Raw genomic sequence first — 72,089 nt, forward strand, 5'->3', positions numbered from 1 at the left:
GACAGGTGTAATTTAGTGCATGCAAAATTTCACACTTGTTCACTCAGACGTGAATACGGGGCTTGCGACTCAGCACAACTAATTTGAAAAATAAACAACTATTGCTGCAATCACATGGCACCACAACCAATCAGCAAGGGTTTCTTTGACTAATCTGGTGGGCTCTGGATTCATCTGGATCAGCCTTCAGGTCTGTCATTCCTTCTTTGTAAAATAGGATGAAGGCAGGGTTGTTTATTTCTTTTGTTCTGTAGTAACAAGATTTCTCTTGAGCAAAATCTTCTGACTCTTCGTCCTTGATGCATCGTCCATCGACTGTTTTGAAAATATCAGAACTTCTACCGATATCAATCAATCAATTTTCTTAGCGAGACCGTGATGTGCAACAATGCTCTTTATAAAGATGATACTGTATAATGACCAAACATCCCCACTTTCTTCTCCTTTGGCTAAAGGACATCATCGGTTTTAATAGCAAATTTGTTCTGAAGTCATAAGTAGAATTCTTTTAATTTTATTTGTTTTTAGTTGGAAACAAATTCTCTGAATAGTCAGGTGTATTCTTAAAAAATTTGCGCGCTGCCAATGCAAAGCATTGTTATTTTAAAAAAATAGCAAAATAATACAGATCTTGTTGTAATGTAGGGGAACATTCAACTATTTTTTGCTCTTATCATTTATTTGAAACAAAGATTTCAGTCAATATGGGATTTAGCTCTACTGCCATTGGTGCAACACATTGCACACACATGCAAATTAAAGCAGCCACTCCAAATTGTTCCCTCATCCGCAAAAATATAGCTCCATAAATATCCAGACCACCATATAACTTCCAGAACCACCTGTCGAATGTGATATTTATCATTAAAATATACTGCATTCTATCTTATTTATTATAGTGACTAGTTTTATTTAGAATTGTGGTTATGTCCTGATGTCCTGGTTAACAACACCACTGACCACCCTTCAGACTCTCCTGAAGGTTTTATTTAATCTGATGTACGTCCTCACTACATCAGTGAATTGCATCTTAAAAGGATGCTGGAAACACAGCAGGTGGTAATTTGCTTTTCAAACTGAACAAAGTACAGTGTGTAAAGAGAAGGAAATGTATTCTACTGTGTGCCTGTTTCTTCTTTAGCCACGTTTCTATCAGGATTTCTTTTCTGTTGCACTTACAGGACCAGACCAACCTCATTTATACATTTTGAATCTCACCTTATCATTTATTTTATTCATTCTCTTTACATCATGTTAATTTCCTTGTCTCTGTGTTGCCTCTGTCTCTGCATGTAGCTTTCTGGTGTTATGAACACTCATGAACATCACCGAGCATTTACCTGCAAAGTAGAGTCGGGTGCACAACCTTTCAACTCAGGAGAGACTGGCATTTGTCAGTCGAAGAGGAAAGGAACAGGCAATTTTACAGGATATGAACATGTTTGTAAATTTAGAGCATTTAAAATAAAGAAAACATTCTGTAACAGCTTATGAAGAGATTTAAGAAACTGTAAGAAAATGTTGGTGATGAGACCGCTTGTTCCATAAGTCCTGTGGTTTATTCAGACAAACCTAAGATGTAACTTAATCTCTTTCTCCTGCAGTCAGCTGTGTTCAGACTTTCTCTCTTTATGCTGTCACAAACTAACATTTAATGCACTGAGGTCTGCAGAGTCTGAAATGTTACATATTGGTCCACTATAAAAACAACAGCACAATCAGGAATTTAGTCAAATATAGACTGACTGTCAAGGGAGATGTGATGGTTTCTGATGTAGACTCTGCTGTAAGGTGTATTCTTGCCATAGAAACATATTATACATTTAATCAAAAACACTAAATGAGGCGGAGGCTGCTGTGATGGAAGGAGCTGAGACAGCAGGGATGAACATGAAAGTAAGAGTAACTGTGTAAGTGACAGTTCATAATGTCGGTGCACAGCATCAGAATGAAAATGGGATTTACTATGTATGTGCACAGCTGTGAATAAGCTAATCATTGGCAAGCATATTGCAAGCTGAAGCTGCCAATCCCCTCATGCAAACATGACTTTCGTGATGTGTCTAAGCTAAAGCTGTGCTTTATTTGCAGTTATTGTGTCATGGACAAGGCCAAAGTCTGATTATGACAGCTGAAGGACATTATGATTCTCCAAGGAGCCACATAGTTATGAGCTGACAGGAGATTGCAGACTTTTGATCAGATAGGACGGCCAGGTTATAAGCAGATAGTCTCTGGGGTCACTTTTACGCAGTGGAGGTACCCATGCAGCCTGCCACAGTGAGGGATTCAGCTTGGAGTGAAAAGATAAAGGTAATAGTGATAACTGGAGCACCAAGGTGGCCTCAAAGCTACCCTGTCCTCGGCCCACATGTATGGAGGATTTGTAAATCTTTCAGTATTTGACAGGTATGTGCTTATTTAATGCAGTGTGTACAACCAATCAACCATGGATCAATGGGATGATTATTGTGAGCTTCACCTAAATCACACTTTAATAAGGCTATATTTTACTATGATTACCAGTCAAGACAGCATAATTTTTACACATATGTTAGTTATTGGGGTCTTATTCTTCCAAATACATTTTAATTCATAAGGGCCCAGCATGACAGCGATGATACATACAGTTTCTCAGACATTTGGCATCACTTATGGTAAAAACTTTGCTCAAAATCCTGTTCAACACACTTTGATACTTGTTTTCTGCTCCTTGATACCAGAAAGCAGGAGATGACTAAAAGAATTATGACAAATCACATAGTTAAAAAATATTTAATATCTTTCAGGAGTTTTGTTACTTTTTTCACATTTGATTAAAGGGACGAAAAAAGAACTTTTACTATTTTAATGGGTTGAGTTTTAAAGTAAAATTTGCAGTTAATAATGTGGGAAATAATGGAGAATGAAGTCTGGTTAAAATATTATTCTTATGTTTAACATCCAAAAACTAGTAATTGGTGCCTTATAAATTATTAGATGTCTAGAAAAAACAGGACTAAACCCTAGTACTTGTAAATACAAATTTATTAGTACATTGTTAAATTAAAAAAAAAAAAATTAGGCAAAGGGCATGGACATATTAAAATAGAACAAGTTCAGGGCATGTAACCAACTTGCTCCAACTAGTTAATCATGAACAGTCAGGGACTGACAATAGCTAGAGTTAGTGAAATATCTCAGGGCCTGGCACACACTAGCAAACGTCCATGGTAACATACTATTAAAATCACTACAAACTTTCAGAATAACAAATAAAATCACACACACTAACACAAACCAGTCAGGGCCACATGTGCACAACATATAAAGGTTCTTTGTTTAACAACTTCAGCTCTGTTCACCTAACATTTAGGTACCGAGTTGGAGCAACCAAAATGTCACCGTGTCCAATCCCCGACCAAAAGACATGGGGGTAGGATAATATAGGGGAAGAGAAAAAGCAGCGACAGGAATCTCACTCCCCTGTTACAATAAACACAATAATTTAAAAAGAACATTAAACCATAAGTTCACAGATTTTTCCTTGCCAGGCAGGAAAATTTCATCTTCATGCCCCACAGCGCATCATTTGGTGTGCACCCTCCATTATGCAGCTAATGGCCGGAGCCAATGCTGTATTGGATTAACATATCCGTAACTAGCACAGATTAATTACATTTTGCCCAAAGTAGAAAAAGTAAGTTAACATACCACGATTGTTTTCTTGACCCACCGCCAGCCACTAGAGAATTGTGCAAACATCCGCTCCAAACAAATCCTGCTAGTGCTGCACCACATGGTGTAATCACCACAGCTGAACCAGACTAATGGTCAAAAGGGAAGCGGAAACAAGGCCAACTATAAAGACTCCCCTGTCTGCTTTGGGTGGCTTCACTGCTTACTCTAGGACCTAAAGCCTGTTGCTTTACATGAAACAGTCCAACAACCAACACACCACATATCCATATTTATTAATGAGAATAATAGATTTGTATAGCATTTTTATACAATATCAATGAATCTAACGTCTGTTCTTGATCCTAAATCCCTTTCAGTTATAATCTTTGACAAGTAAGTAATGCTTCAGGACCTTTTAGAACATGTCAGTGATTTTGGGCTTAGATGCTCTAAAGGCCTTTACACACTGGGGCCGATGTGAATAAATGACAAAAAATTTTGAATAATTTGAAGATGAATTTTCAACAGTTCTGTCCATCCACACCAAGTGATATGTAAAACTGCAAACATTCAAAATTGTAAATAATTTTTTTGGATTCCACATCAAGCCATGACAACATTATGCTGATGCTGCATAAAGAAATACAAAATGAGATAATGGGTTCATCCTGTTCATCCTTAGAGGAGAACTTGGGGAGTTTCATTGTTTAATCCAGGATCTGAAGCTGGACTGCGGCCGCTTCAGGATGGACTTTAGGACATCCATGGGACAGTTGGATCTGCTTTAGCAGCTAGCTCCTTGCTTTGAGAATAATAAGGACGCTCAGCCATGATGAGATGAAGTTTGAATGAAATAGCAGCGACAAAGTGATACGTTGCTCGCAACTGCTCATCTAGCAATCAACATGCCTTCTCTTGATGGTCGAGTATATTCCTATTCAATGTAAATATTTAAATAAATCAGCCTCACTTCCACAAAATAACACTCGCAAAATCATTGGATGGAATTTTGTTGCTAATGTGAACGTTGACATTGACTAATCTCATAAAAAATATTGCTGTGTGAATTATTCAGATGACATATTCAAAGTAGGTATTTAAAGACTTTAACTCAGAAACTATCCCTATCTCTTCATAGGAAAAATATCCTTTAAAACAATCCTGGAACCAGGCGGTAATCGGGATTGCCACCAAATATAACCACTTGTTGTTTATGGATCAAAATTAAGATCTGATGCAATTAGATTTTCTTTAAAGAAGTTAATTATCAAGAATTGGCCTGTATTAATGCCTCTGTAAGTGTCCAGATAAAGTGTTCAGAGATGACATTGTTGTGAAGTGGCACTTTACAAAGACAGCTGAACTGAATACATGACCTCCATGCTGGAGGTAAGTATTTAGCAATAAGAGCATTCCAGCGGGTTGAAGCTGCAACACTGAAAGGCTTTCTTGGTTGGGAGGATTAAATGGATTCAAGTATTTTCTGGAAACAGAAGGTGAATATAAGTGGTGGAAATGGGGTTTTGGATGGTTTGAATCTTGTTCAGGCCTTTGTTGTTGTAACTTGAGGAGGACTTTATTGCAAATTCTCAATTATGGTTTGTCTAGTATTTTAAAACAAAGTTTTCCCCTGATTTCACCTTCATGTGACTGAAGATGTGACTGACTTACAGGGGAAAACAACCTGGGCAACAAACCAAACAAAGCTGTGAGTCTGTGGCACATGTAACCTCATTGCTTGTCATACTGTGAATGTCTGAAACAGTCGTTCTTAGCCAGAAAGTGGTCAGGTTACTGAAACCAGAACAACTTAAAAAACAATGAACAGAACAGTTACGTTCTATTCAAGCACTTAAGATTAATTCTTACATTTAGTTGTTTTGCCTTAAAAACACAATATCTTTTTTTTATCATGAAAGATGAAACCAAAAAACATTTACAATGACAGTCAACATCTAATAAGTCAGAATGGTTTTAAAAGCATTGTGGAAATGTGAAACAAACCTGATATAATTATGTTGTCAAATCATTCACATGGTTAATCTCAACGTTTGCAAACCGAAGGAAGTTTAGTCTTATTCCCAGTCTCAAACACCAAGTCTAGAACATGAGGGGCAACAGTAGTTGGAGACATCATCAAATAAATTCTTTTGTTTGGTGTTTTCCACAAAATGTCACTATAAATACCAGATGGATGGATAGACAGGCAGATTATGTCTCCACAGTCTCATGTTTGGTGTGATTTTAGGGAAGGGCACCTCTGGGAAAAAAGAGACTTTGTGTCAGAGCTCATAAGGGAACCCAAAAGCTTAATCTGTTTGGCTAGTTAATTTAAAGAGAGGAGCTCCATTGCACACTGGCTGCCCTTATTCCAACCATTGTTTCTTTTAACACTGTCAGATCCCCGTGCCCTTCATGGCTGAGGAGAGAAAAAGTACATGTTAAGTCAAAGTGATCATGTAGTCAAGTGCAACTTGCTCCTCTGAGACTTCCCTCTCCCTCCATTTTAAATGATGTTAATGCAAATCAAGTGGGAGCAGAGGACTAAGTGCAAAAATGTGAGATGAATATCAATCTTCACCTTTTAACATAAAACCCACTCCTTTATAATCCACTACCCCTACGGGCATTGCTACCCATTGAACCATTAATCACCACCCCCATTTCCAAAAGTTCAGATAAATAAAAACCATAACTGAATTATTTGCTAATGTCTAAATCCTATATTTTATTTACAGAACAAAAAAATGAAAGCTTTTTTACTATTTCAAGGATTAGTTAGTTTGGAATTTTATGGGAGCATTAGAGCTCAGTAATGTTGGAAAAGGGTCAAAGCAAGAAGTGGGAACAGAAAGATCCTGCAAATACTTCAACTGATTGTTAGTGGGCAAGTAAAAGACGTGAACTTAAAATCAGTCTCATTATCAAAATTTTTTACCTTAGTTTACCAAGGATTTTACCATAAAGTGATGCCAAATGCTTCAGACACTGTATTTACCACATATATAACGTTGGTTTCTTCAGGGTCAATGCAAAGTCACCCTAGAGGTTAAAGATCACAAGCATACAGTATTAAATCTTTGTCCGTGTCGCTCTCCACATCTTCTGAATATTTTAATGACATGAGGTCCTATTGATGGAACATTTCCAGTTTCACACTGGGGAACATTGTTCTGTAAATTCTTTATAGATGCAGCTTGTTTAAGATTGCTAAACCTCTTTCCATTTTTGATGATGAAGACTCATTATATATCCACATGTTTTACTGGCCCACAAACAATCTGCTGAATTACTTGCAGCATCTTCCTTTCTGTTCTCATTTCTTGCTTTGACCCATCTCCAACATTAGTGAGATGTTATGCTCCCATGAAATTCTATTCAACCTAACATCTTTCTTTTCAATAAAACATGGGATTTAGACCTTTTCAAATATTTGAATTACGGTTTTTATCCATTTTCACATTCCAAGTGTTTGTATTTGTGTGTGTGTGTGTGTGTGTGTACATATATATATATATATATATATATATATATATATATATATATATATATATATATATATATATATATATATATATATATATATACATATATATATATAATATAAATGTATAAATGTGGGCATTTAATTTTCAAAGAAAGTGACAACATAAAAACATAAAGAAGGGATCTGACTCCTGGTTAAATTTGTAAGATAAATTTGGTTTGGATGTAACATCTCAAAGTTTCCAGACTCATGTTCAGATGTTTGACAGATGTTGTTAATGCACCTTGAAGCACCCTCTGCGGTTTGGAGACCAGTCAGATACATGGACTAAATGTAAACAGATCTTTGTACTGATTACTTCACCACTCTGAACAAAGGAAATGTAGGTTGTGCCTTGGCCTTGCAACAAACCATGCGTGAAATGGAAGACACCCCTCAGTGGGCCTTTGTAGAGACATAAGACCGATCCATGAAATTGATGTCTGTATTAACTTTGCTCTCACAGCCTCATGAGCAGTGGTGTGTGTTTAAAATTCAACTAAGTCAAGTTGGTAATTGCACATGATAGTGGACTTTGGAGGAAATGCAGATCCACCCCCACCCCATCTGACATCTCCCTTTGTTGCAGTTCTGTTGTTTTGAAGGCTGACTGCTCAACACATCCTCACATTATTTGACATACTTTTGTTGTCTGCCTAAAAGGTATAGACTGAAACGAATGTAAAATGTGCTAAAACTCTGTGAGCTGACAGTCATGACAATGACAATTAGAAAAGGCAGAAACCTCTTAAAGAATAAACAACAAACCAAATTCGCCGCCATATATTTCCATGTGTCACTCAATGTATAACGATGATGAAACAAAGGGAAAACAGTCTAACAAGACATCACTGCTTGGGATAATCAAGGTCAGTGAGATATCACACAGCCCACTGAGACATGCGCCAAATGAAAATAAGTAACAGTTATCCATCCTATCAAGAAAGAGGGATCGTTGATCCTCATGACAGAAACACCATTAGAAAAAACATGGCCGGAGAGACAAATAACAGACATGTTTCAAAATACATAAGTCACTTTGTTATGGAAGATTAAGCTGGCAAAGTAATTGTTGATGAGTGAGGGTGTCAGGATTGAGTATAAAAGAAATGTCAACTAAAGATTTTGTCTTACAAAATCTAATTGTCTAAAAAAAAAAAAAAATTACCTTACAAAGGAAACTAATGATTCTCCTGGATTCAATTCCCCCATCCTGAACATGCACGGGGTGTTTAATGACAGTGGAAAGGAAAAACTTCCTTTTCAAAGGAGGGAAAGGCTCCTGCAGAACCAGACTCAGGAACGTTGGCAATCTTTATTCACCATCTTTTTCTTTCGAAGAGACACATCAGTGCATGTTTAGCACCAACAACTATACCAGCCGTTTTATAAATGGCTTCTTAGCGAAGATAAAGTCATCAAAGTTGCATCACTCACTAAACAGAACACTAAATAACTGGTAACATACTCAATCCATGATGCTGGCTGTTTTATTCAATATCCTACGTCTAAAAGTTCTGTCATCCTTAATCTTAAATTTAATGATGGATCTCCAAATGAAGAGTTTCTGTTTTTGTAAAATACGATTATTATATATATATATATATATATATATATATATATATATATATATATATATATATATATATATGTGTATATATATGTATAGATAGATAGATAGATAGATAGATAGATAGATAGATAGATAGATAGATATTAGGGGTGGGGAAATCAAATCGATAAATCGAGAATCTGGATTTTTTTGCTTCACAATTTTAAAATCGATTTTTTTGTTAAAAAAAAATCTTTTTTTTTTATTTTAAAAAAAATAATCTACTATAAAATTTTTGTCATTTTATTGTTTTTATTGATCTTTTTACTTGTCTCCTTGGGTTCTATAGCAGCAGAATGATGGTCTGGCTACTGTGTTGTTTTTTCCTGATAGAAATAACGAAAAATGATGAGAAAAAAATAAGTTTTATACATTTGTTATGTTTTTAATCTACAAAAATCAGCAAAAATTGAAGAATTGTGAGAATCGCAACTTAAATCAAATCGGCACCCGGAAAATAGGAATCGAATCGGGATAAAAGCATATCGTCACGGCCTTAATATATATATATATATATATATATATATATATATATATATATATATACACTACTCACAAAAAGTTAGGGATATTTGGCTTTCAGGTGAAATTTATGGAAAATGCAATATGTTCATGCTACAGTGATATAATATCATAAAAGTAAGACATTTAAGTAGAAGGATGCACTACTGATTTCCTCATCTCAAAAAATTAATTCAACACAAAAGGTAACAACAATGGTAGTTACACCACAACAAAAAATTTGAACGTCTCAATATCTGGTCATGTGCCCTTGAGCATCAATTACAGCTTGACAATGACATCTCATGCTGTTCACAAGGCAACTTATTGCCTGCTGAGGCATGGCATCCCACTCTTCTTGAAGGGCAGCCCTCAGGTCATTGAGGTTCTGGGGTGCAGGGTTTCGAGCCTCTACACGACGGCTCAGCTGATCCCACAGGTTTTCAATGGGATTCAGGTCTGGAGAGAGTGCAGGCCATTCCATTTGAGGTACACCAGTCTCCAACAGCCGTTCCCTGATGATGCGGCCTCGATGAGCAGGAGCATTGTCGTACATGAAGATGAAATTAGGTCTGTGCTGTTCATGTAGGGGCACAATCACTGGATTAATGATGTTATTCAGGTAGCATGGGCTTGTCACTGTACCATTCACAAAGTGTAGGGCAGTTCTGTACCAAGTGGACACCCCTGCCCACACTGTAACACCGCCACCACCAAAAGCTCGCCTGGTGACAACAGTGGCTGATGCATAGCGCTCTCCCTGACGTCTCCAACATCGTTGCCGGCCATCATTTCTGCTCAGTGTGAATCAACTTTCATCAGAGAACAGCACTGAGGCCCACTGGTTCCTCGTCCAGCGTAAATGCTCCCTGGCCCATGCAAGACGATGATGCCTGTGCCTGGTGGTGTGGTCAGGTACCCGTGCAGGTCGTCTAGCACGCAGACCACGCTGATGGAAACGGTTTCAAACGGTCTGACGTGACACTTGGGTGCCTCTCACCTCTCTTAAACGTGCCTGGAGTTGAGTGGCATTCATCATGCGGTTTCTCAGGGCAGTGTTCACAATGTAGCGGTCATCAGCACGGGATGTGGCCAAAGGACGTCCACTTCTAGGCCTTTCTGTGACTCTTCCAGTCTCTCCATATCTCTGTTGCAACCTGCTGATGACACTCTGTGACACTCCAAGCTCAGTGGCCACTTCTGTCTGAGAACGTCCTGTTTGAAGCATCGCAATGGCAAGGGACTGTTGTTCCATTGTTAGGTGTCGTCTTGGTCTCATGATGTCAAAATGTGAACAGCATGATGAGGACAACTGTTTAAACACCAGCTCTAATTGAACCAGGACATTTATTGGTCAATTCAAGGATCACACACCTGCCGTGATTTTTGCCGTTAAGCTCCTTGTTAGAGAACAGCAACTTGTGCAAAATTTATGGAAACATTTAACAGTTGGACATGTGCATTTAAAAGCTTAGAGAAGATCACATTAAGTTCACCTGTACAGGTTTGAATGCATTTTAAGCTTGTTGTGAAATTTCACCCAAAAGCTGAATATCCCTAACCTTTTGTGAATAGTGTGTATATATATATATATATATATATATATATATATATATATATATATATATATATATATATATATATATATATATATATATACATATATTTATACATACATACATACATATAAAGTGGGAGACAAGGGAGGGAGAGTAAGCAACCTTCTCTGGCCTCCAAGTGCCTCCAGACAGAAATGACCTGGCAAGCTGTAGGTTGGACACAGAGAGATACATTTTCAGCCTGGAAGCCTGAAGGCACTTTCAGGACCAAAGTGTCACTAAAACAGAGAGGTTCAGTATCGCAACACTTTGGAAATGGCCCAGGGTGACAGAGCATTGACATCACTCATGATAAAAAGAAAAAACCCTCTGACCTTTAGGTGTTAGGCTCTGGGAGTTTGTGTGGTTTTACTCTGACAGCACATGAAGTAACAGCATTTGGTGGATGTGGGTTTTGGTGGATGACTTTTAACTGCTGACCCCACGCTGACTGCAGAGAAGGACAAATTAATTAAGGGTAAAGCCCAAGACTGCATTTTATTATTGTATGAGCAGAATAGTTAAAGAAAAAAACAAGAGAGAATGATCACATAACCTTCTATGTTCCCATTGCTCTGCTCCTGCTTCGGATAAATGAAGGAATTTATTCATTTATTCAGGTCAGCATGTTGTCATCTGTGTGGTCTCTCTTTCTTTGTCTAAAAATATACATAAAACATAATTGTATCTCAGGAAGTCCAGTCACAAGAGTGCTTCTCTAAAAAGCTTTACTGTTGTATCCCCAAATATGGTTATTTATTTCTACCATTTCAGTTTGTACCTTATAAGGACCAGTATTATATCTATACAGACTCTCTTGTACCCCTGATACCTGAGCAGTGTTTCCAACCATGTCCATCCCTTTATTAGCACTTTAGCATCTTCTGATAAAAACTTCCAGCAGGATGATGCACCATGTTACGAACCTCAAATAATCCCAAACTGCTTCTTGAACATGACCATGATTTCACAATGACCTCCAGAGTCACCAGATCTCAGTCCAGCATAGCAGCTTTGGGATGTGGTGGAACGGGAGATTCTCATCATGATGTGCAGCAACTGTGTGATGCTTCATGTCGACATGGAGCAAAATCTCTGAGGAATGTTTCCAATACCTTGTTCAATCTACAACACCAAGAACAGAGGCAGTTCTGAAGGCAAAAGGGGGTCCAACCAGGATAATGAACACATTAACCCCTTAAAATCCTTTATTTTTCACCTTGAACAGGTTTTTGTATATAAAAGACTTGTGGACCAACGGTTTAACTGGGCCATATGCTGATGTACCAGGACTGTTTTGTTTCCATTGTAACCAGAAATGGTATACATCAGCAGAGGTGTATAAAGTAGAAGTAGACATCCTGTCCGACAGCTCTGTCCAACCAGTCATTAAAGCAGGTGAATTTATTTAGTGCAGGTGAATTTATTTAGTGCAGCCCGATTCATTTAAAACACCTGTTCTAAATGAATCGGTAGATCCAAAACATGGCAGGACTTTGTCGTTATGTTTACTTCTACTTCTACTTTATACACCTCTGTACATCCATAATCCCCAATCCGGTGTCCTGCAGGTTTTACAAGTGTCCCCACCATAGACTGTACATAAAGAGATGGACGGAGTCTCTGTGACGTCACCTGTAGGTTTCTGAAGAGCTGAATTGAAGCTCAGTGAACGGTTCCTACCATCACCATCTTGGCAGCGTCATGCACGTCGTCTTGCCCGGAAAATACAAATATGGGCAAAGAGGTGGAGCTGAGAGGGGGGCTGTGAGTGTCATGGTGGATGATTGACATCGAGCGAACTCTGAGCTTTCTGTAGCTAAAAGCTAACCGAGCTAACCCCGAGATAACAGGAGCTAACCAGCTAACGGAGGTGAGCGGGCTAAAGCTAAGTCACGTTGTTAACCGGCTAAAAACCGTGGTTGTTCTACGTTTTTCTGACTTGAAGTGGGAGATCGGGTACCTGTCAATCAAAAGGACACGCCCCTAAATTTGCCGAACTTCGAGATTAAATTACTTTAAAATGGGTGAGTTAGAAAAAAATTCACTCCCCCCACAGTTGTCATGAAGGCAAGCCTGACCTATAAACCGTAAATTTATTTTTGAACCAGGCTATAAACATGTTTATTTCTGGCAATTTATTTCTGTGAAATTGGTCTTTTTAACATGGGAGTCTATGGGGATTGGCTCTGTTTTGGAGCCCCTAGTGAATGAAGGGGGAACTGCAGTTTTATGCACTTCCGCATAGGCTTCACTTTTTACCGCCGGAGGTTGCTGCTTGGTCCCCACTGTAATACTCCTGATTCAAATCACTGTTTATTTAGCAAACATGTAGAGATTGTCTGAGTCTGAGTCATGTGTGTTGCAGCAGGGACACTTTGAAAACCTGCAGGACACCAGCCCTTGAGGACCAGGATTAAGTATTCCTGGTATACATCATTCAAATCTCAAGACTCTCTACTTTACAATGGTGTACAGCGTGTAGATACCAGAGAGGTCGACTGAGTAAATTACATTATTAATTGAGACACCGCCACCATGCGACGTCTGGTAGCTGTGTATGCACTGTTTAGTACTTGGGAATATAAATGTACCTTTCAGGCCCTGAAACAAAACAAAGTCACCTTCAGGTCTAATTTGGAGCTCTGGTGGGTACAGAAGTCCACATTGCACCTTAGGGAACAAAATTGATGTCTTATTGTACCCCATTTTCTAACAACATGGAGCCATTTTTTAACCTTGAACTGTACACTAGGTAAAATGGAAAGCACAGGTCCTGCAAACTCATTTCACAATCTCTAAAACAATCCAAGTACTGAAAAAAAAAAAAAAAAAAACATTAAAAGCTAAATATATGATCAGCAGGTTCTTTTTCTTTTTGGAACCATTTTTCATGTGATGTTTTCAAGCAGACTGGCACCTCTGACTGCCGTTTTCCAAAGTAATTTTATTTTCAGAGGGTAAAACAGACAACTGAAATGATAATGCTTTACAAACCAAGAAATGGCAATGCTGTGGTAGGAATTCCAAAAAGGTGAATAAATGTGGCACAAGATGTGCACGAGAACAAGAAAGATCTGCAATAAAAGATTGGACTAGGATTTTCTGGTCATCCAAGCTTAACTTATCCTTTATTTGGTTTAATAAAAGCAGTGATGCATTAGTTGCCATGGAGATTTGTTCTGTTCAGCTACATAGCCAAGCTTAGTAAACACTGGGGATGCCTTTCATTGCTGTCAGAACAAACTCCCATCAGAAAGACATCTTGTACTGTTTTGAAAAGTTTTAATCCCAGTTTTATGTTCTTTGCTCTTTATTTTTTGTGTAGCAATAAAATAAAAAAAGTTGGCTCATAAATTACCATTCAGTCAAATGCTTTAACTGTGTTCATTATCTCAGATTAAAATCATGCACTGTGACGGCAAATTATAAGCTGTAGATGTTAGTTATGTAGATATGGTTGGTCTGTATCACTGCAGAACTTCAGATGAATGATGTCAGCTAATCAACGTGCAAGTTTAATTGCAAGTTTTTTCAGTGATCAAATGAAGGTCTAAAGTCTTCATACATTTATGGTTCACATGAACAATGGCTTCCTGTTGAGACGAAGCTCTGATGCTGAGAAAAGACTCTCTAGGCCTGGTGGGACCTTTTGGCTTCTCTGGACAGCTAATATCGGTTCTAGTGTTGTACCTGCTGCATCCAAAGATGCTGCAATAATGTTTATGTATAATTTTTTTTCTTTTTTTCATTATATTTTTGGTTATTTTCTGTTATTTAGAATGACAGACTTTTAAATCTTTCAACTCTATTTCCTCCAGTCCACTCCGCTGTCAGCCGGGACCTTGGTAGGATGCATAATGCATCATTTATAAACAATATTAAACTTAAACTACATTTCACATGGAAACGACTCCCTTTCATCTCCACTCTCTGGATTTCCTGGTGCAGTTTCTTCAGGATTCTCTTAAAAAGCAAAATCAAAATCCACTTCCTTCAGCTGTACTAGTTGCAGCACATGTGTGGCATTGGATATTTGACTTCCTGTAATCTCTGGTCAATTTCAGAGAAGAAAATAAAAAAAACAGGACATGAGAATAGACAGGAAGCCTGAGACGAAGTTGGACAGGATGACGCCAAAAACCCAACAAAACCCAACAGACTGACAGTCTTTCTTTTTGACGAAGCTGACAGATCAGGCTGGCTTGGGTGACCCTGAGTAATTCTTTTAGTCGTGCTGCTGTAAGCCAGGACTGCTGGTGGACCTGAACATGTCTCCTTAACCTGCTTTCATTACACATTATTGTCGTCATGAACTTTTTCCCTCTCTCTCCATGGCATGTGTCGCCAGCCTGCCATTGTGTTTCGTTGTTTCATTGTCCTTTCCTCTCCCTCCCAAACCTGCCAAGATTAATTTGCATTCATTTCTGAAAGGGTTGGCCATTAGGTTTTTAGCAGTGTTGTGTATAAAAAGACAGATTTATGCAGTCAGTCATACTTTTGTCAGTCACAAAAGCCTGGATTGCGTGACATTGTGTCGCTTGTGAGGCAGTTTGGCTTGAGCCGCGACAATCAAGTCAATGCAATTTGTTGGGGATTCGACTCAGTCCATCAGACCCCTTTCATGCACACACATACTGTGCACAGTACTGCACCTTGCTGCAGTAGTGAGATGCTTATGGCATGTGCAGCACCCACTCCTCATTAGTCAGCTTGCAGGTCAGTTAACAGCTTCGAGTGTCTCTTCCTCCCGGGCATGGCTGGAGAACTGGGGAAAGGGATGCCATTTTAGCCTGTGCTAAAGCAGAAGCAGCAGCCTGGAGCCGTTGATGTGGAAGATGTTTTAGAGACACATCATGGCCATCTGCTGTGCTGGTTAAAGTTTGTCCCACTATGGAAGCCATTAAGGCTGCTTGCGACTACAAGGAACCTCAGGGAAAAAGTTTGAAGTTGGTATTCTTGTTTAGAAAATTGTATATTTCTGATATTTGCTAGCATCACAGCAGCTGGTTCGCATATGTATTACTTTATATCACCAAGTGAAGAGGTGACAACTTTCTTCTACTTATTTTCTTCTCTTAAAGCATGCTTATGATATATATATATATATATATATATATATATATATATATATATATATATATATATATATATATATATATATATATAATATATATATATATATATATATATATATATATATATATATATATATATATATATATATATATATATATATACATGCTGACTAATAAACTGAATATATTCCGTTCAGAGGTATTTATACATGATATATTGTCACTTGCAATTTCTACATGCATTTTATGCTCCGTGACTCTGCACCGTTCACCTAATTCGGCTGAAAGAAATAAAACTGGTGCTGCAGAATGATAATATTCCAACATATTTTAGTCAACAAATAAATATGTACAAACACGTTGCCTGGATTTTTGCACGCACGCCCACAGACTTGCACACACATACATGCAAATGGACAGAATGCAAAATTCTCAAGCACATAGACCTTTTGAAGTAGAGCTAAAACACTGGGATGGGGGTGTTCTCGGAACATGATGTTACACATTGAATCCTAAATCTGCTCGCTCTGTTTTGTGTTTACTGTTCACTCTCCCTCCAGCAGCCAATTCCTTATCTCCAATAAAAAATGTTGCCAAGAGGATTCAGGCATAAATCCTCCAGAAGAATGATTAGCCCACTGTTGGCACAGCACAATTGTCCAACCATGTGTCTCTTTTAAGGGGCTAAATGAGGTTAGATGATCTGCTTAGTGGGAGTTAAAAATGACATGTCTGGACTGGCTTTGAAATATTCGTTGACCCTTTTTTCAAGATTCAAATGCACTTAAAAGATACATGTAGTTTATTCCAACCTGGCATTTTCCCCTATATGAGGCCATTGTGGGCCTGTGCATCACTATGCAGCTCTTTTTGAAATCCATGGCAAAAAAGACGCACACATTACTGTACGAGGGCAATCAGTGCAGACCTCCTGCAGCTCTAAATTTACATGGATCATTTCAAATTCTTGTCTTTAATGACATTAAAGTCCCTGCATGGAGCAGTCATCATGGCTTACTGCAGAGGGATTGACATCTAGGCACCCCACCAGCTTCCCTGTTCCCCTTGCATAATCATCTGCATAATTTATGTCAGGGCAAGAGGCTGGCTCTCACTGTGCACAGAGAAAACTCAATGTTGAATGCGATGCCAAATGCAGTGACAGATTGTCCCATTGATCATTTGATGAACAAATGTTGAAGATTGATGGTAAAAGAACTGTAAGCCATGAAGAGCAGAGGCAGAATTTTTCACAAGCGCCGGTTCATATCAAACTGGTAAAATAGATGTGGTTGTGGTGTTCATTTGTGTTCATTCACCTGCAGCATATAATTTAGCTGCACTTGTCAGCAGGTTTGTCCTGAAGAGTGCAGGTTAAGTTGAATAGCCTTGGTTTGCTTAAGAACTTTCCAAAACTCAATGAAATAATTCAGAAATATGTGAATAGCAGCCATGATAAGAACCAGTTTGGTTTCTCAAAATGGCAAGGAATTTGCCAAATGGCAAAAAAAAAAAAAAAATCTTCTTCAGTGCAGAAAGAAGTTAATTCAATCCCAATATTTCATGAACACAACTATTAAAGAAAAGGCTTGTATTTATGTAGTTGTAAGATGATTCATGTGGATAAATATTAAGAAAAGGGTGTGAACAGTGTGTAACCATATGTAATATTTGCTTTATTATGGTACCTTGGTGTTGTATAACTTAACATATTGATATTATATGTTTTTCCACTGCATTGCATTAAGCACACAAAGATTATTGCACTGTAATGATTTCTTCTTAAATTTTTCTTTTTTTTTTTTTTTTTTTTTACTATCTGTGTTTAATCCTTTCATGCTTTCCAACAACATTAAGGTGAAGAGCCAAAAGATGATAGAAGGTCTTTTGTTTTTTTTCAACTGATCAACCAGACGTGTTTTCTGACCTCGAACTAGCTAAGAAAAACACAACGACTGGTAATTTCAAAGCCAACTCTCCTCTAAGTTAAAGCAAGGATTAGACATAAAAACTAACATCACCTTCTGTTTGTAGAACTATAAGCTGCTAATGTCCAAAAAAGGACAATTTTGTTCAATCAGCCATTGACCAGGGTTCACAACTGTGGTCTTCTGCTAGTTTTTGCATGTTTCCCTGCTACAACACCATTTTGGCAAAATCTAATGGGTCATCAGCAGGCATCTGCAGATAATGTTTACTATCATAAATATTGATGATGACTTTACAGTTAGATTAGTTGTTTTGTGCGATTGCATCATTCATGCCTGCTGTTTGGCTATTTTCATTATTCAGAAATTATGATCAGTTTTATTTCAATTGATTCCACATTACATTACTCAACCAGAATGATGGTGTACAACTCCCTGGATGAACCAAGAACTGGACTCGGAACAAATAAATTACTCTTTAACACTGAAAATTCTTCCATGTTTGCTCTGCACACTATGGTACTTGTTTGTTCCTTTTTCTTATGTCCTGTGTTGTCAGTAAAAACAAAGAACATGTAAAAGAAAAACAGCTTTCCGCTGTTGAAGGTCCATTTTATTTGAATCATATGTATTGCAGCAGGGGAACACTGAAAAACCTGCAGAACAGAGTTGGGAATCCCTAAATTTTAATCATGTGGAAGAATATGTGAACTGTTTGGGTGATGAAAGCAATTAAATGCAAACTGTCAAAATGGTATCCATAAGGTGACATTGTCCACAGATTTTACTTCAGTTTTAGCCATGATGTTTTTCTTAACCCAAAGGGAGGGATGCTTATGTATAAAACCAAACTGGAAATGAGAAAATTGTGTTGTGACGTGCTCAGTGAGGACAAGGTGATGGTTTAAAAATGTCTCACTTAATTATGTTTTTGCTATAATCAAAATGGAAGAAAATACTAGAATAGTAAGGTACTTTATGTCTGGATGTCACATTCTCATCCCAAGCTTATATGACCTGCAGTGCTTTATTTTTCACTGTCCCTCCGTCCTCTTTGAGGTGTACTTGGCTTACTAAAGGAAACTTTTGGATTTCAAGTATTTTTATGTAGAATGACTCGTATGAGTTGTGTTTCCCTTCTGCTGCCTGGGAACAGGCATTCACAGATTTCTCCCATAGGTCTTCTTCAACCATTTCAAAACAGGGTGTTTGGACATTTTTGCATCGATACATTGAATAAAACCTAAGATTTCCAGGGTGTAAGTTGTCACAAATACACATTGTCTTTGCTGACTTTGTCTGCAGCACATAGTACTGCTTCCTAATTCTTAAGGTGTAAGTACACCCCCTTTCTCTGTGTAACTCCACCCACTGCCACTTTTTGAAAAATGCCAGAAACAACAGATGTTGGGGTCAAGCGGCAACCTCCGGTGGTTAAAAGTGAAGCCTATGTGGAAGTGCATAAAACTGCAGTTCCCGCTTCATCCACTAGGGGCTGCAAAACAGAGCAAGTCCTCATAGACTCCCATGTTAAAAAGACTTCACGACAGAAATAAACATGTCTACAGCCTGGTTTAAAAATCCATTTCCGGTTTAATAGGTCAGGTTTTACTTAATGACAACTGTGGGGGGAATTAATTTTTTTCTAACTTGCCGGTAATTTAATCTCAAAGTTTGGCATATTTATGGGTGTGTCCTTTTAATTGACAGGTACAGATCTCCCGCTTCAAGTAAGAACGCAGAACAACCGCGGTTTTTAGCCGATTAACAACATGACTTAGCTTTAGCCTGCTTACCTTCGTTAGCTGGTTAGTTCCTGTTATCTCCAGGTTAGCTCAGTTAGCTCTTAGCTACAGAATGCTCGGAATTCACTCGATGTCAATCATCCACCATGGCTCACAGCCCCCCTCTCAGCTCCACCTCTTTGCCCATATTTGTATTTTCCGGGTGAGACAACGCGCATGCTTTTGCCAAGATGGCGATGGTAGGAACCGCCCACTGAGCTTCAATTCAGCTCTTCAGAAACCTATGGGTGACATCACAGAGGCTACGTCCATCTATCAATATACAGTCTATGGTTGGGGTGCAAAGTCTGTGGGGGTGGGACATGCAGCAGAGAGGTCTGTGGCCGCTAGCAAGATGGAAAGATACAGATTCAGAAAGCAGCTACACCACAGAGTGGTCTTTGAGGTGGATCCCAAATGCCCTCAGTTTCACAATTTACGCTAGCCTGTGGCAACAGCTTCAGTCTCTGACTCGCAGCAAGTTTATGCAGATGAATGAAGTGACGCTCCAAGTTGCTGCTACTACAATTTCAGCTTTCTGTCTGTCACCAGATGATACTCAGCAGGTAAAGAATAAAGTCCAGTTTTAATTTTACCCCCTCAAAAGGCACAAATTTGTCCAACTGCAGCGATAGTTTCTCAAAAGAGTCTAAAAGTCTGAAATTAATAAGTTTGTGTCATAATAGTTCCCATACGAACAAATACGTCAGTGGGTTATGTCACAAGATAATTTGAAAAACCTTATAGCCCCTCCCTCCAAAAGCAAAAATGGGAGGTCCATGGCATAAAAACCACCAAGCTCCAAGTTCACTTCCACGTCATAAAAAAACAACACCTGGTTTTACCCTGTAAGGCCCGTTTTGACCCAGTGGTGACCCACAAAATCCAGATTTTTAAAGAAACTGAAAAAAAAACCCAACAATTTTTACAACAGTAAAGGTGGTTTTTATCACAGGTAAGGAATGTTCCCATCTCAAAAAACACATTTTTGGTGCACTACCACTTTAAACACCATCTGAAACAAGTCAAGTGATTTCAGTTTAAGGATTTTTCCTATTATTCCATTTTATTTGTTTGATCTTTTAACTATTTAAAAATAATATATATATTGAAAAGTCAAAAACAAAGCAGAGGGTGGTGTACCAGGTGTTCCATATGGTGATTATTTTCATGTGACTCAGTTGCAGGGCAGATCTGTGCAGACTGGTAGGAAAAAGGTAATTTTGATTCCACAATGAATTGTTTAAGCATATTACAGAACAGTAACAATGAGGAATCCATTTGTGTCACAAAACCAATGAAAATGAACACATTAGGCCATGCATTCCAGCTTTAAGCAAGGACAAGTGCAGCACTGACGACACTGAATCCATAAGCTACTGTTTACTGGAAAATGAAGCTCACACTGCATACCTCACATCAGACGTGCTGACACAGGAGTGAATCTGAAATATTCCAATCACTTGTAAACACACCCCCAAGCTTAAGTGCAACCGCATTAATGAACATGATGCAATTTGGATCAAATTTTGATAAGAAGCCACATTAGCTTGCCCATAAGGGAGCCAGTCACAGTGAGACCATGTGCTTTGTGCCAAGCTTACGATATTCTTCCTTCTGTGTTGCCACATCAATTGAGGGGCAATTCAGCCTTTCCTGCAGGACGATTTAATCCTTGTTTTTCAGGAAGAGTGGAGTGCTTCCTCCTGCAAAATCTAATAAGCTGTGCACTGCTCCAAGAACCACACAGCAGATATAAGACTTATGAGACCAAATAGCGATCAAAGGCCAAACTTAGACCTCCAAGGCCAAAGACAGGAAAGAGCGTTAGAGATCATTATGCCATCCTACTCTTTAATATTATATGCATAATTTGTTAGAGAAAAATTAAAAAATATGGTTGACAGAATTTACAAGAGGCAAAGCATGTATTAAAACAGTTGCTGTTACAGCCCCAAACCTGCTCTTTTCATCTACTTGGGTCAGATTTTCACACTGGGCTTGTAGTTCTGATTATGGCACACATCCCCAGGCAGCCCCCATCTACGTTTTCTTCCCCCTACCTCTTTCCACTCTCTCATTATCGGTCTCTTGTGTCTCGGCCTGGACTTGTTCTCACTGTTTTAGTATCGATCGGAGGCTGACTCTTGGGTGTGAGCATGCCTGTGTGTGATTTAGCGGTACTGAGATTTGTCCACATTTCTCTTTCAGCATGTCTGAGCACTTAATAGTGAATTTTCTTTATGAAAGCACAGCAATATTCCAGCTTTCAGTTAGGAACTAAATGGAAGACTTTTTCTTGCCTTTAAGCTGTGTTTTGTTTGTTCAGGATGTGCTGAAAAGTGTGGGAAAATGTACTTGTTCTTCCATATATATGGCAGATCTCTTTCATTCTCTGAATAAATGTACAGTTTGGCACCTGTTAAAACACCAATATAAATATCGGCCTTTTCTCCATACTGCGAAATTCATCTTTAAAAACAAGCATCAGCTTTAAATCCTTGAGTTAATCTTTAAAAACTGGTTTGGTTGGCACAAGCTATCTCATATATATGGAATGTACGATGAATCCTGTAGTTCTTTATGATTTTGATCTATTTAAAACATTGTGTTTTTAACTTAGTATTTTGGATTCAAAATTCAGACACAGGGAATCCAAACAGAATTATGGAAAAAAAAAATCAAAACTGAGAACTGAGGTTTAAAACTGCAGTACATGCTTTGTTTGACAGATGTTTCAACACTACTTAGAAAAAGTAACACCCTAAAGGGCACATAAAAGAAGACAATACACATGTACAGAATCCTGAAGTAGTTACCCGTACGGTAGTCGACGTTGAACCGACGTTGGATCCAGCTGCAAATGAAGAACAACTGTGCTTGGCATTTTCAGTAATTTCTATACCCATATGTCAGTAATTCTTTCACACTCTACCTATAAAGCTGGAGTAGGTAATCTTGCTTAGACATTTTCTTTTACTCTGGGTGAAGTGGTTCCTCGCCCTGATAGTAGTCTGTACATTTTGTAATTATGAACAATAAGAAATATAGTTAGACCCCTTAGTTTACTGTAAATCTGTAAAAACTGACCAATCCAAATGTTCGGACCAAGATGGAGTTGCTCATTTCTTAGATTTCGTAATCTCCTTCTACAGGCTCCCCTCCTCCCCCTCCCGCAGTTCATACCTGATAGCCACACCCTGCATTGAAATAGCATGTTAGGATGAAAATACAAAGTAGTGAAGAATAAACTCGGAAGGAAAACATGGCTTAGAAAATGCAGGAAGGATTTCCCCGACCCGGCTCGGTTTATTTGCATCCTCCCGCTAAACAGCCGAGAAAGAGAAAATTGTTGGTAAAAAAAATAAGGCTTGAATCACGCAAGGAGCAAAACCAGTGGGGGAGGAGCCAAGACAGGATTCCAATCAAATCTTGTAAGCTCCCCAACATTACCTACCCCAGCTTTAAGTCCTAATCTGTCCATGTTTTTTATTAGATTTTTCACAAACAGATGATTTACTGGACTTCCAAGTGGATGAGCTTTTTGTTTGTTTTTGTCAAACACAATTTGGTTCATTTTTATGATGAAATTGAATTTTTCACTGAAATGCTACGGACTGCTGAAACAGCAGCCAATCTAAAAGCAGTTTAAGTTTTAAAAAGTTCAGATTGAAACATCCATTTTTCAATGTTTAATTTCAAGTCTTAACTGTTACTTATGATGTTGTTCAACAGGGTGAACGAGTTGCACATCAGTTTTTTTTGGCACAAGTCAATTTTTGACAGCTGAAGGTTATTTGAGTCTGCACATCTGATGTGAAGACAGGACTACATGGTTTTAAACTAAAATGCATATTTACTGTGTATTCATGTGTGTAAAACAACATGTCTGTAATTTAGCTGTCCAACAAAACACCCACCCTTAAACACCACTGGACTGCAACCTCTAAGTATTTCTTTGTAGTCGTGCATGTTAACTTGATATGATGTACTTATTTATCTCTTTTCTTAAAGTTTTTGGGGAAAAAACACAAGCATTTGCAGGTGATGGGTGATGCTTCTATCAGTATTACCAAACTTTAACCAGTCAGACTTTCTCCTAAAATCTGCCTACAGCTGCAACATGGTATATCCATAACCTACAGTTATGGGCCAAGTCAAACGGGATGCAAGCCAGCGTTACTCAGAAATCAACCCAACTCAGAGCAGATTGAGAGCATAAATAAAGCAGAACCCAGCTACAAATTGAGAAATGCACAGATTCATCTCATGCCAGCATTAAGAACAGCCTCATGCTAAAATGTAAATATACCTTATCATTGGATAGAGTTCAAGGTTGGATAGTTTAGGGCCCGAACAGGGCTCAGGGTGCTGTTTTCAAACCTTGTTCCCCTACAACACTCGCCATCCTTTCCAGGAGCCCCCCAATACTCACACTGTACAGCATTTGAGTTGCACACCTTTAATGTATCACGAATTACAGGCTGTTGGAAACAACAGTGGAAGGAGATAGTGCATCACTGGTGAAGTGTTTTTGAGTGCCACCCCATTGAGAAACTTGACTACCAACCATAAATGCACTCTGTTACCCGGTTACATATAGGATTCTTTAATGTTGTGGAAAGAACGGGCCAGGCAAGATGGATTCTCCCAAGGGTGTAAACCTGTGAATATGTTTAAGGTGGCTGCCTCACTGAATAAATTTCAGCTTTCAGCATGTAAAATTGTGTTTATTCAAACCATTACTGTCACACCATTATTCCAAGGCTTGAAACAGGAATCATCCTACTGTGAGGTGGCAGTTCTAACCACAAAACCACTATGCGGTCCCAGAGCCAATGAGGAAATCCACATGTTTCTAAATCAGCCTGGAGAAGGAAAAGCAAGAGCAAAAGCTCTATTAACAGACAATATTAAGTGTTCTTCTGGTATTCTTCTGCCATCTGGTTACTAAGAAGTCCTTGACTTTTAAATTTTATATCTTCGGGTTGGGACCAAGAAGATTTGATTGGATGGACCGTGAAACCATTAGAAAAAATATTTGTGGCTCTCTGAAGGTAGCCAGAGCTTCAGAAGTTATTCCGTTCTTGCATGTTTCCGTTTTTTCCATTTATAGTTTGAAGAATTCAATCAAGGGTAATTTATTTTATCAAGGAAATAATTACTGGTAGCAGCTCTAAGATTTGGATTCAAATCTAATCAAACTTTATTTATATTGCACTTTTTGTACATCTGCATTGCAAAATGCTTTACAACATAAAAACTATGTCACATGTATGCACACAGACAGACCAACACACAGTCCAAAAATATAACCCCACCCTTCCAATAACCCTAGTTATACAAAAAGAAAACTCTTTTCTTACATCCCTACTTAAAGCAAAGTCATGGTACAATATGAAATACCCCTGATACAAAATAATGGAAGAAATTCACCTGATGAACATAATGAATTTTATGGAAAACAAGATGTGCTCACCAGTATTTCTTTAAGCGACAGGAATGTATGACTGTATGAAAGCATGACTAAAAGATGTGTGAGCAGAATTCAAATTTACACGCCTCTCAAGAACATACTTTGTGGATGGAAATTATTCTGAAATACTGGTCATAATTAGAGATGTTTGATATTGCCTTTTTTTTTTTTTTCCAGTATCTGATATACTGATTCTGTCCAACTCATATGTGGAATCTCCCCTAAAAATAAGCAAAACAAAACCTTTTCAGATACCTAATATGTTGATGTTGGTTTGGACGTCTTAGTTCCTCCTTGTAAAACCTTCATTTCATAGTAACTGCAACCAGCAAATTTATTGTCTAGAGACATTTTTAAATAATTCCGGAAGTTGTTCTCCATGGCCTCGGAAAACTCCTCCCATGCCTGAGTTTTTGCCTTGGTGACTGCTGAAGCCACATTCCGCTTGTCAATTTTCAGCTGCCTGCAGAGTCCCACAGGCTAAAAAGGCCTGAAAGGACTTCTTCCCTACCTTGATGCCATCCCTCACTGGACGTATCCACCAACAAGTTTTGGGATTACCGCCATGACAGGTTCCAATGACTTTACGGCCAAAGTTCCAGCTGGCCATCCAACAATAGAGGCACGGAACACAACCCACTCAGACTCAATGTCCCCCACCCGACTCAGGACATGGTTGAAGCTCTGCTGAAGGTGGGAGTTGCACTGATAGGAAACTGACGGTGTGTTCAGACCAAACGCGTTTTGAGCGTCAAAAACACTCAAAATGCTGAACGCTCAACGCTGGTCACTAAACTCCCACTTTTGTGTCCAACACCTAGATGCTCCTGACGCCCCCCGCTTGTCTGGAGCGAGCGGCAAACACGGTCGAAAAGAGAGGGGGAAAGTCCTTCCGGTCAGTCTGAATGATGGCGAATTCAGTGACATTCAGCTTTATAGCAAGGGATGGTTATCCTAGTAATGGCATCTCAGCCCCGTGTCTGGGTTCACCACAGAAATCCTCCAGGAGCTGCAAGATGATTGCTCTGATTGGTTGACGCCCCGCATCAAACGGCAAAAGTTCAGCTTTGTCCATCTCTGGCTTTTGACGCCATGTTTGTGCCTGCCAGACGTGACTGGCCTCCTCCCCCACCATCTGAGACAACTCAACACCAATTGGTGAACAGTTGCCAGTTCCACCCCCCATCTTCATCTGAGTGTCCAAAGCATGTGACCGGAGGTGTGATAATATGGTTACAAAGTCAATCATTGCACTGCAGCCTAAAGAATCCTGATGCCAAGTGTACATATGAACACTTTTATGTTAAAATATGGTTTTTAATGGACAATCCATGGCAAGGACAGAAGTCCAACATAATACTTAAAGAACAGTGAAGACGGAAAGAGCCTCCAAGAAGTCAAGCAAACAAATGCCTCTCAACCCAGTTCCTTTATTTTTGTCACAGGCTGGAAACTGGGAGGCAGGCTGAGCTGGCTGGCACTGGAAAACAAGACAGGGGTTTGCTTTAGATTCTCTTATTTTAGTCACAAACACAAGAAACTGGTTAACCATACCATACCGGTGGCAAGCAGATGAACTGGCAATGGCTGGAGAGCAGTCCTCAGTCTTATCCACCAGGCTGGAACGAGGAACAGCTGCAGCCAATCAGTCAGGACACACCTGAGGAAAATCACATCCCGCCAGGCCCAACAATACCACTAGATTTCAGAGGACCGTGCCTCCCAATCACTCCCCTCCAGGACTCACTGTTGCCCACACAAGCATTTAAGTCCCCCAGCAGAACAAAGGAGAACAAAGAGAGCACTTTTAAAAATCCCTCCAAAGACTCCAGAAAGGGTGGGTACTCTGAACTACCGTTTGGTGCATAAGCACAAACAACAGGGATGACCCGTTCCCCTACTAGAAGGCAGAGGGAAGCTACCCTTTTGTTCCCTGGGGTAAACCCCAACATACATGCAACCAAGCTGAGGGCCAATAAGAATGCCCACACCCACTCAACGCCTCTTGCTGAAAGCAACTCTGGAGCGGAAGAAGGTCAGGCCCTTCTTAAGGGTACTGGTTCCAGAGCCCAAGTCATGCGTCGAGGTGAGTCCAACTATATCTAGCTGGAACCGCTCAACCTCTGGCACAAGCTCAGGCTCCCTCCCCACCAGAGAGGTTACCTTCCACATCCTTAGGGCCAGATTCTGCAGCCGAGGATCAGAACAGCAGGTCCCCGCCTCTTGCTACCACCCAGCTCACATTTCACCTGACCCCTGCAGCCCCTCCTGCAGATGGTGAGCCCACGGGAGGATATTGTTATTATTGTGAATAATAATAATAATAATAATAAATAATAATAATAATAATAATTTCAGAAAATGTATCTGTAAAATCTATAGTGAAAGATAAAATCATACAGTAAAAAAACAAACAAAAAAAAAACAGAATGAACATAATTTTATTAAATGTTTTGAGTGGAACTCAGTATTTGTTTTCGAGCAACATTCTATGTCCATAAATTTATTCATGTAAACAGAGTATGTTGGACATCAGATGGCACACACGTCATGTTACGTCATCAGGGATAATTTTTATAGCAAAAGGCTCCCAACGGCAACCTGGTTTACATAAATATTTTCAAATAGCTTTTCAAAAGAAAATATTTGTTCATGAGCATCACATCTCTAGAAGCCATAAACTTAGATGTTTGCCTGCTATTTAATTGTTCAACAGACCAGTGATATAAGTTATTTCCCTTCCAGCCTAAATTGCACACATGGAAACCAACATTACTTGACACACATGTTACTAGTGGCAAGAGCAAGCTGCTATGGCCCGGTACTGCATACCACTAAAACTAAGAAAAAGCTCAAGTACTCTTCAATGATTTGTATACATTGTATCTATCTAAACAACAATGACTCAGCAGTTTACTTCTGTTTAAGTCTTCCATTTTCTTTATACCCGTGATATAGGGGGAAGCAGTTATCTTCACTAAGGAGTGGACTACACTTTGGATGGGCTGCCAGCTGTTACCCTTGTTCCATTTTAATAATTCATTTTGTTATAAAAATCTACTTAGAATGATTTCTGGTCTTGTACTGTTTGACAAAAAATTTGCAATATGGACAGTTTGAAAATTAAATTCCATCCTGCTCCATGATTTTGCCTTCAAACAACCTAAGCTTGTGCATTTATATGACTGTGGATGGACAATAAGTTTGCTACAAAGGCTCTGCTGCTGATTGTCTGTTTTGCTTGAATCACAGCAAAAGCACAGCCCCTGCAATAAGTTAGAATTTTCTTTGTCTCAGATTTAGTGCTCTATTTGTCACAGATAATGCATTTTCTAAGAGAGTGGAGAGTAGAGCAAAAGTTATTTGACGTTTAATTATATGGGAACCGATTGTTGCAAGGAAGTGGGACAAATTGTCCATCAAAGCGAAAGGAGGCTTGAAGTCTAGAAGAGGGAAAGAAACAAACTGGGCCAAGCTTGGCCACAAAGACAAGCCGTCAGTCAGTGGCCTCATTTGTGGTCTGCATCTCAAACCTGCCACCCCTTGTGACATGTCTTACTTTATCTCTCTCTTTCCTCCACTCATACACACACACATACACACACACACACACACACACACACACACACACACACACAAACACACACATGTGGGATAAGGCTGAACATCAGTAAGAGATCACACTCTCAAACTTTCAAGTCCAAAAAGACCCACAAACTTGCATGCACACAAACACAGTTACAGATGCTTCTTTCTGAACTGCAGCTGGAGGGCCATGTTGCACTTTGCAGTAATCCCAAGGTACTAACACTCAGCCGCTGGGTATCTTCTCTTCTGCAACCCCCCCAGCTCATCTCTCCATCTTCCTTTCTTCTGTTTTCTGCCTGTCACTAAAACAGATGAGCTCACAGACATACACACCATTTGAAGTTACTACAGAGGCTGATTCAATGGTTCAGAGACAATATGAGATGTTGAAAGGTTAACTTCCCAGCTAGTTACTAACAAGCCAGTTAAAAGCCTTTTAACAGCTATATTGGGTTTGAGTCTATTTTTAAGACACTGGTTGGAGCTACACGATGACCACTGGGATTCATACTGAAGCTTCAGACCAACAAGGCACATTTCTTCTACACAAACTACCGCACTCTCCTCACCAAAATAGCTTGTTTCACCAAGCAGACATGTGGTATTACCTTTCTCTGTCCCCCATCATGGCAGGAAGAACCCTTACAATTCACAATTTCTTATTCTGTTTTGCATTGATTTTCTGCATCCTTTGACATTCATGTATAATAACCATGAATATGGAATCGGTACTCTGGAGGGATGAGAAGAAGTCTACTATTGTTGTTTTTTTAATGGAGGGACTGAGGCGAGTCTTAAAAGCGAAGAGCCAGAGCTGGGCCAGCAGGAGTTTTTGTGTTCCTGCGGTTTCAAAGCAGTTTCTATAACAAACAACATCTGGATCCATCTCTACGGACTGATTGTTGTTGTGCTTCCATTGTATTTTTAATGAGATCAGTTCACCTGTTTCTTTTTTTTTTTTTTTTTTTTTTTCCTTTTTTTTTGTCTTGTCCAGCATTTAAGCAAGCAGACTGATGTTCTGGATGCTGTGTTCTGCTGAGCAAATTTATTTTGCCAAGGGGAACTTTTGTAGATGTAATGATCCCCTTGTATTTCTTGATTCTTATTTTATTTTTCAATTTGTTTTGGATAATAGCTTGTATTACAGAGTTTATGCTGCTGGACCCGACCGGAAAGGACAGGAAAGGGGCAGAAAGAGAACAGAAAAGAGAACATAAAAAAACAAAAAAAAGGTTCTAAATTCATACAGGGCTGTTTTCTCTGTCGACATGGCCTGATCATGCTAACTGGAGGTGTCTACTCTGTCTATGATGGAAGTACCATCATGGTATTGACCAGCGGGGCTGGGTGAATCGTTCACCCATATTGATAGTATTGGTACCAAGGATAGTATCAGTATCATTTAGCATAAGATCGATATTTTTCTTGCAGAGGTGTTGGGGATAAAAAGCCAAAGAGCATGAATAAAATCCACCCCGTGTAGGTCTTGCTTTTGTTTAGCTGATCTACCTTTTTTACTTTATTTTTATGTGTATTGTGTGTGTGATAAAGGGAATAATAGGGATACTTTATTATTTTGTGAGTGTTCATGTTATCATTTAACAAACAAAAAGAAAAACTTGAATTAAAATTTCTCAGTTCCGCCATTTAATTAGTTAATAAAATGTTTAATTTAAAAAAAAAGTACATTTTTTATTATCATAATCATGATCAATGATTTTGAAATTTCAAGCACAAAGAATCAGTATCGATATCAGCAATACTTGCCCTGGATGTACTTGGATTTGGATTGATGCCAAAAGTTACAGTATCACCCAGTTCCATTGACCAGACGCAAAATGTCAATTAACATCACTTTAAATGTCTTATTTTTGCTAAAAAGATGATATATCAGTACAAAATGCTGACCTTTATTAAAAAAAAAATAGACGGAAGTTGATGGAGAAAAAATTGTCACTTATTCTTTATTACATTTGTCATAACATTTACTAATACAATCACTTAGAATACCACGTTTGTCTCACTTGTCTTACTATGGGGCCCCTGAATAGACAAACATGTGTAAAATGAGAAACTTCTGAGCTTTGTTTGATAGATGCTAGAGCAGCGCTTGGGAAAGTAACACCTGAAAAGACACATAGAAGGACACAATATAAACATTGAAGTACTTCCATAGAGTGCAGTCATTGCTGCACCTGACACCACTGTATGGCATTTACATAGTTCCAAAGAGGGGAACATTTGAAAACCAACAACGTGCATGAAAACGAAGTGCACACATGGTAAACACTAGGTGTGTGTATGTGTTACAACTGAGTAAACTAGTATCCGCACGTGTAAACACACAAACTGAAGAGGCAATTCTGCACCATGAGGGAATAACAGTATTTGCAAGTACAGAATTACCGTCATGAGAGCCAATCAGTCTGCTGTGGACACGTGTCCCAGTGTCCTCACAGTAGTGATCGGCACGCTCTTGACTTGACCACTGCCTCAGCCCATCTTGCTCCTTTTCTCTTCCAGAGTCTGTAGTGTTGCCTGTTTCAGACCCGACATTGCTCATTTCAGATTCCTATAAAGTATTTCTATATAAAAACAGGGATGGCCTGCGGCTAAAAGAGAGATGGTCATGGAATTTATTTTTCAGAAATTACTTTAAAGAAGCCACACTCGGCAGATCTGATGGCATGAGGGAAGTTATTTCTGATTTTTTGGATAAACAATTAAAAGATACCGGCCACCCCTGAAAATTTGCAGTGTGGGATGTGAAAATCAGTTACCCTACCATTGATTTTAAAAAAGGCTTTAAACTTTTGGTATAATTATATCACTGAAATATCACAGAGGGTTGAGTGGTTGGGGTGAAGGAGGAGTTACATTCGTCTGAATGTTAAAAGAATGAGAATTGCACCAGAGTTCCCAGAAGGTTTTTTCAAAGTGCTTCGGTTCTCTTGTTATCTCTGAACCAAAAGCCATGAGTCCAAGCTGTCCTGTATGATGTTAAAAACTTTAGTTTTTTATCAAACACATCAACAAGGTTTCCAGAAGTTGTACCAAAGAAGAAGCCATAAAGTGACTAACCTCCTTGTAAAAAACAGTGATTCCACAGCAAGTCCTGACTGGGCTGAGCTTAACACAACCAGTTAACTCATGAACACAAGCAGTTAACCAGCTGTTAATGATGAAGTCATTTAGAGCTATTTTATTGATGTGTGACCATTACTTCTTCACAACTGTGTATACATCCACTCGCTGGCTTGCATGGATCTGACTTACTGGGTTTAATGGGTCTCTTTTACTCAGTAGAACCTCAGTGATGTTAAAGCAGTGAAACTCACCACACCTCCAACCATGATCATCATGAAGGTCTTGCTGTAGCAAACATGTCAATCATTTTGTGGACATTTTGACAGCATCTTTTTTATATAGTCATGCAGTGTATCAGGGCCTGGGTTGTGACAAGTAGCTGCATCCTCTGGCTCAGAACCAACAGGAGTTTAAAGTATCTGATTGGTTCAGCCTGGTGTCGATTAAGAACAGAAGCAATGGGTCATGTGTCATGGTCCAGTGTTCAGGAGAAAAAGGTCTATGGTGACTGTTTGGATGAATGAATTTCTCGGGCCAGGGGGACCAGGGGGAAATGGGGTTGTGTTAAAATAACATATCTACTGTGTTTCTGGACCAGTCAGACCAGTAAACAGATTTTCAGTCCAAAATAACACATTGCCACACCAGGAAAATTCCTCATGTCCCTGCACATAGAGTATCATCAAAAGATTAAGAGAATCAGCAGGGTTCTCTACCTTTCACCAACAGAAAACATTTCTTGCATCTCAACCAGAATGAGACAAGATGTCTGTTACCACTCCAGCTGCTGGTTTCCTCGCTTCCCAGACACTTACAGGAAGTTGCTGAAAGAGGAAGGTTGAATACACAAAAAGTTCAAACTATATAGGGATGTGTTGCTCCTGTAAAATTCTCAATGAGCTCATATTTTCCATGAAATGGTCAAATGTCTCAGTTTCAACATCAGATATGTTGTTTATTATCAGCGGTACTGCACGCATCCAGAAGCTCATTCATTCATTCATTTTCCAAACTGCTTAATCCAATTCAGGGTCGCGGGGAAGCTGGAGCATATCCCAGCAGTCTTTGGGCGAAGGCAGGGTACATCCTGGACAGCTCGCCAGTCCATCGCAGGGCCACACAGAGACAAACAACCAGTCATGCTGCATCCAGAAGCTCTCAGACTGAAATGCACTCATCTTACTTACTAGAACAATTAATTGTATTGCAATACTTTGTGCATCCCAGGGGAACTAATTTCTAATATATCAAATAATTAATAAGTCATAAATAATATTTGTAAAATTAACAACAAGACATGTCAGAAGACATGGCTTTGTTGCCATTTCTGTTATCATGTTTTTATTAGTATTTTCTAACCAAGTTTAAAGATTAATCTTTCGGTTGTCCTGATTAAGAAATTCATTGCAATTTTGGAAACAACATAAAACAGATTGTAATTCTACTTGAACTAAACCTGACATTACTCTTTCCCTCTCTTCTGATTTATGCAAGGTTTTTGGCATAAATTTCACAAAGAAAATTTGAAAATAGTGTTGTAGTGTAGCGGCTTTAAAGTCCCAGGCGGCCAATTGGATTTGATGCACCCATGAATGGCTTGTGTACAAGATATTTGAACAAGATCTTGTATACAAGATCTGTGAACTGTGTGTGTGGATGATATATCTTGGCTGGCCTGAGAATGCTTTGGGATCCCCCCTGCACAGCAAATGTGGCTGGGGATTGGGAAGTCTGGGCTTCCCTGCTTAGACTGCTACCCCCACGACCCGACCCTGAATAAGTGGCAAAAAAAAAAGATAAAAATGCTGGTAGTTGCCAACAAGGTCTGAGAAGTTTCCTTCAAGACCTTCCGCCATTGTGTTACCTCCGATCTTGTGTTCATGCTTATCTTCACAAGTGCCTCTAGTGTTCAAATCAATATTGATTCTCGCACACGCAAGATGTTACCTTGCATCACCATTTTTTTATGAACATGAATGTGTTGCTAGCAGCATGTATATCCCAGGCCTATAAGTTCAGCTCAGACATTATAAAGGTCTGTGCCAGAACAAGTATTCGGCAGAATAAATTATGTTGCACTCAAAGCAGGGGTAACTCTGAAGTCAAGAGTAATCAACCTTTTGCTAAGCTCCCATGATTACTGTTGCTCTCCCTGACAAGCTTTCTACTCCATTTTCCCCCTGCAAAACACCTAGGTTGTATCCACAACTTTCCATAACCCCCCCCATTCACTATATGTGGCTGCACTTTTTAGCAGACTGCTTAGTGCACTCATTATGTGCACTAAACAGTCTGTGATGACTTTATCACTGGTCATGTGATCACTGGTCATCAAGACAGATCCCATGACTACCAGCTATCAGCACATCAACGAAAAAATGAGTGAAAATGTCATTCCAATGCCAATCCAAACTTTTTGTGTGAAACTATTGAATTTCTTGATTTTGTATATCTCTCCTTCTTTGTTGCAATGATGAAAATGCTTTGATGTTTGTGTAACTTGCGCCATTTTGGGCTCCTGCCTGCAATACATTGTCGTCTAAATTGACCAATCTAGTGACCATCAAACTCAGTACTTTTCAAGAAGCTGTGGGTAATTTTAAGTGCAACACTTTTTCTTCTCTGGACATCCAGACATGTTGAGAAAATGGTGTTAGTGCCATGCAGGGCACTGTGTAGGGAATATTGTGGACATCTCGACACAACCATGGGTTTCATAGAGATTTTGGTTAAATACAATCCAAAGGAAATTCTTTCAACTTTTTGGAGTAAAAGTTTGGAAATATCAGAGAAGTAGACAGAACTGCAACATGCCTATGAGATATACATTCATCACATCATAAGGTGGTGGAGAAATTAAGATAAATATATATACTGCAACATGCTGCAAGACTCAGGCAACCCACGTCTTCACTATTTATGTACAAAGCAAACTTTTAAAGGAATAATGTTTGTGCATTGCAGGGTAAATAAATATGTTGTTTCATTTTAAGCTAATTTTAATCCATGACTACCTACTGATGTCTTGTAACTCGTTGCTAACCGTTTGACAACCAAGGTTACTTCCTGGTATATATCTGATATATTTGTTTAGCCTCAGGAAATACACAACTACCACACTCAATGTTAAAGCAAAAGTCTCGTCTCGTCTTCATGCTGCTTATCCGGGGTCGGGTCGTGGGGGCAGCAGCCTAAGCAGGGAAGCCCAGACTTCCCTCCCCCAGCCACATTTGCCAACTCTGCGGAGGGGATCCCGAGGCGTTCCCAGGCCAGCCGAGAGATATAATCCCTCCAGCATGTCCTGGGTCTTCCCCGGGGTCTCCTCCCAGAGGGACATGCCTGGAACACCTCACCAGCGAGGTGTCCAGGAGGCATCCTGACCAGATGCCCGAGCCACCTCAACTGGTTCCTCTCGATGCGGAAGAGCGGTGGCTCTACTCTGAGCCCCTCCTGGATGACCAATCTCATCCTATCTCTAAGGGAGAGCCCGGAGGAAACTCATTTCAGTCGCCTGTATATGAGATCTCGTTCTTTCGGTCACGACCCACAGCTCATGACCATAGGTGAGGCTAGGAACGTTGATCGACTGGTAAATCGAGAGCTTGGCCTTCTGGCTCAGCTCCTTCTTCACCACCACAGACCGGCGCAGAGTCCGCATTACTGCAGACGGCGCACTGATCCGTCTGTCGATCTCACGCTCCATCCTTCCCTCACTCGTGAACAAGACCCCGAGTTATTTAAACTCCTCCACTTGAGGCAGGACCTGGAGGCGTTTAAAGCAAAAGTATTTTTCAATTAATGTTTTATTAGTTATGTAGCCAACAACTGTGTGGTATCTGGTGAGCATCTTACCGTGACGCAAAAATAGTACATTTTTCTTATCTTCGATGGATTCAGCTGCTAATAAGTTCTTCCACACTTTTTTTCAATCCATATTTGGAATCTGACCAACTGTCTTTTGGGTTTTTGCAAGGAAAAAAATGCATCAGCCAAACCCAGGTGCCGATACACACCGCTTTTTATGCATGAAGAAAAAGCTTGCCAGACCCTTCTCTCTTAGTTAGCGTTGTTGACATATGTTTGGTCAGTGGCAAGACTTAGCAAAGAGTCATTTTAATGTGTCTACCATTCTTTATGGTGTCCAACTGAAAGCCACATTTCAGCTTGCTTAGAATTTCCAGTTTTTAGGATGTGTCGTTCAACACACATGATGACAATAATCACAAGAAAGTATGGTGGACTGGAAAACTTAGTGAGGCTGCATCCTGTTGTTACGTCATCTTAAGTCTGTGATTATTTTTTTGGGGTGTTCAGGTGGTTTTGTTGACTTGAGGGTTAATAAATTAATGTGGTCTGCTCATATTTAAGCTTTATTTACTTTACTTAGAACTTTAATTCTAGTCTAATTTGGCAATTATTTCATTTTATTTTTTAAATCAATCATACGTTCCCCTTTGTCATCTTAATTTTTTCCATTAGAAAATATAATGTTTAATAGTTTAATCAAACAACTGAACACAGAACCATATCAAGACAATCAAATAAATAAAGCTAATTTCTTTTGCACAGAAGCTAAATATTTACTTCTCAGTGCCTCTCACATTGATAATGTGGTTTTAAATGAGTTGAGATTTCTTTTCTCAGGTGTGTCTGCTGTTTCATGGTCTTCTCACTAACAGCTATCATGGTTTGGACTTTTCATGTCTTAGTTTTCCTGTTTTATTTTGTAGTTTTTCTTGTTTAGTTCCCTTATGTCTTGTTTAGCTTTTGTCCCTGTTGATTTAGTTCACCTGGGTTCATTTAGTTCATTTGTTTCACCTGTGTCTTGTTGTGTGTATTTATACCTTCGGTTTCAGGTCTATGTTGTGGATTCATTCTGTTAGTTACTCCCTTGTATGCCCAGTGCCCAGTGCCCAGTGCCCAGTGCCCAGTGCCCAGTGCCCAGTGCCCAGTGCCCAGTGCCCAGTGCCCAGTGCCCAGTGCCCCTGTGGTTCAACAATAAAATCAGTCTTGGCTCTATTTCTCTGTCTCTGTCTTTGTCTCTGTCTCCGCCTCTGCATTTGGGTCCACACCTCACCTCCACTTTCTGTGACAAACAGCTAGCATCTAACTTAATATGCTTATATAATATTAATATACACAAAACATCAGTGAATTGTTCACTAGATTGGTGGTAATCAATGATCTAACACTGACAGAAAAGGGATATTTCCTCTTGCATAGAACAGGCCAAATTATTTAAGAATAGAATAAGAACGGCAGAAGCTAAAAACCTACAGCTATTTAGCTTACAGAACATTATTGTTACCACAATAACAAATTTAATGGTAACACATTGCAACTTCAAAGATGGAACGCTTTTTTTTCTTGCTTGTTCATTGTCAAAGTCCTTTATAAATGCAAATCTCTAATAATATGCTGCAGGGAGGCACAGTGGGGCTTAGTTTGTGTTACTGCACATATTCAAGCAAAATTCATTACATAACAGGCTTGTTTAATAAAACCACATTATCTACAATCACTCACTTCTGTTATCAGTGCAAAACTTCCTCTGCACCACATCACTGAGATAATAATCCATAAACGTGAAAGCAAAGAAGTTATCAGCAGGCTTGAGTCACACACAAACTAAACTTTTGCTCAGCCATATTTCACGTCAGCTTCAGCTGTCAGAAAGTAAGTGACGGAACTCAAATTTTGTCACTACAGAGAGGAGAGGTAAGGGGTCTCTGGACAGCATAGATCACTGAGCTAAAAATCTCTTTAACTATCTCTGTCACTCTCTGTTGCGCTCAGTCAAGCAGCTGTCATAAGGAATGCCGACAAGTAGAAAGTAACATTCACACGCCTGTGAGCAGAATGATGAAGTGAAGAATCCTGCACAAAGACAACCACAAAAGACTCGGTTTAAATGAATCTCAGCTATATTTGTATGTTGTAGGTTTGAACGAATCACAAAGCCCTAGCAGTTGTATTGTTCTCTTCCCCATCCCTTGGACTGAAACATAACATTTTGCACACAAATAAGTAGCTTGCCACCATGCCTGTTTATATAAGAGTGTATTTGAGTTTCCCTATTAATTAAATATTGCACCGCCACAGGATGCACTCTCTTTTTCCATTTAAACACACAGCATTCATGCTAATTAGAGCCTGGCAGCCCAGCAACGGAAAGGCTTTACAATATGCATTTAGAGTCCTATTTGCTGTTCTGCCAGATTGCATAATGCTTTCCTATCACCTCGAGATGTCTGAGATATTTATTCTTTGTCTTCTATCGAACAGCTTCCAAAGTAGGCTAAGGAGAAGAGAGATCCAATGCTCGCTACGAAAGTGAGCTTCTTACACAAACTTTTAGAGGATAGTGACCAGAATTAGTTCTGCTGAGGAAACCCTGTGTATGGTACCAAACCAACTGGTACAAAAGGGTTTTGCATTATGTTATCATAATTTCTGTCCGTCAACTGTTTGCTTTTTGCTTTGCTTTCACAGTAAAGTGGAAAGTAAATTGAAACAATGGTCATAATTCCCGTTTATAATATTTGCTCTGTAAAGTATTGGGTTGGAGCACTTCTGAGAAAGATGGAGACGAAAGATAAATTGTGTATTCCAGTTTTCCTTGGTACTCAAAAGTCTGAGGAAGAAATGTCTGAAATGACTGCATGATCTAATTTGTTTGCAAGTTTCAAAGGACTTCAGATTTGAAGGTTGCTGCAGGCATTACCAGTTGATGTCCAATCTTGTATTTTTTATAATTCCCTATAATATATATATATATATATATATATATATATATATATATATATATATATATATATATATATATATATATATATATATATATATATTTATTTATTTATTTTTTTTGTCTTGTCCAGCATTTAAGCAAGCAGACTGATGTTCTGGATGCTGTGTTCTGCTGAGCAAATTTATTTTGCCAAGGGGAACTTTTGTAGATGTAATGATCCCCTTGTATTTCTTGATTCTTATTTTATTTTTCAATTTGTTTTGGATAATAGCTTGTATTACAGAGTTTATGCTGCTGGACCCGACCGGAAAGGACAGGAAAGGGGCAGAAAGAGAACAGAAAAGAGAACATAAAAAAAAACAAAAAAAAAAAACAAAAGAAAGAGATCAATGCATACATGTATATGCACATACATACCCACCTACATATATATGTATATACACTCGCACATACATTATATATATACATATATACATACATACATACATATACACATACATACACATGCATACACACACATGTACACATACATGCATACATAAAGATAGATATACATACATACATATACACATACATACACACACATATATATATATATATATATATATACATATATACACATATACATACTCACATACATACACATACATATACACATACACATACACATACACACACATACACATACACTCACACATATGCATACATATATACATATCCATACACATACATACATACACATACACATACACATAAGTACACACACATACCCACCCACACACATAAATATATACACCCACACAAGCCAACTCTAGATTCGTGGAGAACAAAACCGTTGACAATCATGAGGACCAGAAACTAGCAAGTTAAGTCAAAAAGACAGAAAGAGAGCTACCTGCTGTTAGTGAATAAACTTGCTGGATGACTCAGTGACTGTGACACATGCAGAACATTCATGCAGAACATTCAGAGTGGAACGTGTTTAGAGAAGAGTGATCATGCCAATGTGACCCCGCCCGCCTACAGCTAGAGGAAGGCCAGGAGAACCCAGAGACCCGGGTAACCGACAGTCACCCCCAGGTACAGATCCCAACCCCCCCACTCCAGAGCCAGCCATGCATCTGCCCAGGAGGTGGCGAAGGAGGTGCCCAACCAGAGTCCCCCGCAGTCAGGGGGAACAGGCCCCAGCAGGCCCAGGCCGGCAAGGGCCGATCCCGCCGGGCACCGGCCACCTAGGGCAGACAGAGCGCAGGCCCCAGGGCCCCAAGAGCCCGTGAGCAGCCCCCTGCCCCCGCAGGCAGAGGGCACAGCCCACACCGACGGAGGACCAGGATCCCCAGACCGCCACCCAGCGGCAGCCAGGTCGCACCCCAGCGCACCAGCTGCGCCCCCGGGTACAGGACACCCCCCCCCCCACCACCAAACCACACACACATATACATGCATACCCCCCCCCCAACACGCACTCCCCTCACACATATACATGCATACCCCCCCCACAACCCTCCTACAGCCAGGCCAGCCCAGACTTAGGCCTAATGGACGGCACTCTTCCCCCACCCGTACCCCCCCCAGTAAAGCCCCGAGAGCAGGGGCATGAGAAGACCCTATCGTCCCTGCCTCCCCCCCGCTTATGACTGATTGTGAAGTATGTATTAGTTGCAATTAAAATTGAGGGAAGTGCCACGCGGTGTTGGGAGAGGGACCACCTAAGCAGCCCCGCCCACCATACACCGCATGCTCTTCCCCCTAATCATGTGAGTCGTCAGTGTTTTGGTGTTTGGTGTCTAAGTGTAATTAAAACTGGGGGGTGGGCCGAGGCTGGGTGCAGCGATCAAGACCACCTTGATGGCCTTTCTCACCACCCAGCGCCACGTGCACACCTCCCAATACCCTGCCTGTGTGTGATGGGGAGCGGGGAGGAAGAGGGGTTGAGGGATTTAAGTCTGGAGGAAAGCTCACTTTCCTCCAGAAGGTGAGCCGCCCGCGGCACTGGGCATGCCCCCTACTCCCAGGGCCCCCCAAGGACCAGGACAAGCCGGGGACAGCCATCCCCGTAACCAGAGCCTTCGGCGACTCTAACCAGAGAGTCATCACCGACCCAAGAGGGGACCAACTCACCACATGCAGAAGGGGGGCATGAGGACAAAGAGGAGGCGGGGCGGCAGAAGGGGAATCCCAGACCGACTGTCCACCGCCCCCTCACTCACAGAGGACACCCCCACCTGGGGACATGAAGTCCCCCCTTGTCCACACATCGGCACTTCACACTGTCTCAGCACACACCTACAGCCACACACACACACACTTCCGGACACATTCAGGTCCACCCAGCCACCCGTTCAGCCCACCCTTAAAACCATCCTCCTGACCCCCACGTCACATCCAAATCTCCCCCACTCCCATCCATCATATCTACACTTATCCACCAACCTACCACACACATGCACCACCCACTCCCCCATACATACACCCCTGCCCCCCCCCCCCCCCCCCACACACACACAGACAGCACGCCCCCCCTCCCCCCCTCCCCCCCCCCCCCCCCCCACACACACCCGTATACATGCACCACCGCCACTCCCCACATACACGCATCACCCCACTCCCCTACACACACGGCACTACCCCCCCCACAGACACCACGACACCCCCCCCACACACGCATCATCACACTTCCCCACCCACACACATCCACATACCTATGTACCGCCACCAGTCCTCAACGCACACCCCCTACACACATCCCTCCATACACACTCACATCCCATCCACACTATCAAACACCCCCCACTCAACAAGTCCCAGGGTCGCAACCAGGCACCAGAGCACGTACCTGCCCGCCGCCGCAGCGGCAGGTCCAGGTCAGCCCAGCCCCCCCCCCCGGCACAAGCCGACCCCCCACCCCCAAGAGACAGGGGACAACCCCGGGCACCGGAGCCCGGGACCCCGCCCAGCCCACCCCACGGCGGCACAGGCGCCCGTTACGGAGTCACGCCCGCCAACCCATCCCCCGCCAGCGACCTCGCCCCGCCGCTGTGCGGCAACTCCAGCCGCTGGCCCATCCAGGTCCACAGTAGGGCTTGAAACCTAGCCACTCCAGCAATGGAGCAGTCAAAATCCCCCCCCAGGAGCCCACCACAGACCCACAGCCCCCAGAGAACCCCAACCGGCCACCAACCCCGAGCGCAATAAGGTCACATTCTCCCCCCATACTAAGTGATGGAGCTGATCACAGGGGACCAGAGGGAATAAAGTTCAGCTGACTGATCTCTTGAGGAGGCAGACATCATCTCGACACTGATGTGATCTAATAAGAGATTTCTGAACTGCTGGATACATAGACTTTGTTTGCTTTTCCAGTTTAGAAGGATAGTTTTCTTTGCGATACATAAACTGGTGAGGATTAAGTTTGCAGAATTAAATTCTATGTTAATTTCACCCAAGTAACCCAGTAGGCCCAGTTTGGGGTTTGTAGGGATGTTACATTTGAAGCAATTTGACAGATCTTTACATACCTGAAACCAGAATTCCTGGACAGGTGGGCAAGACCACAAAGCATGGTAGTAGCTGTCAATTGTGTTGCCAGTGCAGTGTGGACAGATGTTTGATTGTGACAGACCCATCCTGAACATCCTGTGTCCTGTATAATGAGTTCTATGCAGAATTTTAAATTGTATTAGTTGCATGTTTGAATTCTTAGTCATTGTAAATGTATTTGAACAGATTTGTGACCATTCATTTTGGTCAAAGTTACTGGATAAGTCTGCTTCCCATTTAGAAGTTGGGAGACATATGGAATCGTCTAGCTTTGATAGTAATCTATATATTTTGGATAACAGTTTCGGGGCATTGAGATTTAAGAATTCTGCAGCCCTGATAGGTAGCTGCAAGTTTAATTGATCAGGGGTGTATTTCTTACCTATAATAGATTTAAGTTGGTGGTATTCTAAGAATTTTGTGCTGCTGATTTCATATCGTGAAGTAATTGTATCAAAAGGGAGAAAGTTCCCATTTTCTATTAAATGTTCTGTTTTATTCCTTTATTCTTCCACTGAGGGAAGTTTATCATTTTCCGGTTTTGCTGGATGTCGGGATTGTTCCAAATAGGTGTAAGTTTGCATGGAATAAGCAAGGATTTGGTTAGTTTAAGAAATTCCCACCAGGCCATTAGTGAGGAGCTGATATTAATGCTTTTAAAGCATTTTTGGCGTTTGACAGCTGTGCTGATAAATGGCAGGTCTGAAATTGCCATATCCTCACACATAGCTTCTTCTATATTAAGCCATGGTTCATCTAGATAGCTAGGTTTAAGCCATTTAGAGATGTATTGTAGTCTATTGCTTATAAAGTAATTTTGGAAATTAGGCAAGTCTAAGCCACCGCTATCTTTAGTCTTCTGGAGTGTTTTTAGACTAATCCGTGGTGATTTGTCTTTCCAGAGAAATCTAGTAACATTAGAGTCCAGCGATTTAAACCAGGTGGAGGGAGGTTTAATGGGGATCATTGAAAACAGATAATTGATTTTAGGTAGAATCATCATTTTTATAGTTGCAACTCTTCCCATTAGTGATATGGGTAAAGATTTCCACCGTGTGAGATCGTCCTCAATTGTTTTTAGTAGAGGGACATAATTTAGCTTTATAAGGTCTGACAGTCTGGGTGAGATGTTTATTCCCAAGTATCTAATATCTCCTGACTGTAAAGCAGTGTCAGGAGTATTATGGAAGGAACAGTTGATGGGTAGAACGGTGGTTTTAGACCAATTAATGGAATATTCAGAAATTGATGAGAATTTATTGATGAGTGCGATTGTCTGACAGATGGATGATTGTGAATTTTGAAGGAAAAGTAATACATCATCAGCATAAAGACTGGTCTTATGCTCCATATTTCTACAGTTAATGCCTTTAATGTCTTTGTTTTGTCTAATGCTAGCTGCTAAGGGTTCAATAAAGATTGCAAAAAGTGAGGGGGAGAGTGGACAGCCTTGTCTGGTGCCTCTCTGCAATCTGAAGCTGTGAGAAGTTTGATCATTTGTCCTGACGCATGCATTTGGATTGCTATACAGTATCTTTATCCAGTCGATAAACGATGAGCCAAACCCGAATTTTCTTAATGTTGCAAATAAGAATTTCCAGTTCACCCTGTCAAATAATTCCCTATAATATATTTTGTGTTTGTTAAGTTTCTGTAATAATCTGCAGCAAGTTCATTCATTTTCCTAACCGCTTGATCCAATGAAGGTTTGCGGGGAAGCTGGAGCCTATCCCAGCAGTCTTTGGGCGAAAGGCAGGGTACACCCCGGACAGCTCACCAGTCCATCTCAGGGCACTGGGTGCAAGTTATCCATAATAAAGTTGTTGCTGCAGGTTTGTTAAAAAATATATAATCAAAGCATGATTATCAAATTAGCTGGTTTCTGTATGGTGCATATGTTTACGATGGGTTTGTGATTTTCATTGGTTTTATGGGATTTGTAGATGCTCACAAAGTTATTTATTTAGAAATGTCCATTGTTTTCACTGTTTATGCAATGGCGACATGGATTATTGACTGGAATCTGTGACTGTGTTTTGTCAGGACGCAGGCAGAACAACGCAGTCTTTCAACAATTATAACTATTCAGCAAATTCTGCATGTTCAGGCTGAAATCAATGAAGAGCCAAAACCAGACCAACATTGACTCCCACCATGATGTGATTTATTTACGTTTGGCTACAGAAGAAAATGTTACAGCATCACTATAAATGTTCCAAAGTTTCTGGTTAGGCTGTTTGTCTCTAAATAACAGCTGTACATTGCATCGTTGTGTAATGATGTGATGGTTGTGTCGTCTCTTTAGTTCTAGTTTTTTGTTTTATTTTGTAGTTTAGTTCCCCCTTGTATAGTTACCCATTTTGCTTCCTGTTAATTAGCTAATCTGGTTTTGATTCATTATACATGTTCCTTGTTACTCCCTCTGTGTATTTAAACCCCTCAGTTGCAATTTCATATTTTGCTGGTTCATTGTGTTAGCTTGTCTGTAGACACCTGTTTAGTCCTTCTTTCCAGTTTTGTTTGAGGAATAAAACCTTGCTCATGCATCTGGTCCGCCTCCTGCCTCTCTGCCCTGCAACTAGGTCCCCACACATCCTTGAACCTTGGCTGAATGTGTGGCTGCATCAAAAACACATCTCCAGGTTCTTTAGCAAAATAAAAAATGACGTGCTTATGTAAAGTTACTTAGTTTATACCTGTATTTGATTTGTTTTACAGCCAGGGAGGCATTGACCTTTGTAAGATAGTTTTCCAAAGAATATAAAATAATCAAGAACTAACTTCAGATTCTGGTGGGTTTGTGTTAAGCATGTAAAATGCGTTCTTTTTTTTGTTTTTTTGTTATTGTCGTTTTTAACCTGGCAGCTACAAGCGCATACAAAACTGTAACTCCACAGCTACATTCTTTTCATGTGGACAACAGTACCTCTTTTTATTTGACCGGGATGAACCATCACAGATGTAGATGCATGTGGTAGAAATGACAAAAACATTGTTAGGAGTGGGTAAATAAAATCATCTAATTAATGTAATTAACATGTGCCGTAGCACTGTAGAAACAGACATTCTCTCCAGCTAATTATAAAACAGTCTGGACTCTTCTGTAACTGGCTGAAAGGATGAGCAGGGAAAATGACCCAGCGAATGAGTCTAGCCTTTGACACCGACAGTACATAAACAACCATCAGATGCTGCAGCAGAGATATGATAGCTTAACTGCCTCCTTTCTTCGATATATAAAACATTTTTCCTTTTATTTATTTCATCCCTTGAGAAACACTGACCCCAGTTTGTGTCACTTGTGTAAAGATTCGTTACATTTGAGGGGGACAGATCTCGCCTTCTTCCAGGACTTTGATTCGTGGTTAAATATATGCAAAAATAATGACATTCCAATCTGTCTCTGCTTTCTCTGTTTAACACTAATTAGCAAATGTTAGCATGATTGCATGCCAAATTGAGATAATGATCATAGAAAGCATATTTCTCACTGAACACCAGGATGTTAACACTATTAATGTGATCGGAAAAAACTGCCTGCATTATGTGAGGATGTATTAATTGTACTCGAGTGGATATACTATCACAGCGTGCTACTCAAAAATTCTTATAAGACTGAACAAATTATTTTAGAATATCATCAAAAGAATTGATACAAATCAATCATTTGAAATCAGATTTGGTAGCTCAAGTTATTTAACCACATTAGTATTGACATAAATACTTTTTGTATTGTTAAATAATAGTAAAGCAATCAAGTGAACTCCTAACTGACTTTCTGGCACTGTGCAGGAAAAAAAAAGAGACTCATCACGTACATCAGTGGTGCGATTAGAACCACAGCGAGTGTCTCTGATGGTCTGAGAAGACTGGAAAACTCTCCATACAAGCCATTTAAAGGCCTGTTTATACTCATGTGACGTCTGCGTCAGGTTGGGCCTGCGTAGCTGATGCAGATGGACTGTATGTTTATACTAAAGCATGGAGTCTGCAGATGGCAGCAGGTCTGGTGTCAGCCAGTGAACTCCACAGTGCAGTTTTTCTGATGGTTCACTTCAATTATGGCAAGTATTCCTGGTTTTAGAACAACAGTGGGCATTCATTCAGCCATGGACATATATACATACATATGTACATATATATCTATGCATTCAGTGACAAAACCCAAAGATCCAGAAATACAACGGACACACCAATCAACTGCGTTTGGGTAGCTGCGTCTGCGGAGCTACGTTTGTTGAATTGTACTGCATGTCAGTGCCAAAAAAGTGCATGTTGAACCACTGTGGACCTATGAGGAATCCACAGTGGTTACTGTGTAACCAACCTGACTAACGCTGCACAAGTACAAGCTAGCCTTAAGAAGGTACCTGGTGACCTGGAGCAATGTACAGTTTCAAACTACAGCGCATGTTCCACCGTCAATTACTGTTTTCTTTGCCTAAATAATGAAGCCATATAAAGTATGGAGTATTGATATAAACGCTGATATTTTTCTGAGTAATGTTCTCTGAGCAATGTAAAAATGGGCTACATAAAGCCTGTGATAAATGGACAACATGCATACCCTCATGTGGTGGTGGATGTTCAGTCTTACTATTTCTGCTGGTTTTGCTGTTCGAGTTACTGAAGACATATTCAACAACTGGAGAAAATAAAAAGTTGTTAAATGTTTTCACATTTGGAAAACAAGATCTGAAATGAATCCTAACCTCTGAAGAAGCCTGAAATCTTGAAACCTGAATATTAACAACTCAATCAGAGAGTTTGCAGATTTGGCCCAACTAAAGCTGGAATCTACTAAATGTTTGCATGTATTAAAACATGCATAAACTCAATGCACATGCAAAAAAAACGTACAAACTGATTAACTAACAGCTCGACAATTAATATGTAATATCGAGCTTCGAAACTAGTTTGTGTGATTTGGAAGGAGAAGATGTAAATATATTCATTCATTTAGCACCTGCAGTGTGATCTGTAAAACCTTACAGCCGTTTTGCTGAAAGAAACTGGGCCCATATTTAGTGTGTGTGTGTGTGTGTGTGTGTGTGTGTGTGTGTGTGCGCGTGTGTGTGTACGTGTATAATTGCGCACATGACTGCAGTTATTGTCACAAGAAGGACACATTGAAACAAACCAAAGAGATGCTGATTTTTCACCCTTGTGTGATTTTTTGTAGGGATAAACAAAGAACCTATTATCAAAACGTGACTTATCCAGCATTCTTAAGCTGCCTGAGGAACTCAGGATGTTTTTTTGTTCACCTTCTATTGTCTTCAAACCATCTTTTTACTTCATTCTCTGTTTGCATTGTTTTACAGACGGCATTAACTTTTTCATACATTTGCTCCCAAACAGTGTTTCTTAGTATGGCAGTCAGATTTCTTTGCTATAGGTCATGAATTCTCTCCAAACTCACCATGCTGCAAACCATGCAACACATGAAACCCTCATTTAAATAGTCTCAAACATATTTGCATCTGCTGCCCATTGATACAATTACTCTTAGTAAATCATCTGAAAACCGTAGTTCAGCACCATGCACAAAATTCTAGATCTTGTGGATCTTTGGATCTTAGTAGATTTGGCCCGTGCACTAAATTTACACATAAAGGATAATGATTAAAAAAAGAAAAAAAAAAATCTAGAATTTACTAGAACTCACAAGATTAAACAACATCTCTGAACTTTGGGACCCCAAATGAAAGATAATTTAGTTTCTTTAGTTTCATTTATAGCACTCTCTGGAGACTTCAACATCTTCCTCTCTGCAACTTTGCCAACATTCCAACAGTTTGTCAGCCACTCCAGAGATAATAAGGTCTTGGACTTATTTTATGCAAACAGTAAAAGAGCTTCTAAGTCCTCTGCTCTTTAGGAAGATAAGACCAGAATCTGGTTTCACCTCCACCTACAAATCAGTCGTTCAGCACCAACAAGTCATCACACAGACTATAAAAAACAGGTTTAATGAAGCTGAAGATGCTCTGAAAGGGTGCTTTGAGGTCACAGACTTTCTTCTGCTGACCACTTGGAGAGGACTCCAATGCCATGACTGAGTGTGTGACATATATCAACTCCCATAAGGTCAGCCTTGTCCCAACAGTCAGGTTTTCCCCCAATAACAAACCCTGGATCACTGGTGACGCAGTAGAGAGTGGTTCCCCCAAGCCCTGAAACTGGTCAATATGAACAAAGGTGTTAAGCTGTTCTACTGTTGTACTTTAACCAAACAAGCCAAAGACATCTCTTTAAGACCCAAGGAAAAACAAGCATATTATTACTTATTAGGTGTGGCAGTATTAGATGGGTGGTTGCGTTGCTGGCCAATCAGCTGATGGGGGCGACATATTTAAACAGCGGAGCCAAGTACTGACAGGAAGCGCTCACCTGTGTGACTGATTGACTGCGCAACTTCCGGCCATCACTAAGGTCCCTCGCTGCTTCAAAGCGGAGTTGGCCGTATATTTGCATCGCTGTGGTTGGTCTCTTAGTTGGGCTTCTTATATTTTAAGTAGTATACATGTTTAAGTGGCTGTTTTCATAGGTAGCGCACCACGCTGCGTCTTCTCCTGCTCGCGACTCCTCTGTGAGACTAACGCTGCATCCTGGTATGTAAATCTGATACAGGGGGGCTGATTTTCTACTTGCATGGGACACTTACTTTACTGTTTTTTTATTCTAGGGGAAAATCTGAGAGCTGTAAAGCACAGCGGTTCTGCAGTCAGCTGATTACTGTAATGCACTGGATGTGCCTTGGTTGACTACTGCTCTGCTGATCTCCCTAACATTGCTGCTGCTTTGCTTACTGTTAAAGAACTGCTTGGTTTTATGAAATTCGCCGGTGCTGACGTGGCGGAGATAGTACTCGCTCCACCAAGCTGGAGTTTGCGCTGCTTCGCCTTCACGGCTGCTGCGTTGGAGTCTACAAAGATTGTGCATTAGAGGCGATGTGTCACTACTCGTTGCCCTGCAGCTGTTCCTTTTTTTTTATTGTGTTAAGTGTGTTTTAACATTTTTGTTTCTTTTTATTCCTAGTGGTCTGAGAGCTTGTGGTGGCAGTGGTGCTGCCTTGGCGTCGGATCCCGTTTGGTGTTATTACCCACTCCCTGTTTTGCATGTTCATCACGTGTGCCTGTGTTGTGTGTCTTGGGAGAACGGAACAAGTCCTTCACGTGTGCCTGGGGTGGCCCTTACTGTTTTGTTGGATTCCTCCACCTTGGCTTAGCCCACTCATCCCCCTGGTAAGCTCAATGCAGACTCTTTTTAGGTAATTGTTTATCTTAATGTTTGTTTAAATAAAATGATTTCTTTTATAATCGGACACTTGTCTCAAGCTTCTTTTAGTATAACGAACCTGAAGGCCTTGAGGTCGGGGTTGCTTACATTAATCTCGGGGTGAAAGTCCCAGAGTGGCGTTGTCAAAACTTAATGCACACACTTCCCCCGTCTCGCCACATAGGCAACGTGAGAGAAATCATTGCTAAATTGTTTTAATACAAAGTTACTTCAGTCACTACACAATACATCTGCTGAAAGTAAATGCCTGCAGTAATGACTCCACATAAGATCATCCAGATCCAAAGGTGTCTTATTAAAGCTCTAATGTCCCAATGAAAATAGTACCTTTTTGCCTCATTGACCAAACCGTTGAAACTAACATTGAGGAAAGGACGTTGTGTTTTGAAATAAATGATGGGTCCTTTGGACAGTGGGAGCTACAGCTCCTGTTTAGTGATGCACCTGAGACTTAGAACTCATAGACATCAGCTGAACAGATGTTCTGTGCTGGGGGAGCATCCACCTCTCTTTTCTCCTTCCACTCTTCCCTGTGATGTAAGGTCCCCCTGGCATTTTCTTTCCACAACCCAGAAATTCACAAACAACGTCCTTGTAACTTATTTCTCCCCAAACTCCTTTCCACCATCTGTTTCAGAGCAGGTCATGTACTGAGCGGAAGGGGGAATATTGAGAAAGAAGGCAGAGGGAACGAAGGACATGCTTGACGGGCGCTCCACCATACTCCCAGGCATTGGGGATGCATTCAAGAAGAGCTGGCGTCCCGTGTTGGTTGACAACAACAGAAGTGCCTCACAGCAACCCCAACTGACAGCTTGCCAGTGCCAGTTTTTATTTGCTAACAAGCACATCAAGTTCCCATTAACATCCTTGTAGCAAAGACAGCATGAGGTCTGCATTTAGGGGATTGAAGACAGACTCATAAAAATTACATCAGATAAGGTGATGCAGCCCACTGAACCATAGCCATATTGGGAGTAAGTCTGAGTTTCCATTAATAGTTAGAGACAGGCTAACATTAGGGGGGTGGGAATATACTGACTTTTTCTAGTCTGATCAGTATTCAGGAGAGCAACGACCCTCTATTATCCTCTAAAAATACTAAGAATAGGTGCGTGAATATCTGAACTCCCACCATGCCACCTCATTCTTTTCCTCTCTTCTTCAACAAAAATACTTACTCTCTAAGCTTTCCTGACTCGATTTCCACCTCCTCCACCAGTTTTTTTTTTTTTTTTTTTTTTTTTACACTTTCTGACTGACATCCCACTCTTTGTCCCACATCTCGCTCTATCTTCTTTTCCCCAAGGCCTTATCTCTCCCCCAGCACCACCACCATACAACCCTGCACACACTCCCCAGCACCGTCCTTCATTTTAGTTCCAGGCGTCTGTCTCTTCAGCTTCAGCGGTGTAGCCAGATAGCTAGCTGTCACAGCCTGGGAGCTGTCTGCCTCTGATTATGCTATCATATTGCCCTGCCGATGCAGTTATCTCTCATTTCGACCAAGTGGAATCCAGTTTCATATTGGCCATTAATGTTTAACGAGACAGGAGTTTAGAGGCGGGTGTGGGGAGCCAGTTACCCTCAGGGCTTGATCTGGTTCAGCTTTCAGTGTGAGTGTGATGTCGGGTTAGCACATACTGTACACAACATGTGTGCGTGCAACTGTATGGCATATTTGATCAAAATCACACTCGAATGAAGAATATATGGGAAGTACACCAAATACACAGTGAGCAAAATATTCAGATTTCTGCAATCTATTTCAAAGTATAAGCAATCAGGAAAACTCTTGGTATTAAGTATGTTGCCTTTTCACATTTTATTGGTTATGGTATATTAGGAGTGCAGCATCACTAGTCAACTTCATAGCCAGTTTGTTCACTTTTCAGCCATAAAAACCATCATCACAAAAGTACAGTTGCATGAAAAAGTATGTGAACACAGTCTGATTTAATTAATATACAAAAAATTACATGTTTTAATGTTTTCATTAACCTTGTTAATGTTAACATTCACAGTGCAGGGTGGAATAAGTATGTGAACATTGGGATTAATTTACTTATTTACCCTGGTTTGGCAGCAATAACCTCAACCAAACGTTTTTTGTTGTTGCAGATCAGACCTGCACAACAATCACGACCATTCCTCTTTTAAGAACCTTTCTTATACAGCAATATTCTTGGAATGTCATATATGAACCCCTCCGTTGAGGTCGTTCCACAGCAACTCACTCAGGCTGAGGAAAGGACTTTGACTGGGCCCCTCCAGAAGGTGGACTTTCTTCTGTTGAAACCATTCGGCTGCTGATTTACTTCTATGCTTTGGGTGTTAGACCTGTTGGATCGTCCATCCTCTGTTGAGCTTCAGTTGGTGAACAGGTGGTCTGAAGTTTATCTACATAATTCCCAAGTTGATAAAAATGTCTTGATCAACTTGGGAATTAATTTTTTCTATTGATGACATCGATCCCTGCTTGACATCCAGGCCCTGAGGCAGCAAAGCAGCTCCAAACCATGATGCCCCCTCCACCATATTTGACTGTTGGGATGGAGTTTTGTCGTTGTTATGGTGTACCTTCGTCTTGCAACACATGATGTTGTGTGTTTGTTACAAAAAAAAACTCCATTTTGATTTTGTCTGTCCACAGAATATATTTCCAGTAGTGCTGTGGAACATCCAGATGCTGTTTTTCAAACTTTAAGTGTGCTGCAATTTAGTTTTTGGTGAGTAGTGGCTTCCTCCATGGTGTACTCTAATGAACTCAGTTCTTGTTTTATGTTTTACTTTTTTGTCAAGAGAAATTTCAGCATGTGCCTGGTATTTCTTTAATTGTTGCTGACAATTTTTTCTGGTCTTTTCTTGTCTAAAGCAGACTGACTTTGTTTCTTGTAGTGACTCAGAAGAAGATTATAAAACATTTTAAAACGTTTTATGCATGTTAAAAAAAAAAAAAAAAAAAAGGTTTTATGCATAAACCCAAAAAAACCCAACAGGTTAACATACTGTTTCTTGTAACTGTACATGAACCATAAACAAGATCAGTTGTTTCTTTGTATTTTTAAAACATTTATAGATCTCCAAAACTCTTGTAATAATTGTATAACCTGAAGGAAGATATTGCTTCCCAAGTCTTTGATGCATTGTTTATTATTATCGTTTTGTGTTTTAGTATTATAGTGTTTTGTGATAACCTTTGGGTGTGTGACTTATGTCTTTATGGTGCAAAAATTGTCGTTTTTATCAAAACATGTTGTGCTGCTGTCATGTGTGAAAGGTGTTTTATAAATAAAGCTGCATTCGATTTGATTTTTTCCTAAATATTTCCTAAACTGTTGCTAACCTTACCAGTTACAGCGATAAAATTAACATTCCATGTTAACTGGATCAGTAACATTGACAACGAAGTAGTTTTTATCTCTGTCTCCTTAAAGAGGTGGCTGCAGGTTGCTTTTGATGGACTGGCCAAGCAGGGGGACATGCTAATAAGAAGTCAGTCATTTTCTTAACTGCTTGTCCAGTTAAGGGTCGCAGGGAAACTGGAGCCTATCCCAACAACCATTGGGAAAGACACAGGGTACACTCTGGACAGGTTGGCAGTCCATCACAGGGCTACACAGAAAGAGAAATGATTCACACACACTCACCCCTAGGGAGAATTTAGAGTAAACATTTAACCTGACATGCATGTCAATTAATGGCGCATTAATAGGCAGGTCCAATAAAGGACAACAAGTTGTTGGAGAACCTTTTTATTTGAATCAAGTGGGTTGTACCAGGAAAACACTAAAACCTGCAGGATGGTAGCTCTTAGGGACCAGAGTTGGTGACGCCTGCTTTAAAGCATTCCTCGATTCAGACGACTGCGATGGACTGGTGAGCTGTCCAGGGTGTGCCCCGCCTTTCACCCAAAGACTGCTGGGATAGGCTCCAGCTTCCTGCGACCCTTGATAGGACTAGACGGTTAGGATAATGAATGATTGAATGAATGAATGAGTAAGGTTGCTTAGATACAGACAAGTCAACACTGCAATACATCACCTCCACCTTGGTAGCAGAGCAAAACCAAACAGCCAATGACATTCTTTCATAAAAAATTAACTCGGGACAATCTTGCATTGTCAGTCTGTAATCACCGCTGCACAGTCTCGAATTTTATTGATAATGAGAAAACCTTTAAATCAAATAAGAGCCAGTTAAGTTTGTACAGTTCTCGTTTTTTTTTTACATAATTTTTCTCTTCATAAAATGTGTAAAGTTTGTGTGTGAGCATATTTATCTCTCCAAACTTTACACATTTTATGAAGAGAAAAATTATGTTAAAAAAAAAACGAGAACTGTACAAACTTAACTGGTGAGATGATACTGTATAAACGCTGCTGTTTGACAAAGAACATGGTAGCTTAGATTCAAAGGACTGATTTGTGATGTCAGTCTGAATTAGGAGAGTAATGGGGTGAGAGCAACCAACACTCACAACTAAAATCATTTTCAGTTGAAGTACCAGCAATGATAACACTTAAATTGCCACAATAGAAGACCCTGTCCTCACAAAGTGGCACCTCATATCCATCAGCCGCAGCAGGATTCCTCTGTGACATTATCTTGTGTTTTTGGCTCCCCAGGAATGTTGTTGAGATGATTTTACTCGAAAAGGACAGTATTCCATTATGTTGCAGGCAGTAATTGATGAAATAGGTTTGTTTTTGAACACCCACATCTGGCAACCTGACAACTTTTGTACTAAAGCCCTGTGTGTTTGTGTTGTTGGCCTCTACGCTGCAGGTAATCCGCACTTCCTGTTTCTGCACAACAGTGCTGCAGCCGTGTAGATATAGGCTATCATAAAAAATGAAAAAGAAAAATGAAAATGTGCAACAAGTGCACCTGGAGAGAAAAATGTCCATCGTTTCACTTCACAACCAGTGTATGAGCCATGGTGAGGTATAAACAGAAGAGTGAGAGTGTAGCTATAGTTTTTGTCTAAGTTAATGTGCTGCATTTGTATGAATTCAAGAGCACACAGTAAGGATGGTGATGGAAGCTAACCTCCCTAGATCAGGCTGGTTGGGCCAAAAAAGTTAGAGCTGTTAATAAAAACTAAATTACAGAAACATCTTATAGATGATTTTCTGAGTCTTCCCATCCTAACCTTAACACTGCTGAAAATGTAATGAGAGAGTTGAAAAATCACTCTCTTATCTCCCAAGAGCTAAAATGCAAGGAAGCGGAGGAGTTTACGGCTATAGTCATGTAGCCAGGTGGAGAATCCGTTCCCACTTTAGCCACCAGGTGGCTCTGCGTCAGGTAGTGACTGGGTGAAAATGATGTCACACAGAAAAACAGGAAGAGAAAACGTTTCTATTTTAGACACTACGAAGACACAACATATCGATGTCGGCTTGCGACCGCCTGTTGAAAAAGGATTATCAGATGAGCGTGGTTGTAGATCTGCTGCCAAACTGGTTCAGGTTGCATGAGGCAACCCACCGCTACATTCTGAAAGTTGGTTATTTTCCCAGACATTGTGGACAGTGAGTTCTTGGAAAGCACCCTGTATTTTCTGTATCAGACTCTTCTGTGTTCCCCTTGATGAAACTGAATTTATAGTTGTGTTTTGTTTGTTTTTTTTATTTCTGTTATATCTAACAGGAGACCGCTTCAGTTGTTCGTGTACCCTCCTGTCATTAACGCACCGGTTCATTTATTTGTCTCATCTCATCTTCTGCCGCTTATCCGGGGTCGGGTCGCGGGGGCAGCAGCCTAAGCAGGGAAGCCCAGACTTCCCTCTCCCCTGCCACATTTGCCAATGCCTTGGGGGATCCCAAGGCGTTCCCAGGCCAGCCGAGAGATATAATCCCTCCAGCGTGTCCTGGGTCTTCCCCGGGGTCTCCTCCCAGAGGGACGTGCCTGGAACACCTCACCAGGGAGGCGTCCAGGAGGCATCCTGACCGGATGCCCGAGACACCTCAATTGGTTCCTCTCAATGCGGAGGAGCAGCGGCTCTACTCTGAGCCCCTCCTGGATGACCGAGCTCCTCACCCTATCTTCAAGGGAGAGCCCGGCCACCCTGCGGAGGAAACTCATTTCAGCCGCCTGTATACGAGATCTCGTTCTTTCGGTCACGACCCACAGCTCATGACCATAGGTGAGGGTAGGAACATAGATCGACTGGTAAATCGAGAGCTTGGCCTTCTGGCTCAGCTCCTTCTTCACCACCACAGACCGGCGCAGAGTCCGCATTACTGCAGACGCTGCACCGATCCGTCTGTTGATCTCGCGTTCCATCCTTCCCTCACTCGTGAACAAGACCCCGAGATATTTCAACTCCTCCACTTGAGGCAGGATCTCACTCCCGACCCGGAGAGGGCAATCCACCCTATTCCGGCTGAGGACCATGGTCTCAGATTTGGAGGTGCTGATTCTCTCATCCCAGCCGCTTCACACTCGGCCGCGAATCACTCAAGCGAGAGCTGGAGATCACGACCAGATGAAGCCAACAGGAACATGTCATCTGCAAAAAGCAGGGACCCAATCCTGAGGCCACCAAGTCGGATCCCCTCAACACCTCGGCTGCGCCTAGAAATTCTGTCCATATAAGTTATGAACAGAATCGGTGATAAAGGGCAGCCTTGGCGGAGTCCAACCCTCACCGGAAACGAATCCGACTTACTGCCGGCAATGTGGACCAAGCTCTGACACCTGTCGTACAGGGACCGGACAGCTCGTATAAGGGGGTCCGGTACCCCATACTCCCAGAGTTCCCCCCACAGGAGCCCCCGGGGGACACGGTCGAATGCCTTCTCCAGGTCCACAAAACACATGTAGACTGGTTGGGCAAACTCCCATGCCCCCTCCAGGACCCCAAAGAGGGTATAGAGCTGGTCCACTTTTCTGCGACCAGGACGAAAACCACACTGTTCCTCCTCAATCCGGGATTCGACTATCCGGTGGATCCTCCTCTCCAGGACCCCTGAATAGACCTTACCAGGGAGGCTGAGGAGTGTGATTCCCCTGTAATTGGAACACACCCTCCGGTTCCCCTTCTTAAAGAGGGGGACCACCACCCCAGTCTGCCAGTCCAGCGGTACTGCCCCCAATGTCCACGCAATGCTGCAGAGGCGTCAGCCAGGACAGCCCCACAGCATCCAGAGCCTTAAGGAACTCCGGGCGGATCTCATCCACCCCCGGGGCCTTGCCGCCAAGGAGCTTCTTGACCACCTCAGCGACTTCAGCCCCAGAGATAGGAGAGTCCACCCCTGAGTCCACCAGCTCTGCTTCCTCATCGGAAGATGTGTTGGTAGGTCCTTTATTTGTGTACTCCCGATAACTTATGTACCTTCGTTTTTACTTGTGGCACCATTTTTTTGCAGCAGCTAAGAGTGTTGAATGAGTTAATGTTCTGCTGTGGATGACGATGTCCACCTGATGGACTAACCAGTTTGCACTGATACAGTAAAGTAGAAAGCTGACTGTAAAACAGACCACTCAGCAACTTCTCATTTATTTAATGCTGCTCTTATTTTGTTTGTGAGCAGTCGAGATTAAAGACCCTGAAATCTAAGTTGTGTCTTGTTGATTCAAATTTTACCCGGCCACAGTCAGTACTTAAACACACATATATGTATAAAAATACAAAAACTGATTTAGGAGCAGAAGATAAAACTAGCATATGTAAACGGGTGCATTTTAAAATCACAGATACGCTTATAGTGTCCTGCAGCAGAGATCAGGTCAGGCTCAGCAGGCTACTTGCTTTGACAGGGTGGGTGTTGCAGACTGGTTCTGATAGCAGGTTGAGTGGATTTGGATATTAACAAACCCTGACCCGCGCATCACAAGCGTGCAGCTTTGATGCATTATCTTAACCCTGTGGCTGATCTGTAACCTACAATACCATGGCACAAAGCACATCACACAGATCTTTGTGGGAACATGAATAAATGTTGCGTGCCTCTGGGAGAAAGATTTATGAGCCTCAGCAACAGAATTTGTAAGCACAGTGGTGGGATTTTGATAGGAACGGATTTTCTTTTCTTTTATCCAACATGATTGATGTTAACAGTACAAGGCTATTTCATTGTTTAAAAGTGCATCTGTTAGTGTAAACCAGATCAGAGGGTCTTTTTGGACAGTGTTTCTCACCCTCTCTCTCGCTCTCTCTCTCTCCCAAAAAGTCAAGAAAGTATAAATCTCAAAAAAACTATATTTTTCAAAAGACCGGTTTCCAGTCTTATATCACCAAATGATTTAATAAAGATCTGTAATTATGTTCTTTTTCACAGGAATATTCTGTTTAAAATTTATTTTGTAACTATTAACAAAGTGGTTGAAAACCATATCTCACACAAAAATTTATTTCAAATGCCTTCTTATAAATGTAGAGTTAGCAGAGTACATGCACATCTGAGGGATGGTCCTGAAGAAGACAGATCTGTCAAACAAATTGATTTACAGTAACACACATTTATGGGGAAAAGTGAACCCAAACAAGCTAATTTTCTGCTACAGCTCAGAGTTACTGGTTACTGGGAATAAAAATGACTAACTAAACACCAGTTACTGAAAAATATCTGTACACTTTGATAACTAAAAGTTCATTATGTGCTGAAATAACTCTTTAACATTTACACAAACAAAAAGGCAAACGTTTCTCTGTGTTTTTCCGTTTGTTTTGGAGAAACCTGCAGATGCTGGCTCTCAACGATCGGATATCGGACATACCTGCTTTAAAATATTTGTAAATTTAGAAACCAATCAAAGCCTTAATTTTATATAAGGCTTAGGAGTCGGACCATGTGTGGTTATAACTCCTGACATGTCAGGAACTGGACAGGAGTTCATGTCAGTCCTGGTCTGACTGGGCCAGTTGTGTAAAATTAAAACTTTAATAGAAATTCAGCTTAGAGTTTCATTTTTACATTTCATCTTTTTGTTATCATAGCTTTTCATTAGTTAATGCAATATCTTTGTAATAAATTCACATTCTTATTGTGCAGGTATTTGAAACCGTATCAAAATATATAAATAAATTCAACATGAAATGACAGAATATAATTCGGCTTGACTTTGGCTGTTTAACTGTTTGTAAGTTTTATTAGAGTTTATTTAATTGCATTTAGTTAAGTTGTGATAAATTGATGAATTTAAAAAAAAGTCCCTTTTGATATTCTTTTTTTTAATGGATATTTAATGTATTCTCTCTGGCTTTTCAAGTGATTTTATATCAGACATGTAAATTTGCTGTATATTTCCATTTTAATCTAAAATGGTATTTCCTTGTATTTGGGAAAACAACTAGAGGCAGCAGCAAAATAATTTAGGGACAACTATGACATTCCTGCATTTTTACAGGTTAAATCTGTAAAAATGGGATGAAATAAATACTGAGTGTTTACAGATCCATATTAATTCATTCATTTTCCTAACTGTTTAGTCTGATTAAGGTCACAGGGAAGCTGGACCCTCTCCCAGCAGTTTTTGGGTGAAAGCCAGTCCATCGCAGGGCCACACAGAGACAAACAACCACTCACACTCACGGGCAATTTAGAGTAACCAATGAACCTAACATGCATGTCTTTGGACAGTGGGAGGAAGCTGGAGTACCTGGAGAGAACCCACACAAACATGGGGAGAACATGCAAACTCCACACAGAAGGGCCATAGTTCAACCCTCGCCCCAACCGAGCATTAAACCAGCAACCTTCTGTCTGTGAGGCCACAGTGCTAACCACCGTGCAGCCCTACAGATCCACATATTTTATTTAATCAAGAACACCGCTGTGGATATAAAATGCTTTCCCGAACGAGTGAATCAATATTATAAAAAGCAAAGACATCTCAGAACAAAAAGGAGAATATTTTCATAAGTAAGTGTAACCAATCGTTGAACTGGTATTTTTCTTGAGTCAGTTTATCTTTTTTTTTCTTTAATATTACATCTATTCTCATCTTTTTTTTTTTTTTTTTTTTTAATGTATTCTCGTCATTAATGCCTGTTGTACCTGGCGTTTGGTGTTTGGCCTCAGCTTCAGTCACAAACTCTATGCTTAGTGCTTAGTTTAGTCGCGGCATGCAGGAGATCTTGAAGGACCGTGCAGTGTGAGGAATGTGTGTAGACGTCTATTTTACCTGCAGCAGACAGCAACAGATGGTTTGCTGAAATACATGCTAAAGCTGAAAGCTTCTCAGAACATGAAATATCATATTTTCCCAACATCTAAAATAACTTTAGGATTAAATATTTCATATTTTTAGCTTACCCCATGATAAGCGAATTAGAAATGCCTTGAATGTCCACCCCATGGTCATTACGGTGACATCTATTCATTTTCTTATGACTATGTGGCTGCCTGCCAAATAGTAAGTCAGTGACACAACGATGAGTGATGGGACAAAGTGGATTAATAGAAGGAAAAGCTAGCGAGAGAGAACATGCTACTTTAAAAGTACTGCAAGGTGCTGAGAGCACATAAAGCTTTTAGACCCAACTGAGAGGATGGGTTTCACCGTCAGACAAGAGGTGGAACACACATGGTTGGTACCCCTGAGTAGCTGTTTTATTGACTTTCAAGAAAACTTCCTCACCATTATTTTATTCTATTTGTTAGAAATTTATTTATTCAATTTCAAAGATTGCTAAGTGGGAATATCCATAATATCTGCTGTATACAAAGCTGCCAACTTCCATCTGGCACCTGCGTCTACTTTATGCTTCAGAGCTTCATGGTATGAAATATGTAATCTATACTCTTGATAATCAAGAATTTAATTAGTTCTCGGCATACTTATTGTGCCACTTTTTTTTCCCCACAATTTAAGGTCCGTTTTCATTTGCTCACCACATCTGACTGGAATCAGAATCCTTTATTGTCATGGTATAAGTAAGCACAACAAGATCAGAAATGCTTCTCTTGGTAGTGTGAAAACACTGCACAGCGGCGCACTGCGGCCTCACAGCAGGAAGGTCACTGGTTTGATCCTCGTTCATGTCTTCTTTTCCCCGTGTATGTGTGGGTTCTCTCTGGGTTCTCTGGCTACTTCCACTGTCTATAGACGTGCATGTTAGGTTTACTGGTTACTCTAAATTGTTCCTGTGAGTGTGTTTATCGTTTGTCTCTCTGTGTGGTTCTGTGAAGGACTGGCGACCTGTCCGAGGTGTACCCTGCCTCTCACCAAAAGATTGCTGGGATTGGTTCCAACTCCAGACCCATAACTGGACTAAGTAGTTTGGAAATTGTGACGGCCCATGGTATGTCATCTCATCAACGCTGATCTCATCCTCACCTGGATTGGCGACACCTGTTTTTCTCCCAGTGATGTGCTGGTCGGTGATTGGTCGCCCACATTCCCACCATCCTATGATTGGCTGGACTTCTGCTGAGCACCACAATAAAAGCTGCCATCATTCTTCATTTAGAGCAGCTGTGTTTGGTTGGGTCTCTGTGTCCCAGTTTGCCACTCATTCCCTGCCAGATACTGAAGTTTGACTATTTGGGTGTTTGTGGTTTGAAACCACAGTGTTTACTGAACCTTTTTTGTGATCATTGCTGGTTGGTGTAAGCTTTGCTTTATGCTTTGTGTATTTAGTGCTAGCACTTTAAGTAACTCCTGTTGATGTGATGTCCTGTAATGACCAGTGGGTCCTAATTAAAGTCTTCAGTTTGATTTTTTTTCCTGGTTTCATTGTATTAATGTTGTCATCTCTTATTACAAAAAAATCAGCATTAATAATTAGTGCATTTTACAATAATGAAATTATTATTGTACAATAATATTATTCAAAATATATTATTATTACACCCTGCGATGGACTGGTGACCTGTCCAGGGTGGACCTGCCTCTTGTCTGAAGGCTGCTGGGATAGGATCTAGCTCCCCTGCGACTTGGATTAAGCGGATTATTATTAATATCATTACAATACTATTATTATTCATATTCCACACACATCCACTCTACAAAAAATGACACTACTAAAGTGAAAATTACTGTAAATCCCTGCCTGACTCATGAGGCTACAGTGCATGTGTATGAGTCCAACTGCAAATGTGCATAAAGTTTGTTGAGTATTTAGTGCAGAAACGGCCAGGAGGAAGAAAGCTTTTCTGACTCTGGCTGTGTGTGTTGGATGTTCCAGTTGCATCTTATTGAGGGCAGCAGCTGAAACAGGTTATAATCGAGGTGTGTGGAGTCTCCTGCCATGCTGGTGGCTCTTTTGAGGCAGTGAGAGGTGGCAATGTCTCTGAGAGAGGGCAGTGAGCAGCCGATGCTTCTTTCAGCAGAGTGGGTTACTCGCTGAAGGGCTTTTTGTCATGTTATATGTTACAGAGCTTTTGATAGCGGGATGATAGAAAGCCACAAGCAGGAGACTCCAGGAGACGATGATGAATATGTGAAGCCCCAGGTGGTTGAAACAGTTGATCTATCCCTCCCTTAACCAACAGTACTCCCCTGTTCTTCCTCCTAAAGTCCAACACAGGTTTTTTTGGTTTTGGAAGAGGCTCAGTTTGGACAGCCCTCGATCTCAACTTTGCAATTAGCCTCATCTCCTTCAGATATGAGCCCTGTCCCAGGCACGTCGTCAAACCTCACGGTGTTTTTTGTCAGGCTGATATTGTACAGTTGAGGTTTGGTGACAGCTTCATGAACAGGACGTCTGGAAGGACGGCGTTAGAGGCGGAGGTGTAATTGATGAACAACGTATACACATAGGTGTCCCATTTCTGCAGGTGGCTAAATGCTGCATGTGTTGCCATGGAAACTGCATCCTCCATAGATCTCTTTGCTCCACGAGTGTCCTGGTCAGGATCAAAGGAGAGTGGTAGGCACTTTCAGATGAGCCGAGGGACAAGTCTCCCAAAACACTTCATCATAAAACCTGTTCATGCCCGGTTCACCTGCAAACTACAGGTTTTCCATGTATCCCTTTTCCGACACACCTGGCTCACATTAATCGGATCCAAGAGCCAGTGAACTTCTGCACAGTGACAGATTAATTTGAGTCAGGTGTGTTGGAGCAAGAATATGTGGAAAACCAGCAGAATTGTGGCCCTCAAAGACCACAGCTGGGCACCCCCTTGGTTTAAAGATCTCAGTGGAAACTCCAGCAAGCTTACCGACACATTTCTTCATGTTCTGTCAAGTCCAGCAGCTTTGTTTGGGTTGACTGAGCGGAACACTTGCCTGACCTCATGATTCTGTATGAATATTGGAGGGAGGCAAATAACGGCAGTGTGATATTCACATGGCACATGAACTATTGATTTTTCTTTTTGTAAATGTCATTTCTAACTTCATCAGCCTTCTGAAAAATGTTGCTTCCTTTTTTACTTTTATAACCAACATGTGCTACGTCTGATGCATGGTGCACATCTTGGACAGATGTGATCTTAGAATCATAACGTTTTCTAAAAAGTCAGCATTTTATACTCTTGTATGTCGTAAGGAGTCGCTGCTATGATGAGATTGTTCTTCTAGCTCCAGAAGGAAATGGCAATATCCATAAAGATGTGGTTTGCTTTAAGGAGAGAGTATTTGTATTTTTATGAAGAGATGATGTCAGCAGCATAGAGTATAAATCATTCTCTGCTAAATCTAACTGCAACAGTCCTCCAAGACAACTCTAAGTACAGGCGTTTGAAATAAATGGTCACTTTGACAATGTAAGTATTCCAAATGGAGGCAGAAAGTAGTTCCAGAGCAGACGAGAGGTTGAAGCATACACAATACACAGTACTGATGTTTTATTCATGCTTTACAATAAGTGGTGCATTGCTCTTTTATTGGCTTATATTTTCTTTTTTTTTTTCTTTGCTGCCTTGAGATTATGTTCTCATGTATTTTAACAATCATTTCTGCTCCATTGTTACCAAAATAATCACTATGTGCTTCGAACAAAATCCTCGCTGCATGAATATGAATGTTTTACTACATTTGGTTGCACAGTGAGTATTGCCTAAAGTCTTTACTTTCTAAAAAGGTTTCAAAAAGAAAGAAACAGATGGCTGATAATTTAACTATGGCTTTCTTCCCTAATGTACACATGAAAAAAGGCTGAATAAAGACACTGTTCCCACTGATAACATTTCAGAAAGAGCTCAGATCAACCTCCCCGATAAGGATCAGTTTTCTTCATTTGAATTTAAATAGCAAGAGGTTCTTTTTATCCACACTCTCTACAATTCCTGATGGAAGTAGAACCAGAGTTCTCAGTGAGACAGTGTGCGAGAAATATCTCCTGCAATAACAGCTGAGAAATCTTTGCTATGCATTTCTATTCTCATTAGTTAAACTTCTAATTATTTTTAAGTTTCTTTACTTTGCTTACAAATGTCACAGCATAAAATATTACAGACCTTCAAAATGAAAAAAGACAATCATTTACTGACATTATTTGTTTTTAAATAATAAGGAAAGTGGATATCTGTAAAGACAATGATGAGGCTCCTTTATGCCAGGATCTATTACTTCTTCGGCCTATTTCTTTGTTTGATACGCAAAACAATTTGCATTAAAGCTGATTAGCTAATCTCATGGCATGTAATCTCACTGCATGTAGTCACATCATGTAATGACGATATGGTGAAGATGTCTTGCTGAAGTTCAACGTGAGCAAAATGACAAGGGAAGGGGATTTAGGTAGCTTTTGACGCTCCTGTCCATCTGTCTGCATATCTGCCTTCTGCGTAAAGCATAAACGACCCATTATCAGAAAAAAAAAAAAAATCACAAAAATAGTCTTTGCATAAAGTTGTTTACAAACCAACAGAAGAACAGATAGACAGACTTATAAATGTGGGAGTAAAAATCATTGCTCCCTGGTAAACATGACATTTATGATCTCCCAGAATGCCAGTTCCATGTGGACAAAACTTTGCCGTATACACCTGAGCTTGTCTCTTAGTGCACCGAGTATTTCAGAAACGGCTGAACTGTTGGGATTTTCACACACAACCATCTCTAGATTTAAAGAGGTCTAAAAAAAAGAGAAACTATCTAGTGAGCAGCAGTTGTCTGGAACAACATGTGGAGTTTATGTCAGGAGAGAATGGCCAGACTGGTTGTAGATGATGGTAAAAGTGACTGAAACAACAACTTGTTACAGTGAAGGTGTGCAGAATATCATGTCCTAATACACATATTGTCAAACCAAAGGACTTCACATACATCTCATAGGACCCATGCTGATTTCTGAGGGGGAAAAAAAAGGGAATTATATGTTGCTTTAAACACTGGGCAAACAGTCAGTATTAATGCAATAATGCAAATACTCCTGGAAACTGAGGAAGAAGATGATGTCAAAGATTTTGCCTGAACATTACAAACATCATCTCTAAAGCTGACAACAGTTTTACCATGAATGTTTATAATATGAATATTCAATGAAGTGATTTTAGTGTTGTCATAGCAACCAGATATCTGTGCAAGAGCGGTGCCAGGAGACTAGACACTGATCTGCACTGCCTGCTACTTTTAAATAAATGTTCCATCATAGTGAATAACACAAATACAGCTCTTCTTATTGATTTTTGTCATATTAATAGTTGGTCTTCACAACTTCAGCCACTTCTGATGATTTCTCCTAATTATAAGTATTAAAGCTGGAGTAGGTAATCTTGCTCAGAGAAACTTTTTTTTTTTTACTCTAGGTGAAGTGTTTCCTTTTCCTGATAGTAGTCAAAACATTTTGTAATCATGAACAATAAGAAATATAGTTGGACCCCTCAGTTTACTTTAAATCTGTAAAAACTCTGACCAATCCAAACATTTGGGCCGGAATAAAGTTGTTCATTTCTTATATTTTGTAAGCTTTTTCTCCTGGCTCCCCTCTTGCCCCTCCAGCAGCACATACCCAATTTCATACCCTGGATATAAATAGCATATTAGGATGAAAATAGAAAGTAGTAAAGAAGAAACTCTGAAGGTAAACATGGCTGAGAAATAACAAGAAGGATTTCACCAACCCAACTCAGTTTATTTGCCTCCTCCTGCTAAACAGCCGAGAAAGAGAAAATAGTTGGTGGAAAAATCTGCGTACTAGAAAAATATTCAGAGAGCGCAAACCTCCACCAACACCTTTAAAAAATCCCTGGATCCAAATGGTAATCCGGATCACCACCTTAATTAAATTAGTTCTTTTTCACATTTCCAACAACTCCTAAAAATTTAAATAAAATTTGTCCATAATTTTTTAGTTATCTTCAGCACAAAGAAACAGATAAACGCAGGTAAGAACATAACATCCTTGGCAGAGATAAGAACAAAGCCTCGAATCACACAAGGAACAAAACCAGAGGGGAAGGAGCCAAGGCAGGGTGCCACTTTCTAATCTTGCCAGCTCTCCAACATTACCTACCCCAGCTTTAAGGTTGTTAATTTATGCTTAAAATTGTATGTTTCTGTGATCAGCAAGACTGCACTGAACTGATGTTTTAATGTATCAGTCAAAATGACCAGTCAAAGTTGCTTTCCATCCTAACTTCAAACCTGGGATTTGGAGAATGACATGGAAGAACCATGATGGGAGGACAAGTCCCTGCATGGGATGTACCACTGACAGATGGCTGAAGTAGTCAATATGAACAAGTCCTAATGGCTTGTCAGTGAAGGACAACACAGAGGCCCTAATCTGACAGCCCATGAACAAGCCTTGAATACCAGGCTCAGATCTAGCAGATCTGATCTATCAGTTCTACCATGCAGGACTGCAGGTGCAGACTCTGCAAAGAAACCCCTGAAACAATCTGGCACATTACAGCCGGGTGCAACATACTGGCAGGTAAAAAAAAATGCATGGAACTTCATAACCAAGTAGCCGACATAGTGTACAGAAACATCTATGCAAAATATGGACTGGAGACTGGAATGAAAGGGCAAAGATCCTCTGGGACTTCCAGATTCAGACCGACAAAATGGTGATGACCAACCAAATGGAGATAGTATTCATGGATACGCAGCAGAGGTTTGTGTTGTCATCTCCAATAATGGAAATATCAGGAAAAAGGAGCATGAGAAACTGGAGAAATATCGTCCATGTCCTGGGGTTTAGTGAGCTCAGCTGGCAAATGCAAAAACAGTAGCGAAGTGCATTATGTCTATACAGGTGACTTTGATTTTTTTTTTTTTTGTTTTGAAATATTTAATGAATAAAAGATGTCTGAGAAACACCACAGAGCAGCTGATTTGTCCCTTTTATATATATATATAAAAAAAAGGAAGCCTATAAATTGTTAGTTTAACTTTGACATCATGGAAGGACAGGACTCAACCAGATTATACTATTAATTGTGAGATTCTCACCAATGAAAGCAAAAAACCAAGCATGGTTTCAACACGGGGTGGGACAGGGATCCACAGCTTTTTAGGTTTTGCACAAAGTAGGTCCTCCAGGAAGACAGGTTGGAAACCACTACTTAATAGTTCAGGGATAAAAACTGTTCTAATGTAAATGTCTTACTTTGATGCTGCTGCAGTGAACGGAAACGAAGCAGACTGAACTTTCCACAACACACTTACAGAAGATCTGCAACAACTTAGTAAAGACAGTAAAGGCTCATAGCTCAAAAAAGTACTCAAAAAGTGGTCTGATCCGTCCCTTCTTGTAGACGTACTGATTGATGCTGTGCAGTTGGTTTCTAAATGACAGCTTGTTTTATTTTGAAGTTGGAAAACGGAACCTTATTCTGAAACAGGAAGTTGACTCTCTAAGGTTCTCATCTGAAGCAGTAACACAGAAAACGTGCAGAGTTAGCTGAGAGCTCATGCTAAGAAAACTGAGATGCCCGGATCTGGAGCAGAACTGAAGAGAAAGGGAAAACATAAAGAACCAGTCATCTCCAGGGAAGCTACTGGTGGGAAGACAGTTTTGTTTTTGAACATTATTAGTTCAGAGGTTTGGTGCTAATTTAAAGAAAATATTAAGCTACTGTTAATTGTTTTTTCTTTTTTGTACTAGCTTTAAGATGCAACGTCATGTGGCAGGGCATGCAGACTTGTTAATGTTGTTGCTTATAACTTTATTTGAACATATTTTCTGTATGTTACATCTATAGATAACTGAAAGTAATTTTTATATTTGTTTTCTTTTTCATTGTAAAGGTTTTCAACCTGATTGTCAACTTATCCAACTGTCTGGCACCAACATAGTCATAAGTAAGGAAAAGGAAATTAAGAAAGTTGTCGTCTGAGTTGATTCAGCCTAACCTGTAGTTAAATGGTAAATGGACTTGTACTTCTATAGCGCTTTTCTAGTCATGCAGACCACTCAAAGCGCTTAACACTACTTGTCACATTCACCCATTTGCACACACACTCATTCAACACACTCATACCCCGATAGGCACATGTCGCCACATGCCCCGATGTGCCTACCAGGGGGCAGTTTGGGGTTCAGTTTCTTGCCCTAGGACACTTCGGCATTTTAGTCAGGGGAAGCCTGGAATCGATCCCCCAACTTACCAGTTGAAGGTACATGTTCAGTGCCTCTATTGAGCTACAGCTGCCCAGTTGGCTAAGCCCTTTTCAAGTTTGGGCAGACTTTATGTTAAACCCCAGGAAAACTTGACAAATGTATTTATAATTCAGTCTGCTGTCTAGCTGAACTCCCAGGTATATGTATTCCTCCACATCCTCTTCCAACATGGAAATGGTGCTTTACTAACTCCTCTTCTTCCTGAAACAAACATTTCTTTTGTTTTGTTTGTGTTCAAGATGATGTTTGTTTTCATGTCATCTTACAAACTGACTGACCAGTTTACTGTATTCAATGAGTTCGCTGCTCATTGTCCGTCACTCGACTTGAACTATATTTACAATCAGTTTACTCTTGGAAAGCCCCACGACTGGGCTGATTAAATCCCATAAAGTTTACTGAGAAATTCTGAAACTCAGCATGCAGCAGTACATATCTGACTTTGTCTGTTAAGGAATATTTAAACGACCACCAAATAATACCTTCATTGGAATAAAAATATCCCTGAGCTACTACTTGTTCTCTATATTTAGCTGAACGGTGCAATTCTTTTCCCAAGTAAAATGATTCACGCAACCACTCACTTCAGAGTGCAGTCTAGCTTCTCCCAGGTCTTATGGAGAAACCTGCTCTCCTGGAGCGGCTTTATTCCCAATAATATAGTTCCCATCCGGTGTACCGTTACCGCTTCTTCTGCCATAGTGAGGATGTAAACACCACCCGCACACCACTGTCACCTGTGAGATCTTCATAGCAAACATGATAGGTGCATGACAGAACATTTTTCCTTCCTGGTTCTCATCAGGAAAAATCACTGACCGCAGCAGTAGTAAAAGCTCTACCAGAGTTGACGAGGTACATGCGAGGCAGGCGATTTTGGATTGCCATCACTTGTGCTCGTAGCTGCTTCTTCATTGTGATTGGATATGCAGCGCCACCTTTTACAGTTGCATCACTGACAATAAGCACACACCACAAGTCATTGATCCTGCCGATGCCAGTCATGCAGCCAGCTGAAGGGATGTCCCGTCCTCATACGGAAGACCCAAACCGGCAAACAGTGAAAGCTCCAAAGTATCCCCATCATCAGGAGCCACAGCCAATCCCTGACCAGCAACTTGCTGTTTCTCTGAGTGTTTCTGCCTATAGCATTTTGCTCTACCCCTTTCCTCACCTTCTCCCTGAACTCTGCATACATTTTATGGCAGATATTGCAGTTTTTCAGTTTTGCCTCATACATGCAGTGGTGGATGGGCTGCAGGGGCAGGTCCAGCACTGGAAAGGTGCTTTGCAAAGCTCCACACCTCCTCAGAGCTCATACAGCAAACTGAACTCTGCTGCTGCTCAGCAAACAGACATTGATTGAGCAAGGAGGGAGAGAGTATTGTGCAATGTGAGGAGCTGACAGCAACATGTGCTTACACAACAAAAGCAGGAGATTGAATGACAAAAACTCCTATTTTCCCATGATACACTGCTGCGAGATGTTAGAGACGAAACCAATCATAGAAGGCAGAATGAACAACACATTACTTAGCGCATAACACATTAAACATGACTACAATTCTCCCATTAGGTACTAATATCTGGGGATGTAACCTCCCAGCATGTTTACAATATGATATGTCACTTTAATTGACAGCAGTTCTATGTTTGCTGATATCTCAAGTTGAGTCACGATACAATTTCGATTTGATTTATTGTAGGATCCACCGACTGAACCAATACCACAGATAAATGAATAGTCATTTCCAGTCATGTCAAAATTACAAAAAGCGGGTAAAACATATATAACATTTTTATTCCTAAGGTCAGGTATTTAATAGTTTCATTTTCTATAATACTTATTCCAGTTAAGGGTCGCAGGGAAGCTGGAACCTATCCTAGCAACCATCAGGTAGGTAGGAGCGGAGTACACCCTGGACAGGTTGCCAGCCCATCGCAGTGTATTTAAATTAATAAAGGAAAAACATTTGTTCTTATTGCAAAGACTAATAAAAAGACAACAATGTGCCATGAGAACTCAAAACATTTCTGTTTAGTTTCCCAAAACTCAAAATACAACATATATTTATTTATAGATGGTCATTGCATCAGTTTTTGAACATTTTTTGCATTTTGTATTGGACTTGGATGTCATTGGCTCTATGACCACATGATCAATATATCCATGTAGATTGATGTATTTTTACACCCCTAGTAATAACCCCCTGGATTCAACCTTTATTGATTTCATGACAACCATGTAATACTTTTTTAAACATTTGCTCCATATGAACGCGTGCATGCTCGCCACTAGGAAAAGGAGGTTGCAGCATCATTGCCACAAATAAATCTTTCAGGTAAACAATGTCTGTGAATTATTAGTTTATATTATCATTTCTTAAGCTCTTTTCGGACATTCCAGCAAAACTAAAGGTTTTTTTTTAAATTTTTTTAAAAATTTTTGTTATGTCTTAATGATGCAGAACATGTCAGCAAGTGTTGCAAAAAGTCCTTTGTGAGGAACTCTGTAAAGCCTAATTGCACAGAAAGCTCTCCACTAATAAATACACCGATGCATACGTAGAGGACTTATAATACATGTGGATTACTTTCTGATAATGGGTCTATCAGGATACCTACATTTGGTTTAAATCACATCATTTCCACATATTATGACTACACTCCATTGTTGTACATATTTGTGTTGTCTGCTTCTCCCATGTCATACGATCCCTTTTTACATCAATAGCTGTCTGAGGCGAGTCCCCCATTACTGGTTTTGTGTTGCACGCATCCAAGGCCCATTGCTCGGAAATGTCGGTTTCTTCTCTGATCTGTGTCTCCACACGTATGCCGCTGCAGCACTATTGGACAGCTTCTGTGGCTAATGGCGTTGACGCTCAGCAGCTGAAAACCAATCCATCACGGAGGGGAAAAAACACGGTGAGGGGGAGGAAGGGGAATGGGGAGGAGGAGGCAAGTTGGTGGGGGGGGTGGAGAAAACAATAGCAGTGCTGTACTTCATGCTTTTAAAAGGCTATTCATCACAATGGTCTCACTGTCAGGTCTCCTGGCTGTATATCCATGGAGGGAATCAAACCCATGCCAAACTCACTTATGGGCGTGGACGTGGAAAAAAGGACGATCGTGACGTTGCACAGGAAGACTGCAGGTCACTAGAATTGTGTTGCATTAAGTTCAGCTAAATGCTTTTTTGGCATTATATACGTTTACAAAGCAATGCAACACATCAGCGCAGCTGAAAACAAAGCAACGTTATGGTGTCTGAAGTATAAATATAGAAATATATGATTTCATTTTGCAATGTTGCTATGGTTTCTTTGTCAGCTACATGTTGTCACTTTATTACAACTCTGGTGCTCTTAAACCTACACATAGATTAAACCGTATATCGCAATGCAGTACTTTTAGTCTGCCTTTTATTTACTGACATAGGAGACTTCCTGCACTTTCTCTGAACATCCTTCTGCACTCTTCAGTTCAGTCATGTGGTGCTTTTCATAAATGCAGTTAAATATTTCTCATCTTTTCAGTGTTGCTGTGAAAATCTTCTCTTCACAAACACATATTCCCTTTTATACAACAGTCGGCCTCAGTGAGTGGGAGTAAATGATTCAAGAAAATGCATATGAATGGCATACAAATGGTTTGTTTTCACACACAGTACATCCTCCTGTAAAGGTTGTACAAGTAGGAACACCGTGTTTGTCACTGCAGTACTTTCTACTTTCTGCCTATCTTCACAGGTTAACAGGTCAGTCAACACTTTACCGGTTCCTGTTTCAGTTTGTCTCCCGTCTTAAAAAACCATACAAAGTTCCTCTGGAAAAGTCATCCTTTTCTAAAGTTGATAAAAAATTGCATCAGAGGGATTGAAAGCAGAGTAAAACTGGTGTCTTTTACAGAATGTATTGAAGACATGCTTTTTTAAAAGACATACATTTAGAGGTTTTCCAAAATTCTCAGCTCAACGATGTCTGAATAAGCTTACCAACAAAAGAAGATTCTAAATGAAGTTTGATTCGACTTAGTCATCCCCCTTATAGTACAGCCTTTTGCATCCAGAAAAGTCTTTTTTTTTCTTTATTTAAAACCCACAGAAGCTTCTTTTGCAGTAAGATTCTGTAGCCATTTTTTTTAATCAAATCAAATAATTTTTTTTATAAAGCACTTTACATGTGAA

Source organism: Telmatherina bonti (assembly GCF_933228915.1).
Source record: "Telmatherina bonti genome assembly, chromosome: 15".
Taxonomy (NCBI): Eukaryota; Metazoa; Chordata; class Actinopteri; order Atheriniformes; family Telmatherinidae; genus Telmatherina; species Telmatherina bonti.